This window comes from Momordica charantia (assembly GCF_013281855.1).
Source record: "Momordica charantia cultivar OHB3-1 chromosome 2 unlocalized genomic scaffold, Mcharantia_2.0 BLBB01000002.1, whole genome shotgun sequence".
NCBI lineage: Eukaryota > Viridiplantae > Streptophyta > Magnoliopsida > Cucurbitales > Cucurbitaceae > Momordica > Momordica charantia.
This window is the reverse complement of record NW_028275160.1, coordinates 12,322,121-12,393,591: the sequence shown is the minus strand read 5'-3', so window position 1 is coordinate 12,393,591 and position 71,471 is coordinate 12,322,121. Positions and strand designations below refer to the sequence as shown.

General features: G+C 36.0%; 5 protein-coding genes and 1 pseudogene across 13 annotated transcripts in view; 4 read left to right on the top strand and 2 right to left on the bottom strand.

Annotated features, from left to right (window-relative positions):
- Positions 1-964, bottom strand: part of LOC148212829 (uncharacterized) — a 965-nt gene extending 1 nt beyond the window's left edge. Inside the window, exons 1-2 of the mRNA XM_088120384.1 lie at positions 764-964; positions 1-722 (exon numbers count right to left, since the gene is read on the bottom strand). The exon at positions 1-722 is cut by the window's left edge and continues 1 nt beyond it. Of these exons, the coding sequence (XP_087976510.1) occupies positions 1-722; positions 764-964 (923 nt within the window). The remainder of the gene's footprint in view (positions 723-763) is intronic.
- A 25,262-nt stretch (positions 965-26,226) lies between these two features.
- ABCI10 (ABC transporter family protein) lies at positions 26,227-35,124 on the top strand. 5 transcript variants are annotated; one of them, XM_022300991.2, is made up of 8 exons: positions 26,227-26,441; positions 29,594-29,873; positions 31,195-31,278; positions 31,440-31,611; positions 32,197-32,283; positions 33,503-33,628; positions 33,727-33,849; positions 34,801-35,124. In XM_022300991.2, exons 2-8 carry the CDS (start codon positions 29,830-29,832, stop codon positions 35,011-35,013), a joined length of 849 nt encoding a protein of 282 aa, XP_022156683.1. In that variant the 5' UTR covers positions 26,227-26,441; positions 29,594-29,829; the 3' UTR covers positions 35,014-35,124. The 5 variants fall into 5 exon arrangements, with proteins under 5 accessions (XP_022156683.1, XP_022156682.1, XP_022156687.1 ...); XM_022300990.2 differs by having other exon boundaries at positions 31,192-31,278; XM_022300995.2 differs by lacking the exon at positions 29,594-29,873.
- Positions 35,125-40,740: 5,616 nt separating this feature from the next.
- Positions 40,741-50,572, top strand: GONST1 (golgi nucleotide sugar transporter 1). Of its 5 annotated transcripts, XM_022300986.2 has the most exons (11): positions 40,741-41,131; positions 41,215-41,323; positions 42,908-43,053; positions 43,247-43,478; positions 43,619-43,758; positions 44,775-44,904; positions 47,779-47,877; positions 48,616-48,770; positions 49,158-49,274; positions 49,970-50,067; positions 50,183-50,572. In XM_022300986.2, the coding sequence occupies exons 4-11, from the start codon at positions 43,260-43,262 to the stop codon at positions 50,233-50,235; spliced, it is 1,011 nt and encodes a 336-aa protein (XP_022156678.1). In that variant the 5' UTR covers positions 40,741-41,131; positions 41,215-41,323; positions 42,908-43,053; positions 43,247-43,259; the 3' UTR covers positions 50,236-50,572. The 5 variants fall into 5 exon arrangements, with proteins under 5 accessions (XP_022156678.1, XP_022156677.1, XP_022156676.1 ...); XM_022300985.2 differs by lacking the exon at positions 41,215-41,323; XM_022300984.2 differs by lacking the exon at positions 40,741-41,131 and having other exon boundaries at positions 41,138-41,323.
- Positions 50,573-52,677: 2,105 nt separating this feature from the next.
- Positions 52,678-60,013, top strand: LOC111023529 (gamma-secretase subunit). The gene is made up of 2 exons (XM_022300988.2): positions 52,678-53,005; positions 59,728-60,013. Exons 1-2 carry the CDS (start codon positions 52,774-52,776, stop codon positions 59,886-59,888), a joined length of 393 nt encoding a protein of 130 aa, XP_022156680.1. The 5' UTR covers positions 52,678-52,773; the 3' UTR covers positions 59,889-60,013.
- On the bottom strand, positions 54,816-57,430 carry LOC148212828 (uncharacterized; annotated as a pseudogene).
- A 5,467-nt stretch (positions 60,014-65,480) lies between the features above and the next one.
- On the top strand, positions 65,481-67,082 carry MYB69 (myb domain protein 69). The gene is made up of 2 exons (XM_022300979.2): positions 65,481-65,723; positions 66,359-67,082. Exons 1-2 carry the CDS (start codon positions 65,567-65,569, stop codon positions 66,796-66,798), a joined length of 597 nt encoding a protein of 198 aa, XP_022156671.1. The 5' UTR covers positions 65,481-65,566; the 3' UTR covers positions 66,799-67,082.
- The last annotated feature ends 4,389 nt before the right edge of the window (positions 67,083-71,471 follow it).

Genomic DNA, 71,471 nt, shown 5'->3' with positions numbered 1-71,471 from the left:
CAAGTGCTTCCTCTCCCACCCAGGGCCGTGTAGGTCGAGAACGATAAGATGTTGGCCGACGCTCCTCCGTCGATAAGAACTCTTCTCACCTTCACATGATCTATGAGTGGGGCGATTACCAGGGCATCATTATGGGGCATGTGCACTCTTTCGCCATCTCGGTCGTCAAATAAGATCGGCATTGCAGGCTCCCTAGGGTACGAGGTACAAACCTCGTGTGCCGCTTCCCGAGCCAGAGCTTTTCTCTTCTGCCCCGACCGTCCCCCACTCGGGCCCCCATGGATGGTATTTATAATGGCGGGACGATCTTCCTTCCGTCTCGGCGGGTGCGACTTATCTCGCTTGTGCTCCCAAGCCGACCCTTCTGGCTCCGCCCTTTCACGCCTGCCGACGTATTTTTTCAGATAACCCCTCTGGATCAGATCCTCAACCTGTTCCTTCAAGTGGAAACAACGTGAAGTGTCGTGGCCATGATCCTTGTGGAATCGGCAATAGAGTCGCTTGTCTCGTTTCCCTGGAGGTCGGCGGAGCTTTTCTGGGGCTGCGAAAAGCGCCTCCAGGTCGGTATCTTCGGCCGCTGCGTAGATCTCCGCGATTGAGGCGTTCAGCGGAGTGAACTTGTCGAACTTTGGCCCTCGACGGCCCGAAGGGTCCTTCTCGTCTCGGCGGCCTATACTCTTATTGTCGTCGGCCCGCCGGGACGAGCCACAACCATCGATGTGCTGCTTCTTGGGAAGAGGGGACTTTCGGTCCCGGTCCTTACCATGGTTGCTTCCCCGAGCTCCATTGGCTTTCCACAACTCAAGCCGTCGATGTACTGGCGAGCTCTAGTAAGCATCTCGTTCAGGGAGGCCGGTGGTCGGCTTCCGAACTCTATCGTCAGGTTCCTGGCGTTCAAGCCCGTGGTGAAGTACATCATGGCAATGTCATCGGTGCAACTTACCACTTTGACATGCTCGTCCATGAACCGAGCGATGTACTCCGTCAGGGACTCGCTGTCTCGTTGCTTTACTGTTCCGAGGTGAGAGGGCGGCAATTTCAACAACTACCGAGCTGAGAACTGGTTGACGAACAACCTCTCAGCTGTTGGTAACTGTCGATGGACCAGGGCTTCAACTGTCGGTACCAAAATCTTGCCGAGCCTTCCAAGGCTATTTGAAATGCTCGGCACTTCATAGCGTCGCTTACGGCCAGGAAATCCATCTTCCCCTCGAACACCTTTACGTAGGAGATCGGATCTCCAGACCCGTCGTAAGAACTCATGACTAGAGGCTTGAACCTCGGTGGGATAGGCGCATCCAAGATCGCTTGGGAGAAAGACGGTTCCTCTTGCTCGGCCACGCGATGCGGATCCACAGGCCTGCACTGTCGCTTGAGATCTTCTATCTCCCTTTGAAACTGATCTCGGAGAAGGTCCACTTCAGACCGGAACGAATGGTCAGCGTAGGAGGACCTCTCTTGAACGTCGACCACTGGGCTTTCCTCCTCATCGTCAACCAAATATTCCCGATCTCCGGGTGCAACTACTTGTCGCCTCGGCGTCTCGGCACCTCGACCCTGATGGGCGTTGGAGCTATCGAAAGAGGCCAAGGGAGTCCGAATTGGTCGGATCCTCGGGCGCCGGCCCTCGACCCGATTGTCCTGCTGAGGGTGGTCGCGAACCTGTGCTTCCAGGGCACTGCCTGTCCTCACTCGTTGTGGCTTTCGCTAGGGTGCTCCAGCTCGGGCCTCTCTGTGAGGTCGGAACTGATACTCCGTTCTTTGGGTAGGATGCATCGGTCCCTTTCCTCGGATGGGATCCCTGGAGACGGAAGAGCCAGACACCTCGCTGCCTCTCTCGACCGCCTTGAGTCTTGCCATGACTTCCCTGAGCTCGGTGATCACGTTGGCTACTATGATGGGGTCCACGCCCGCATCAGCACTTGCCCCGGAACGCGCACCTGTGTTTCCCCAACCACGGAGGCGAGGTGCGCGGGGCGGCAACCCGTTTTTCTGAGGTTGCAGTGGCGGGAACTGATCTGAGGCGAGGTGGAAGTCCCGGACTGCTACTGGATCGGATATGGCCGGCCGACCTCCATTTTCCTTGACCACCCCCGCGTGGGGTCGTTGTTTGACGACGGGAGTTCAGGCCACCTGAGAGTAGGTGAGTCGAGGATGGGCTCGAGAAATGACAGCATCCCTCATCGGAGAGCAGATAGGCGAAAGTTGAGATCGTGACTGCTGGGAGCGGGTTTGGGCCATTGGCTCAGATTGCAAAAGGTGAGGCTGACTTGCAGATGTGTCTTCCCCACAGATGGCGCCAGATGTTTGAGCCCGAAATTGATGAGCTCGGATACAATTTAGATCGGTACGCTCAGGACAAACTATGGCCAATGGTCCCACACCTTCTCTAAGCACTTCTTGAGACCTGCAAAACAAAGTTAGCACTCCGACGAGCAAGTTAGTCCTAGTCCGAGCTAACCTGCCGAGTCTACTTAGGATTGCGTACCTTGCATTTAAGGTAAAGGTTTCTATTTATAGAAACTGGGCCCGACAGGGGTTCCAACACCCCCTAAAATCGCGGCTTGTTGTCGGGTATGGAAGGGACACTGTTACGGACTTTGTATCAGCTCGGCTCGGCACTATAGGTCCTACCCTGACTGTCGACCTGAGCATTTTGGAGCTGCTTTCTCCATTTCGCCCGCGTGTTTAACCAACTCACCTTTTCGATCATGACACGTGGCAGGTCAGGATTCGCCTCCAACAGAGAGAATGGTAGATGAGAGAAAAAAAAGTTTTGGAGGAGAGATTAAAGAAAGTTTAAATTTTAAATTTAAACTTAAATCATAATAAAAATTACGGTAGAACAATAAATAAGAGACGAGAAAATCAATTAAAGAAATAAATTTGGATTAAATTTTAATACAATTTATGATTGAAGTTAATGAGATTGAAAGAGACAAAATCTTTATTATATCGTGAATATATAAATGATGGTTTATCAAGAATGCCAAAAAAAAAAGCACTTCTTTCGTTTATTTAATTTAAATTGTGATGATACATGTATCTTTAATAATATATTAATAAAATGATAGTCACCTAAATATTATAAATGATGGTCGGCATAGAAGCAACATAGATGGTTTCTTTGGAAGCTTTAGTCCCATCCCTGGATACCGTCCAAGCTTCGATGTACTCCTTTTTCGATTCGATCACGTCAAGCTCTGAAGCAACTTTCTTAAGCCCAACTCAAAGCATACCTCAACCAAGAATCTGAGAATGCATTGGCAAACTCATCAAACTTAGAGAGTTTCTTGAAGGAGATCTCTATGAATTCAACGTACTTGAGGTTGGCTTTCAGCTTCCTTAGCTCATCCTTGGTCGAGCCTATGACAGCCTCTCTGGTCTTACCCTTTTCGACTAGGAAACTACTTTCATTGCGCAGATTGGTCACCATGGTGTACGCCTTCTCTAGAAGAATATCCTTCTTCGAGACATCCTTCTTACTTTTAGATAGCTCGGCCTTGAATTGCTCGATTTAAGCCTTGGAACATTTAAGCTCTACCATGCGGCCTTTGCCTTCTCTTGGACCGACAGTGAGGCCATATGGTCTTTCTCCACCAGCTGGTTTCGAGTTTCCAGCTCGGCCTTCATGAACAAAACTGCCAGACACACTTGTGCATGCGTATGAAAGTGATATTTGTTAGTAAAGATAAAGACAGCTAGACTTACGAGTAAGGTGAAAAGATATACTTGGACAATATGACCTAACAGGTTGAAGATAGATTCCTATGGAGTAAGCATTTGACGATAAGCATTTAGCAACCCCTTTTGAAGGCACCGCTTAGCACCGCGGACGACCTCGCCTTGGTCTAGATCACTAGGTGCAACCTTAAAATTGAAGATCAGTTGATCCTTCTTTGTGCAATCCCGACCCTTGATCAAGTCAATCGTCTCGCAACCTTCGCCCTCGACTCTACCGTCTGGTCATGTCACCTTCCTCTTCTTTATCTTCAACCGTTTTAGAGAAGGCTCTTCCTGCACCACGACTTGAAGAGGGGCAATGCCAAGAGTCTAATGGTCTACCCATAAGCCCTAGTCTCCGAACCCTTCAAAGGCTTAGCTCTGTTCCCCTCGGTCTCAGGGGCAGAAGTCGAGCTTACCCAGCTCCAGACTTGGTCGACTTGGTTGAAGGACGTTTTCTCCTCACTTTCTCTGCATAAAGAGACATCATGGCTACACAAAGAGTTGGAAGTTAGATAATGAAAGTAAAAAAAGAAAACAAAAAAACAAAGGTCAGACCAAGGCAACCATACCGAGGTTTGAAGTCTCAGGCTCTTCAGAGCAAGTTTCAGAGCTACAATACTGCAAACTAAAGGATGGAAACTCAAAGAACCCAGCTGCGGTCAAGAGCCTGTCGGTTCCCAAGGTACTGACGTGTCAACCTTCTTGTTTTACTTTTGAAAGTTAAGAAGGATCTTGACACTCTGCTCAGTCAGCTCCAGTATTGGCTTTGAAGACACTGCAAGAAGAAGAAAGTTAGGACTCAAAAACAAGAAGAAAAGTCTAGGCTAGAGCAAACTGACTTTACCTATATTCTAAAATCTATGCGGGACCTTGCTCGTCTAGCTCGTCCAGAGCGAGCCAATCCTCTAAAGTTGTTAGGGGTGACTTTTTACTGCAGAAATATGTATCAGTAGACCTGTTTGATCACAAATTTGAACCATTTCCCATCATTATTAGCCAAAAAGGATTATATATTCTTAAAGTAGAACATGCATAGAACATTTATGGACAAATTGCAATATATAGTACTTTAAGGAAAAAATGAGAAAAGCATGGTCAAAGTTCGAAGAAAATCACAGTTTTTCAGATTTTGCAGAAAAATTGCGCTTGGATCAATTTTGCCACTTTGCCAAAACGTGCGTTTTGATTAATGAAGGTTAAGGGGATATTTTCAACATGTTTGAATCAAGCCACAATCGCGAGTCCAAGTCAAAAAGGGGTTGTTAGGTGAATTTCAACTCATTTCCACTTAAAAAGATGGAGAGATCAACCAACTCAAGGGCCTATAAAAGGGAGCCTCTTCCTCAACTTCAAATAATCCATTCCAAGCTCGTTTGCAGCTTCATTTCATTCCTTCTTAGTTGTAGGACTCGTTCATATACTTTAGATTTATGTTTTAGTTGTTATTTTCTTGTATTTTCATATTTTGCTTACCGTATTGCTTTTAATTCAAGTTCTATCTTTTGTTCTTCATTTATTCTGTTCTTTTAAAGTTATTTAGTGAGTTTACACTCCCCTCACGCTCAAAAGAGAAGAGGGTCGAGCTAGAACTCCTTGTACGGCTTATTTATTCGTTTTAATTCAATGAAAATTATTTCCTTTATGTTTCCGTGCGTTTTCTTTACTTTAATTATGTACTAAATTAGTTATCAACGTCTTTGTGGAATGTCTTAGTTAAAATGATTTGATTTTCAACACGCTCAGGGATCTTGCCCAGATTGCGATGACACTTTTTTGGGTTGGTTTCTAAAAATTTCTCTTTACATCTTTTTTCCATTTGGCCAGTGGGATTTTGATTTATACACTAAAGCCCGGCTCTGAGAATGGTGGGTTAGGTAAAATAATAGGAAACCAATATGGGATGTGACTTAGACATGAGCGCATAAAACATGATCCTAGACATAGGCCCTCTAGGATTGTAATCGCACCTAGAAATATGATTGTAGGTTACCGTAGCCTCTGCAGCAACCAAAAGCGGTAGTGAAAGAGTAGAACTCAAATTCCCAAGAAAAGCTAGAATTATGCCTAGTGCATTTTTCCAACAGTGTGTATTTCTCATGTTTTGCATCAAAACTAATGTAGGAAGCAAAGAGGTTGAGTTGTATAAAATTGCTTGACATTTAAAACCTCAAACAACAACATTTCATCGCTATTTTCTTCATAAACCACAATTGCATATTTGAACCATTTACTTCTTAAAAACAGTTTTAAAAGCAACAAGTCCATGAGAATTCGACCTTGGATTACTCCCAAGTATTACTTGTAACCGTGTGCGCTTGCACGAGTCTCTAATCATTTTAAAGGTAGAGAAAGTCCCAACAAAAGCGTAGAACGACTTTTCCTTCCATTTCTTCACGGAGGAAGGACCGTCGATGACGGTACCTAAGATCTTCCGAGCACACAAGTAGAAGCGATCACCTGTCTTGGGCGCCCTCTTCTCCTCGAAACAGGCAAGATCAGTGTTTAGAGGCATAGGATCTTCTATTCCCTCGCACTCCAACCACTAGATAATCCCTAGGCCGAACAGGATACCCCAACCGTTCGGCATTACCTAAGCTGGGGCAAGATTCACCTTACTCAGGAATTCTTGACCGAGTCAGTGTAGAGGCAACCTAAATCCAAATTCGAACATCTTCATATAAAAGGTTACGAACCCCTGCGGTGGGTTATTCTCCGTCTCGCCCTCCTCAGGCTGACAGAGACCTATGGAAGCAGGGGTATTATATTGAATCTTAAGAGATTCAAAATGGGATTCGAGCATTTTTTAAGGACCTCTCACTCTTTTTCCTGGTGCCCTCTCCCTCAATTCCTCATATGAAAATGTATTGTTACCTTTCGAGGCAGACGAGATAGCCTCAATATTCCTACCATTTTGGGGACGAGACCGAGTGGGGAGCTGGGAACATAAATACACAAGATGGAATTCACTCATTTCCAACGTTAGGGTAAGTTGATGAATGTTCTCTTAAGTGCTGACTCCGAGACTTGAACAAGGGGCCCCACCGTCTCACTGGCCCTAGAGAGACTTCTTTTTAATGGTCGGACCATAAACATGTTGTTCATTAGAGGATCAGTGGTACTTAAGGTGAAAGATGTAACTTAGAGGTAAAACGGTAATTTTACTCAACTGTAGTTACGAACACTCGTGAAGGATTGACTTACTGTTAATGGTCAATATCCGTGGATGCAAAATATTCTACATTGAAAAGAGTGCAGCTGCGAGTCTTTAGTGGAGTTACCCACAGTTAACGAATGTTTATTACTTTGATTAATGTGTTTAATCATTTAATCTCGTATGGTTGGAAGTTCTAATCAGTAGGTCCATTATGTCCCTTAGTAGCTCACAACGGGTAAAACAATGATCAAAACTTGTAAAAGAATTTGAGGGATTCTACTCATTTAAAGGAATGTAGGTTAATTGTATAAGATACATGTACTATAGATAAATTAAAATATAAAGTTTATTATGAATGACATTCATAATTAAACTATATATTATGAGAGTTAGAGTTGAATACGATTCAAATAATTAATATGAATTTGATTTATATTAAAACTATAGATTAAAATTAATATGAATGAGATTTACATTAAAACTATAAGTTATGAGAAAGATATGCATTTGAATATGATTCAAATAAATCTTTAATTAGATATATGATATTTAATTAGAGTTATTTTAATTAATTAGTTTAATTATTAATTATTTAATTAAATTTAATGAAAAGCTAAACCATGCACAAAAGTGAGTGGTTGGTAGGGGAAACGACAATGCAGGGGTTCGAACATAGGACCTCCCGCTCTGATACCATCTTAAGAATGAACAAACCACCACTCAACCCAAAAGCTTAAGCTAATGGGTTGGGTAAATTTAATTCATTTATATGGATTCTAACAAGGAGAATAGTGGGGAAGAATTTTGGTGGTGTTGGTGTCTACATTAAAGAATGATCTTCAAAGGTGGTGTTGGTGTCTATATTGAAGAACGGTATTTAAGCCTTTTACAATGCTTATGTCTTTTTCTTTGTTGTATTTCTAAAACAAAATCGAAGCACAAGCGTACACGTGCTTCCGCTGCGGGATTCGATCCATTCAATATTGAGTCTTAAGAGATTTGAAATGAGATTCAAAAATTTTTTAAGGACCTCTCACTTTTCTTCCTAGTGCTTTCTCCCTCCATTACTCATATGCAAATGCATAGATACCTTCCAACGCAGATGAGCTAGCCTCACTTGACCGAGTGCCCTCACGAGAAGGGGATACCCCATCCTCTCTGTCCAGACATTCACTAAGGCTATTCCCTAAAGAGCTACTGCCCTCGCTATGCTCTAACTTGCCCAAGGGTTCCATGCTATACCAACTCGCAAAATCGCTATCTATAAAACTATACGAGGAGCTGCTCTTTATTGTACTAGCAGCACTATACGTTCTATTACTAGAACTAGACATGAAAGAAAACAACAACAGCGAGCAAAAATAAACTGACCTAAGAGATTCCGAGCGGGCAGTTCGAACTCAAGTGCAAAGAAAGCATGGAGAATGAGAAGAGAGCCCAAGTCATTTATAGTACCATCCCAACCCATCTGAGTCGTCCACGTGTGTAATAGTCAACAATCAAGATCAGTAGCTGGGCGAGAAGCCAGAGGCGAGCTAGCTGGAATATGGACTCTTCATTTTCCTAACAGCTATATTCTTACCAGCTTCCAGAGGTAATAAAGTCACCACGTGGTCAGGTATGACACTAATAAAAGGAACTTCTCTACCAGGCTGAGTGCATGAACCACTAGAGGGGGTCAATGTTGTTGGTGTAAAATAGCGCTCCCACATGGAGTTCACTGAATGGACAACAGCCTGACGGTTTCAAGACAGCTAAACCAGGAGACTAGGATAACTGTAACGCCCCAAGTCCCTCAGGTTAGTTAGTCTCGAATCAGGAGATTTTCATTTAATTTTAAATTAAACTTTAATTAAATTTATATATATCGGATTCCGCGTGATTGGTTTTATCTTAGGTTGGGATGGGTTTTTTTTCTCTTCTTTTGGGCTTGGCTATGTTGGGCTTTTAGTTGGGTTGGTTTGGTTTTAAAACAAAGGAAAAGAAAATTAATAAAAAGAAAAAAAAACCCTAAGTTTACTTTCTTCCTCTCCATCTTTCTCGTGTTGCTCCAGCTGCCCAGCCCCGCCCCCCATTTTTCGTTCACCTCCACGCCGGCGACCAGCACAGCGGCGGCATTTCCTTAGATTGGCGGCGACGGCTGCAACACGCCAATGAATCCAGTGGCAGCGCGGCATTTTCCGGTGGATTTAACGGCGGGCCGATGTACCCCTTCTTTTTTTCTGCAGCGAACCCGCACAAACCCGATCCAGTGACCCGTGCCCAGACCCGCGGCGTCCCTCCCTCGATCTGTGGCATTTTGTACCGCGTTTCTCCGTTGGCAGAGCGGCTTGGCAGCGGCGTGACGAGTTTTGCAGCTACTACAGGAAGTTCATCCAGAATTTCTCTCGTTTAGCGGCACCGTTGACGCAGTTGACTTGTAAGAATGTTACCTTCACTTGGAGCAGCGAGTGTGAGGAGGCTTTTCAGGAACTAAAGAAGCGTTTGGTGTCTGTACTGGTGTTAACTGTCCCCGATGGAACGGGAGGTTTGGTGGTGTACAGTGACGCCTCGCGAAAGGGCTTGGGATGTGTTCTGATGCAACATGGGAAGGTTATAGCTTATGCTTCTCGACAGCTGAAGGTGCATGAGCTTAACTACCCCACTCATGACTTAGAGCTAGCAGCAGTGGTTTTCGTCTTAAAGATATGGAGGCACTACCTTTACGGAGAGAGAATTCAGGTCTTCACTGATCATCAGAGTTTGAAGTACCTTTTCACTCAGAAGGAGCCTAACTTAAGACAGAGACGGTGGCTAGAGTTGGTGAAGGACTATGATTGTGAGATTAGTTACCATCCGGGTAAAGCGAACGTTGTGGCCGATGCTCTTAGTAGAAAGGCAGCAAGTGTGGCATCTTTAGTAGCGGCCTGCAGTCCAATGCACAGCGAGTTGGAACGCTCGGAGGTGGAGCTGACAGTGGATGATGTCTCAGTGTTGTTAGCTCGACTCTCAGTGGAACCTAGCCTGAGACAGAGGATTATTGTTGCCCAAAAGGAAGATCCTAGTTTGGCCAAAGGCTTTAGCATGGTGGGCCATGGAGATTTCACTTTTTCGGGTGAGGTAGCCTTACTTTTTCGCGGAAGGTTGTGTGTGCCAAAAGATTATCCTTTGAGGAAGGACTTACTGGGAGAGGCACACAACGCTCCATTCTTGGTTCATCCAGGAAGCACCAAGATGTATCAAGACCTCAAGAGACATTATTGGTGGCATAACATGGAGAAGGAAACAGCTCAGTTTGTTAGCAAGTGTTTGACATGCCAGCAAGTAAAGGCTTCAAGACAGAGACCTGCTGGATTGTTGCAACCTTTGAGCGTACCAGTTTGGAAGTGGGACGATGTGGCTATGGACTTCATTATAGGACTACCAAGGACGGTTAAGGGATTTACTGTGATATGGGTAGTTGTAGATTGATTGACCAAGTCTGCTCACGTTATTCCCGGCAAGGCCACGTATATAGTAGAAAAGTGGGCGAAACTATATTTACAGGAAATTGTCAGGCTCCATGGTATACCTGTATCCATAGTGTCCGATCGCGACCCGCGTTTCACCTCGACTTTTTGGCGAAGTTTACACAAGTCCCTTGGCACTAAGTTGGATTTTAGGACAGCGTTTCATCCCCAAACTAATGGTCAAACGGAGCGTTTGAACCAGGTCTTAGAGGACATGCTCAGAGCTTGCATGTTAGACTTTGGTGGTAGTTGGGACAAGTATCTCTACCTAATAGAGTTCGCTTATAATAACAGTTTTCAGGCCACGATTGGAATGGCTCCATACGAGACACTTTATGGGAAGAAGTGTCGGTCTCCGGTTAATTGGGACGAAGTAAGAGAAAGAGTCCTCTTGGGACCGGATTTGGTGCAGGTGACTAACAGTGCCATTCAAAAGATCAGAGGAAGGATGCAAATTGCTCAGAGCCGTCAGAAGAGTTATGCAGACATCAGGCGTAAGGAACTCGAGTTCGTGGTTGGTGAGCGGGTGTTTCTTCGTGTGGCACCTGTGAAGGGAATTTTACGTTTTGGAAAGAAGGGAAAGCTCAGTGCAAGGTTCATTGGGCCTTTTGAGATTTTGGAACGTATTGGCCTAGTCGCGTATAGGCTGGCTTTGCCACCATCGTTGGTTGCGGTTCACAATGTGTTTCACGTGTCCATCCTGAGGAGGTACATTCATGACCCTTCACACGTGTTGGATCCTGAACCATTACAACTAGATGAGTCTTTGTGCTATGAAGAGGTACCTGTCAAAATTTTGGCAAAAGAAACCAAGTTGTTAAGGAATCAGACGATTCACTTGGTTAAGGTTTTGTGGAGAAACTACCAAGTGGAAGAAGCTACTTGGGAACGGGAGGACGATATCAAGGCAAGATACCCTGAACTGTTTGAACAGTCAACTTTCGGGGACGAAAGTTTTTTAAGGAGGGGAGTCTGTAACGCCCAGAGTCCCTCAGGTTAGTTAGTCTCGAATCAAGAGATTTTCATTTAATTTTAAATTAAACTTTAATTAAATTTATATATATCGGATTCCGCGTGATTGGTTTTATCTTAGGTTGGGATGGGTTTTTTTTCTCTTCTTTTGGGCTTGGTTATGTTGGGCTTTTAGTTGGGTTGGTTTGGTTTTAAAACAAAGGAAAAGAAAATTAATAAAAAGAAAAAAAACCCTAAGTTTACTTTCTTCCTCTCCCTCCTTCTCGTGTTGCTCCAGCCGCCCAGCCCCCTCCCCCCCCATTTTTCGTTAACCTCCACGCTGGCGACCAGCACAACGACGACATTTCCTCGGATCGGCGGCAACGACTGAAACACGCCAACAAATCCAGTGGCAGCGCGGCGTTTTCCGGTGGATTTAACGGCAGGCCGACGTACCCCTTCTTTTTTCTGCAGCGAACCCGCACAAACCCGATCCAGTGACCCGTGCCCAGACCCGCGGCGTCCCTCCCTCGATCTGTGGCGTTTTGTAGCGCGTTTCTCCGTTGGCAGCAGCAGCTTGGCAGCGGCGTGACGAGTTTTGCAGCAGCACGATCTTCCTCGGTGTTTTCCTTTGGCGTTCTTCGGCATAGGTGTTTTTGGCAGCGTCTTGGCATTTCCGTTGATAACCCCGACCCGTGGAAGTGTAGTTTGGGTGACCCAGACGTTGTTTCAGCGTTCAACAGCGTCGAAAGAGGATTTGGAGCATTTTCCCCTGCTGTAACACGCAAACTGCAGTGTTTGTGGTGTTTGGCGATTACCCACATCCGTTCGAAGCCCGATTTAGGCTACCCACACCTTGGCGAGCTAGATCTAAGTTACCCACACCTATACGAAGTCGATTTTGCGGTAATGAGTCATTTGAACCCTCTTATAATTGATTTCGAAGGCTGAATCGTATATATAACTTGCTGTCTTTTTTCTGTTTTAGTGCCTAGGTGTGAGACCGACGCAAAACTTAGGGGCACGGTTGTGTGTAAGTAGACAAGGGGCGTGTGCGTGCTTTAATGTGTGTTAGTTGGTTTCCATTGTGCTGTTTTGTGATGTTTAATATTGATTTTGATACGTTATTGTGCTAGGTAACTTTCGTTTGTGCTAATCTGTATACTTGGTGTAGTGTTGAATGTTCGTCGGAGATAATGGTGGAATTTTGCCTTGTTAGACTGCTGAGAATTGTTGTGAAATGATGTGTGATTACCAAGGGATGCTCGTTAAAATGGAATTATTGCGATTATGCTTTCTTATGATGTGGGCGTGCTAGTATAGTTTATATAAATGTTTCTTTATGATGTGAGCGTGCTGGTTGAGCATATACAAACGTTTCTTTATGATGCGAGTGTGCTGGTCTGAGTCATATTATTTTCTTATGAGATGTGGGTGTAATAGAAGCATATTTTCGGACCCTGTTCGCAGGCTAGGGGTTGTTGTGGAGTTGGTCATGATAAGGAACGTTGGATTCTTGGGGAAAGTGAATGGGTGAGTGTCAGGGCCTCGGGTATAAATGGTCGGGGGCTGATACGTCACTAATTGAGTATCGAGGCCTTGGGTAAAAACGGTCGAGGGTTGACACACCAATGTTGGATAAAGATGAGTGTCGAGGTCTCGGGTATAAATGGTCGAGGGTCGATGCGAGGAGTCTTTTGGAAGGGAAACTATTGGGGCTTGGGGTAAAAATGGTCAAGGGCCGATAGATGGTGAAGTCATCGGGGCCTTGGGTAAAAATGGTCGAGGGTCGATGCAACAGTTTTGGGGCTCTGGGTAAAAAATGGTTAGGGGCCGACTCTACTCGAAAGCGTTAGCTTTGGAGAGCTAGGATAACTGTGATAAGCGTAGAGGTGCTTGAGATGTTAGGGAGCCTCGAGGTTGGTTGTTAAATTGTTCATGGTTGTGGTTATCGCCGAATCTTATAGAGCGTGTCTATGTTTGATTGCATAATGTGATGAAGAGCATGACTATGAATGTTTCATGATTTTTGTTTGAGCATGATGTTTGTGTGTTGTTGGTGAGGGCTACTTACGGAGTATATTTTATATACTCACCCCCCCCCTCTGTAATTATTGTTTCAGGCGAAGGATTCGTTGGCGACCATGGTGATGAAGCGGAGGAGACATGACGAGCCAGGACCATAGGCTGCGTGGTTACTTTTGCTTAGCTTAGGTTTAGATGGTTAAAACTTTATGGTTCGGTCAACAAACTACTTGTTCTTATTTGAATAAATTGGAGGTTCCCACTCGTTGTCTACTTTATTTTGGAATAGGAGTTTATTTTAATTTTCTTCCATTCATTGAGTTTGTCTAGTTGGAATAATGAAATTGTCTCATGGGGTTGTCCACGGATGATGTTTGATTGATATTCTATAGGATTGATTCGTTGGTAAATTGATGGGAGTTGAAGCTTTATTTTTTTATAATTATTTCACAGGGAGTTGTTATCTCGTATTTGGAGTTAAGGTTAGACAGGTGGGTAGTTAACGTGACCTAGAAGCGTGTGGAACGTTCTGGGGCGTTACAATAACCAACCAGAAGAACAGTTTCATATGGTTGTTCTGTCCAGGGAACGACCAACTTTACTAGACCAAATAAGCGTGTGCTGAAGCTCAAACTCCGCACGACCAACACGACCATCTCCAACAAGAATAGTAGATATCCGAAATACTCAACTGCCAGTCGGACATGCTGTCGGACACCCAAACTTGTAAATAGGAGGTCCCACTCTACAGTTAGATATTAGATTCTATCTCAGTCTTAATATCAAGGTCGATCTCTTTACTGACTTAAACGTCGAAATGTTTGTCTCATTGTATAGGTTGTTCTCTGTCGGTCGAGCTCGCTCCAGTCGTTCCAGCTCACTCAAGCAGTTAATATCAACCTGGTCGATCGAGACCACATTTTGTTGCACAAACCGATACTAACTAGCTAGAATTTTTATTTTATATAGTTCAGCCAAAATCGTGTTACCAATCATTATTATAATATTATTTTGATACTAGCACCTACTTGTTTATTTTATAAGTGTTTGTGAATCATTTAGATTTAATTCAAATTTACTATTAATCCTCAAGTAATTGGCACCGAGAGCCCGCCCCAGTTTTTGTACTAAAAAGAAGTCTACCTGAATTGAATAACGTGGTAGAAATTTAATTATTTATTAAAACTAATTTGTGAGAATGAATTGGTCAAACTCAAAAATAGGGAATTCAATACAAATATTTAGGTTTGAATATATACATCCAACGTAACTAACAAACTTTCCACAAAATCTGAACCTCGACCAATCCTTGAGATTCTGACATTTCAGTTTTCTTCCATCATTTATCATAAATAATCCAAAGAAGAGAAGAGCAGTAGAAGTTGTGAGAGAGAGGAAAAATGGAAGCTGCAGCAGAATCAGAAGCAGAAGCAGAAGGTGCCGCTAACAATCCAATAAAGATAGGAAATTTACGTATCGACTCTTATCATACTATTTTCTGGTTTGCAATGTCCCACATTTCTGGTGTGGCTAATATGCTACTTTTCTTCCAACCTTTGAGCACCAGAGACAAGAATTGTTCAAGTTGGCCAATTATATTTGTACCTCTTCTCATATTGCTTCCTTTAAACATTGCTCTTGACTATCCTGCCTCGCTACTTCGAGCAGTAGGCTTAATTTATGACGTTTGGGACAATAAAAGAAACCCAAATGTCAGAACCATGGGTGAGATTTGGATTTCAAATCATAGCCGACTTCTCAAATTTTCTACACAAATTCTTATAATTCCTCCCTATTATTGCACCTCAAATAACTTGAAAAATAACGTCTACTTACTTCGATGGCTCATCAGTCTTTGTCTCACCCCGCTTTGTTTATCTCAACTGCATCGGTGTCGGTTTGATTGTGGAATTTTTAACTCTTTCATGACGGTTGCTATTGCTACGAGTGTTAATGTCAACTTTCCTACCGTTGAGGAGTTGTTTTGTCATTGGGGATTCTCATTTCACTAATATATATTAATAATTTGGTGTGATCTATTTGAAATTTAAATCTCTCTCCTTTCTTCATTCCTACAACTATAGTAATTTCTTCATTCATTATTGTTCTAACTTTTGTTAAATTTATGAAATTGTTTAATTAATTAATTAATTAAGATGATTGTTTACTAATCCTTTGATCAAATTATCCAGTGCAATTGCCTATTTTTAATATTACTTATTTCCTTTTAAGGTCAAAAAAAAATTTATTCAATTTTTTTTTTCTAAAAGTGTCAATTAAACAAAAAAAGGTCAAAAAAGGTCAAAGGGCAAATTAGTAGTAGTATCTATAAATGTATCTTTCATAAGCAATTATAAATGTTTTTAAAAATTCCATTATGTGTTTATTAAGATTTCAAAATGTCAATCGGTAGAAATTTAAGAATCAATCCCCATCAAAAGAGAATATAATGAGAAATTTGATGGCATGATGTGAAATGAACATTTTCGTATGTATACATTAATATAATATAATTTAAATTTATATAATAGATTAATTGCGTAAATGTATTAATCTTTTTTACGTGATTAGGTATAATTTATATTAATTTATGACTTTTTTTTAAGAAGTTAATATTGAATATAAATTTCATTTTCAGTTTTAAAATTTTTCAAGAAATGTAATCATATAAGAAAAAAAATATCAAATTATATGAGGTGAAATTCATTTATTATATTATCAATTTATATTCTTTTAAGAAGAAAAAGACCCGAGAAAGACTCGAGCAGGACGCCTGTCTGCCTTGGAAGCGCAGGATCACATACGGTTGCCGAACAGACTTCAGTATGGCTGGCAAGTCGTCGAAGTATTTTAGGTGGGACACTCCACCGGCGTCGAGTTCTTTGGTTTCAAGTTTCCTTATTTTCCGGTCGGGCTGTTCATCCGAGGGACACGTGGCCTTCAACCATAATTCACCGTCAACAGTTGGCGACGTCTATGGGAACAACATTTTCAAGCCAAAACGAAAACTAGTTTTTCCCACTAAGACATCACTGGAATGACTTTCGACAAGGAGTCGTCGTATGAGAATACCATCGATGAGGAGCATCGACACGACAAACCGTTGATAAGCCTGCCCCGACTCCCCATGCGCCGCTGAAAGCAAAGGGGAACCCGAGACACCGTTAATGCCCTTCGCCCAATTGGACATCTTGGCAAACGGAAGGTGAGGCATCCCCCACCACAAAAGTTGGAGTTCCGTAGCGAGATGCGGGCAGCTAACGCCCAAATGGCTTCCCATATGGGGAGGCATTGATCGAGGTGGTCCAGAGTAATTGAACCAGCGGAACCTTCCCCCTTTCTAATGGAAGTGTGATCGAAGGGGGAGCAACTGAAGGGGAGCCCCGGGCCCTGACCCATGAAGAGCTGGGAAACGAGGACTCCTAGCATCTCTCGGGCTACCTGAAGGGTCGAAAGACCTTCGGGATAAGCTCAACAGACATCGCCTCAGGCGCGAGGCAACCAATTCCAACATGGACTCTCAAACTAGTACCGAAACATCAAGCATGCCGAGTGAATCCCAAGTCGAGATCGGACAAGAAGAGCTAGATTGAAGGGAATCTTCAACCGAGTGAAAGCTGAGCTCGGAGCAAGGGGTGGCCCCACCACTCAGTACGAACCAAGAACCATTCACGGCTAGCATCCTGGTCGTGGAACTGCCAAAGGGGGGTTTCAAAGGGCCTCGCATCGACAAATACGATGGATCGACGGACCCCGCGTGGACCATGCCACCTCACTCATATTGCCACCCATCTCTCAGGCCGAATCATCCTCATTATAAATTCTCTTTACTAACCGCCACGCGGTCAACCTTTTAGCAGTAATAGGGATCAGTAAAGGAATTCCTGCTGATACCAGCATCAATATGATTTGGAGAAAACGTTGGACTGGACACACTCACTTCTGAACTCTAGAGAAGGCAAAACCCACCATTCAGACTCCTGCTAGGCACTGTAAAACACCTCACTGCATTTAGTTTCAATTAAAAACCCCATTGGAGATTTTGATGACTTAAAAAGTCACCAATAGGCCCAATGATCAAACTAGTTCTTATATTTGTTTTTTTTACACCAACCGCTGGTAATTAATGACTGGTTATCTATTGGAAAAGAACCCATAAAATCTTCCATAATTGACTGTTGAGCCTCAAACACCCGATCGGTACTGCTCTTCTCTGAAAGCCATTCACCGGCATTATCATCCGTCACTGTTCTAGAACCAACAATGACTTATAAAAAAAACTCTGCTCCCTTCTAGAAAATAAAGAGAAAAAGATTCCTACCAACACCTTTGATAATCGATGGTCAGTCCCGTCTCCATCCTAGAGAGAAAAAAAAAACTTTTGCCAATCTTAATTTATTTTAGAAAATCATTACAATTTCCACAATTTCCTAAAATACACTTCTAAAATAGAAAAAAAAATAATAAAATAAATATTTGTGTTTCGATTGTTAAAAAAATGGTTAGAAATTTTGCATTAATTGAATGAGGACAAAATTTTAAAATTACAAATAAATGTTAAGGCGGGACAATTTCCTAAATCCAAAAAAATTTTGAGTTATTTTTTTTTTACAATTTATCCAAAAAACTGAGCCAATCAATTCGGTTTCAAATGGGTTTGATTCTCATTCCTTCAAAATGGAGATCCCGATGTTTTGTTCACCCCTACAATCTAGGGTTTTTTGTATTTCACCCGGTTCTCGAGAATCCTCATGGTTTTCTTCATCTATTCATCGGGCTCTCCTTACTTTTTAGTCATTTCATAGTTCGTCGTCCATGAGTTTTCTGTAATTGACTAGTTGATTGCCTCTGAGTTTCCTGCCATCTGTGGATTCCCTGAGTTTTCAGGTCTAATGATCAAAAGTGATGTATTATATGTTTGCGTCCCTCCCAGCTCAGTGATTTTGATTGTTTCTTCTCCAGTTCGATTTTTGTTTCAACTTTGGTTAGGAATCATGAGCTTCTCCGTGTCCTTTTGGGTATTCAGATAGTGATGATGTTTCAACTTTGATTATGAAGAATATTTTGAAAGTTTTTAAGGTTTTACTTTGCATGTTACTTTTGTGAGATTTTGGAAGTAAAACCTTTATGGGAAAAGGGACAAACTGTGGCATAAGGAATTTTTTAATAGTTAATGGTGTAATCGAATTTGAGAGAAAACTGAATTGTATTAGATGCTGCCAAAAGATACAAATGACTCCTTATTTGTAGAGGAAGCCACGGAACGGAAGGGGAAGAACCTAACTTACAAATACAACTAACTAACAACTAACTTAACACAAAGTTAACTATTTGTTGACTACATCAACTACCCTCTTCTTTAAAAAAAACTCCACCACAAGTTAAGGACGCTAAAGAAAAATAATTTGGCGCTTCATACGGGTAGATGTCCGATACATTGAAGATAGGGCTAATGTTGAAATCGGTAGGTAGTTGTATTTTGTAGGCATTCGGTCCATACTTATTTAATACTACATAAGGACCAAACTTCTTCTTCTGAAGTTTGTGAGCAGACCCAGCTGGTAGTCATCCTTTCGTTAGGTGTATCATGACTAGATCTCCTTCTTTGAACTCTTGCACTCTTCGTTTAGTATCTGCTTGCTCTTTGTATTTGGAATTGGCAGTGTCAATATGGTCTCGAACCTCCTTATGTATCTGACTTATCCTCTCGGCCATCTACTCTGTTGTTCTATTTGGTTGAAAGCAAATTCAGCTTGTGCAAGAGCTAAATCCCATTGCTTTGGCCTGTCACTGCAAAGACACCGAATAAGATTGCCAAGAGTCCTATTTGTTACTTTCGTCTGACCATCAGTTTGTGGATGGTTTGTAGTGCTGTATTTTAACGATGTGTCAAATTTTCTCCACAATGTCTTCCAAAAGTGGCTGAGAAATTTGACATCTCGATCGAAAACAATAGTCTTAGGTATGCCATGTAAGCGAACGATTTCCCTAAAGAACAAGTTGGCCACATACACAACATCTGATGTCTTTTTACATGCCAAAAAATGAGTCATCTTACTGAATTTGTCTACCACGACTAACACCGAATCGAATCCTTACTGAGTACGGGGTAGACCTAGGATAAAGTCCATAGATAGGTCTTCCCAAATAGTTTTTGGTGTAGGCAAAGGTATGTATAAGCCCGTATTCTGCTTAGTCCCTTTATTTGTTTGACAAATGAAACACTTGGACACATAGTTGAATACATCTTTCCTTATTTGTGGCCAGAAAAAATGGGCTGCTACTAAAGTAAGGGTTTTATCACAGCCAAAATGGCCAGCCAATCTAAAGTAAGGGTTTTATCACAACCAAAATGGCCAGCCAATCCCCCCGCGTGGAGATCTTTGATTAAGGCTTCTCTTAAAGAAGTGTGAGGGATGCAAAGTTGGCTACCCTTAAAAAGGAATCCATCGAGGATATGAAACTCCCCTGTATTTTTATGTTGCTGACATTGGGTCCAAATGAGACTAAAGTCAGGATCATCTTGATAAGTTGTAAGCATGAATGAAAGGGTTGTTATTTCACCTTGTAGGACAGTCAGTAAAGAACCCTTTCTACTAAGGGCGTTCGTGGCCTTGTTTAGAGTACCATTCTTGTGCTTGATGACAAAGTCAAATCGTTGTAAAAAAGAAAGCCACCGAGCATGCATTCTGCTCATGAACTTTTGTGTGTGTAGGAACTTAAGGGAGAAGTGGTCGATAGATAAGATGAATTCTTGACTTAATAAGTAGTGTTCCCACTGTTTTAGAGCCCGAACAAGGGCATAAAGCTCTTGTTCGTAGGTGCTCCAATTTTGGTGGGAATTACTCAATTTCTCACTAAACTATTCAATGGGGTGTTGGTTTTGAGATAAGACTACCCCGATGCCAACCCAAAAGGCGTCAACAGCTACTTCAAAGGGTTGGGTAAAATCTAGAAGTTTGAGTACTGGGCTCTCGGTGAGTTTGGTTTTGAGTGTTAGAAAACTGGTGGTTTGATCTTCCCCCATTGAAAACGTCCTTTTTTTTAGACAGTTGGTGAGGGGGCCAGCTATAGTGCTAAAATTCCGAATAAATTTCCTATAAAAGGATGTGATTCCAAGGAAACATTGAATTCCCTTGATAGATTGAGGTTCTGGCCAATCTGAAATAGCTTTTATTTTTTGCGGATTTATTTGCAGACCTTGGTTACTGATTATAAATCCCAAAAATGATATTTCCGAAACCAAAAAGAGGCATTTTTTGAGATTGATAACTAGGTTATTGGTGTGTAAAGCTGTAAATAAAGTTTCTAAGTGTGCTAGGTGATCACTTCGAGTTATACTATAGACTAATATGTCATCAAAGTATACCACAATAAATTTATTCAAGTAAGGAAGAAGAACCTGATTCATAAGTCTCATGAAGGTGCTTGGGGCATTTGATAAGCCAAACGGCATGACCAGCCACTCAAACAAACCTTCGTTGGTTTTGAAGGCTGTCTTCCACTCGTCCCCTGGGCAGATACGTATTTAATGGTAGCCGCTACGGAGATCGATCTTGGAAAAGAAGTGAGCGCCTCTTAATTGGTCTAACAGGTTGTTTATTCGAGGGATAGGGAACCTATATTTAATAGTAATCTTGTTGATAGCTCTGCTATCAACACACATTCTCCATGATCCATCTTTCTTAGGTGTAAGGAGGGCGGGTACCGCACAAGGACTAAGGCTAGGTTGTATATGTCCTTTTGTTAGAAGTTCCTCGATTTGGTCATATAGGATTTTGTATTCTGCAGGGCTCATACGATAGTGAGGAAGATTGGGTAGTGTAGCCCCGGGAATAAGGTCAATATGGTGTTCGATGTTTCAGAGGGGAGGTAAGGCAGTTTGAGGTTGCAGAAGTGCTGGAAATTTTGTAAAAAGGTTATGGACTTCCGGAGGTGTTTGGATTGAGGTTGAGTGATCTGTTGCATTAAACTCTTTGATTACCAAACCTAGTATAGGAAATGAATGGTGCAACAGCAGCTGCTTCGCATTGCACACATGAAAAAGGTTTCCCTTTTCTGGATTTCTAAGAGATCTAGTGTTTGATAAAGGTAACAAAACCACGATTTTCCTCATCCAAGTAAATTCGTATGTATTTTCTCATCCCTTATATATAGCTTGAGTATCAAATTGCCATGGACGGCCTAACAAGATGTGACAAACATCCATGTCAAGGACGTCACATGTGATTTGATCTTTGTAGCTACTACCAATGGATAGAGGAATCGTACACAAAGTATTCACGAGAGCTTCCCCCCTTTACGAATCCAAATAACCTTGTATGGGGTAGGGTGAGGAGACTTTGAGATTTAATGTTGTAACCAGCTTACTGGAAACAACATTTTCAGTGCTCCCACTGTCGATAATGACATTACAGACCTTCCCACTTATTGTGCATCGTGTTCGAAACAACAAATGCCGCTGCTGGCCAGATTGTGTCTTAGGAGCTAGGAGAATGCGTTCTAAAACGCAAGAGACCTGTTCGCCTTCATTAGGTGCAAGATAGACGACTTCTTCATCGGATTCTTGGTCACAAGAATCATCAAGATCTTGAAAATCCTCTACAAGATTGACTGTTTTACGCTGGGGGCATTCATTGGATAAATGACCAATTTGCCCACAACGAAATCACTTTCCCAATGTAGGTCGAGTGTAGGCATTGAGAGTTCGTTTTGTGGGTTGGTCGGTAGGTTTTTGATCCTCAAGATTCTTGCCCTTTGAGTTAGAAATAGTACCCGAAGTAGCCTTATCCAAGAAAGTTCCTTTTCTTGCAGAACTGGCTTGGTTATCACCTAATTGCCGTCGCTGATATTGGTTTTTGAGCCGATTTGCTTGTTGTTCTTCCACTGTGATGGCCGTGGCGATTGCTTCATCTAGATACCCAATAGGCTGTAATTGTAGTTTTTCTTTAATATCAGCTTGAAGACCACTAACAGACCGAGCCACTTGGTATTGATCCGATTCACCAAGATTTGTGCGTGCCCCCAATCTATGGAACTCCTCGGTATAATCAGCTATCGAACGAGTACCTTATTTACAATTTTGGTACTGATTGTAGAGGACTTGCTCAAAATTGATGGGTAAAAATCTAGCTCGCATTAGTTTTTTTCATCTTCTCCCAAGTATGAATAGGGGTCTTACCAAAGCGATGCCGACTTGTTTCCATCTGCTCCCACCAAGCTGACGCTCCGCTCTTCATCTTAAGAGCCACCAACTCTACTTTCTTGTGATCCCGAGTTGACATATATTCGAAGAAGCTTTCAACATTCTTGATCCATTCAAGAAAGCCTTAATGTCTAACTTTCCATCAAAATGAGGGAGATCGACCTTCATCTTGTAATCATTTGGCTCTCAATGATGATGTTGATTACAAAGTTGCTGTCTTCGGCCATCACCCCAATGCTGCAAGTCCTCCTCGTCACTGGACGAATCCTTGGGAAGTTGGTGCCGCCGAGGGAAGCGATCATGTCGACGATGAGCACGATGATCCCGCTGCCCAAAATGGTGTCGTGGGGGAGCAAAAAGATGTTCTTGATAATCTCTAGGTGCCCTGGGATAGACTTCTTGGTGAAGGGTTAGAGGAACGTCAGAATGTCTTCGAGGAAGAGGGAGGGATTCTTGACGAGGGAGGAGATCTTGAATCAATCTTGAAGTTGGTTGCTGTGTCTCTTTCCCAATGAATCCCTTGCTCTTGAATGTCCTTACCATTATTCTTTCTTGGATGTTCTTGCTGTACTTGTAGGTTGTCAATCTTGTCACCAAAACGTTCAGAATCTGTTTAATCTCTACCACATTCCGCTGTCAATTCTCTACAGCTCCTTCAACCATCAATAAACGAATGGTTGATGCTCGTGGAGAGAGGGCAGCAGTAGTTTCCGCCTCTTTGTCGGCAAGTGAAGAATCTCCTCCTAACGGAGCATTCTTTCTTCCTGCCATTGAGAAAAGCCCAAGGATGCTGGACGCTCTGATACCAAAATTGGTGTAACCGAATTTGAGAGAAAACTAAATTGTATTAGATGCTGCCAAAAGGTACAAATGACTCCTTATTTATAGAGGAAGCCACGGAACAGAAGGGAACAACCTAACTTACAAATACAACTAACTAACAACTAACTTAACACAAAGTTAACTATTTGTTAACTACATCAATTAATCCCAAAAATATAATCATTACAAAAAGAATTATGTATTTCTTTCTTTCTTTTCCCTTTCATTCTTGTTCATACTTGTAGTTAATCACAGCGAATTATGAACTGTATTATGGTCTTTCATTTTTCCTTTGTGATCGCTTCTCAAGGTATTCTAGCAAAATGTTGTACTTCTGTTTCTTACATGGCAGTGTGTGAAAATGAGAATTAATTTGGCTAGCTATGACATATGCCTTTCTTTTGTTTCTGGCCCTGCCCCCTCTAATGTTCCTTATAGCCATTTGATACCCAAATGATTTAGCAGTGGAAAATTGGCACTGGCAGGGTGGTTCTCCATTGTGGATTTACATGGATGCATTTGTGGTAAATAGTCATCCGTTAACATTTTTCATGGAATTGATTCCTTTATCTACTTGTTGTTCTGTGCTTAATAGCTCTACCTTTAGTGTTGCCTCTGGAGACTTCAGATTTTCTATTAGAATGAAACCACCATCTACCTGAAATACAATTACAACTTTAGTGGTGGGGAGGAAGTGTCATATGAAATAACAGATCAGAGATTGAGTGCAGCAAAAGGAGAAGTATTTAACCGTTCTTCCCCAATAATTATTACTTTATTTCTGTTAAATATTGCACTTATTCTGTTCTTCATATTCAGCATTTACCCAGATTCTTTCATCCTTTTTGTCTCCAGTGGTGTTGTCATTTTTCCCCGGTAAGTATATGTGATATTGATTATATGGAATTAAAGTTGAAATCAATTTTTATCCTTAATTTTGGTTGTTGGCTCTCTTGTAGGTAATAATTAGACATGAAGCATTTTAGAAAGAAACCACGTTCTATCTGAAATACAACTAAAACTTCAGTGGAGGGAAAAAGAGTGTTAGATTGCAAGATCAAAGATTGAGTGCAGCAAAAATAAAAGCAGTTAACAGGTTTTCTTTTCACAGTAATTACTTTGTTCTATCAGTTTAATATTGCACTTCTTCTGTTCTTCATGTTCATCATTTATCTGGGATTCTAGATTCATCCTTTTTGTATCGAGTATATTATTTCTCCTCTGTAGATATACGATAATGTGTATGACTAAGGGTATGTTTGGGAGTGATTTTAGCATGACCAAAATCATTTTTGCCTTTTTCAAAATCACTCCCCTTTCCATTGATCATTTTTGGCAAATTAGAAAATTGATTTTAGGAAAGCTTAACATCACTTTTAATTGATTCTTAAGGTGTCACTTTGATCATGATTTTGAAAAATCAATTATATTCACATCTCTTTTTTTTTTCAAAATCCACTACAAGAATTTATTGCTTTCCCAATGAAATTTTTCTCATCATTAAAAAGTCGTCAGAGGTCGTTTTCTCCCAACGAAAATAAAATAAAATTGTAGGGACAATTATAAGTTTTGTCGACGTTTCTATAAAAATGTTACGAAAAAGTCTATATTTGCCTACGTTTTGTACAGAATGTCGCCAAAAATTTGATTTCTTCCGACGTTAAAACGTTGGGAATATGGGCATATAAATTCAAACACATAAATGTTACACACTAAATATTTCGACGTTTTAATAAAAACGTGGAAGAAGGGATCTTTGCCCCCACATATTTACAAAAACTTTGGGAGAAGATCACTCATCCGTTTTATTATCCTGATATATATATGTTATTTCTTATGACGTTTTGCAACAAATGTTGGGATATGAGTTTATAAGTTCAAACATACCAAAATTATGCACTAAATATTCCGACGTTTTAATAAAAGCGTAGGGCAAAGATCCCTTATTGGGTGAAGGTCACTTATCCCCACATTTTACTAAAAACGTTGATAGAATTAATCTTGTCCCGATCTTTTTGTAAAAACGCTGGGATAACATAAAACATCCAAACGTTTTATTAAAAATGTTGTGATAAGTAATTTTATCCGAACGTTTTTTATAAAAACATTGGGGGTATTACTTTTAAAATAAATTTGAAATTTAAAGTATTTTAAAAATTAATTTTAAAAATAGTAATATTTTAAAAAACAAAACTTTGAAAATAGCTGTCACACTCGTCAAATTTGTGAATACTTATTATAACAAGACTTACCCATGGTTTGATTGGTAATCTATTAGCATTTTTTAATTACATTTTTAATTGTTTTAAGATTTATTTTTTTAATGTACCAATTTATTAATTAATTTTTTTTTATAAATAGAAAATATTAGGTTGTGTGAACTATAAAAATATATAAAAATATTGTTTTATTATTAATAATTTGTTTGATAATTATTTTATTTTTTATTTACACTTTCTTAAAATTAATCTTATAACTATTATGGTTAACAAATTTTCAAAAACATTTTTTTAAACCAAAGCTAAATTAAAAAAAATGAAAAAAGTAATTTTTAAAAACTTATTTTTATTTCTAAAATTTGACTAAAAATTCAAATGTATTAAAAAGAAAAGTGAAAAACATAATAAAAAATTTTTTAGAAAACCAGCCAAATTTTAAAAAAATATATAATAGAAAAATAAAATAGTTTTCAAACTGGTTAAATAATTTGTTTTAGAATTCCAAAAATATAAAACTAATCAGGTGATCTCTCTTTTTCAATTTTTATATCTTCCACACTTTATTATTTATTTAATAATAATAATAATAATTATTATTATTACAATTGAAACACGGTGGTTTTCAGCACAATCTTATTATGTTTAAACAAATTTCAATCCGCGCCTCCACCCGTCGATTTTTCCCTCGCTTCCTTCATCCCACTGTGGTCGCTCCCTACCGCCGTCGCCGCCGCCGCCGCATCCCGCTGAAACCACTGCCGCCGCCGCCGCATCGTTTCTGGAGGTCTCAGAGTCTCTGCAACGTTGCTCACCGTCCTCAGCCTCTTCGAACTTCTTTTCCTTCTTCCAAGGTATGCCGAACACTCTGCTCTTTCCAATCTCTTATAATTTTCTTATAATTCTTCAAAATGTTTGCTTCACTGGTGGCTCAATTTTCATGTTGAAGTTAGAAATTATTTGTAAATGTCGATTTTGGTGGTGAAAGATGTGAGTTTTGGGATTCGGCATTGAAACTTTTCTTCTGTATTTCTTCTGCTTGGCTATTCTATTGTGCATTTATGAATTGGAAGTGGTGTTAACCCTAGGACACCAGTTTACTTTTTTTTTTATGCATCGAAATGGTAAATTGTATTCGGATTTAAATCATAGATAGATGGTGCTTATTGAAATTTCTACTGGAAATTGGTGTTTGAATTCCCCAATTGAAATTCTCAAAATTGAAATTAGTGAATTGGAATTCATTATTGTACGAATTCCTGAATTTGGATTCCGTTAGTTAGTGATCATTATTTGAAATTGGGAGTTGGGAATTCATGTTAGTCAGTGGTTGGTTTTGTTAAGAGATCACATTAGGAGGTTACTGTCATTCTGATATTTTGTCTTTACTGATGTAAGTGAAATGTATTTGCCTGCAATGCAAGACAAACACTATGAAATAAAGCCATGATGGAAGCAGACAAGACTTCTGTTGAACATATCCCAATAAGGATTATATGAAATTAATTGATTCTAAAGTTAATGCTATATGAATGACGCTCAAGATCAAAAACTAATTTAATATTTAGACATTAATTAAGAATTATATTTTCACTAAACAATTTCCCAAAAAAGCATAACTAAAAGCAAAAGGGCCCTTCATGTCCTGAGATTTTAAAAATTTTAGAATGACTTTCCTTTATAGGAAACTGATATATATTAGAAAAAAAAGAAATAGTTTTCAAGGGTACTATCACCATAGACTCTATTGCCAGACATAAATTCTGAATTAAAGAAATAGAAAAATGACTTCCAAATTAATCCAAAGAGATAATTTGTATTCGTTTATTTTGTCCAATAGGGTTATAATAGATAATAATGAACTCTTTGCTTGATTCACTTGTTACAATGCACATACTTGGAGGCTTGGTACACGCACCTATAAACTGTACAACATTCTCGTGCCTGACTTTTCTACAAGTCAACAATAAATGTTCATCAAAAGATTATTAACATGGAACTCAACATAAAGCAGAGTAGCTCAACCTCTCTACACATCACTAGAAAATCTTGGTAAAGGAACAAATTCACTTGATGTCACTCGTAGCTTATGGATAAAAATGTTTAACAGTATTAATTATAACAAGCATCAAATATTCTGCCAATTATTACTGTCCTCCAATTCATCGTCCGTATATAAAGTTATAAAATATCCTTTATATTTCATTGCTTCAGTTCCTCTCCGATCAACAACAACCCCAATCCCCCTTATGGTCATAGACACTACCGCCAGATAAAGCTTCTGGGGAAGACCGATATGATAAAAGAGATAAATAGAGACAGAAGTGCTGGAGAGAAAGAGAGAGATAACATAGATTGAAGGATGTTTTAGGAAAATTATAAGAGTTGTAGTTTGAGAGAGATGGTTGTTGAGTAATGGGGTGTTAGAAGAAAAAATTATTTGAAAGTTCTCTATCAGTTCATTTGTCACTATCATTGTGTGTAGAAAAAATTGAAGGCAACAACAAAGAGGTGGCATTCATGATATTATCGAAAAATAGAATGAAAATGAATGATTCTTATTCTCTTAGTACCATCAATTATAGAATCTTACATGAGTTTGAGAATGACATTTTCCTATGCAATTTTATGGTTTGTGTACTTATGATTTCTATTTTTGGTTTTGTGTTATGTTTTGGTTTCTTTTATATGGTCTTATATATCTTTTCTAAAGCTTGTGATTGTTTGGTGTGAACACTCTACAAAGCTATTGTAGCTTCCGCAAGCTACAAGCATTGAGGCGAGGGGGTTTGTGTACTTATTGTAGCTTCTATTAAGCATTGTAATTATTGTGTCTTTTAAGGGGAGGATCTTTATGGGGTTAATTATTTTTAATTTAATTTAATTTTGTTGGTGGTTGTGGTGAGAAATGTAATTTTTGTTAGCTATGTTTTATGTTTTATGTTGGTGGGTGCGGAATTTCTCTCTCTTAGCTATGTTTTATGTTTTCATCAAGCTTTTATTTTCACAGATATATAAAGTGGTGATCATTTTGGCTAAGTACTCTGTACTTACATAAACTATATTTTTCAGGTTCTTCGGATTTGGCTACTATGAAGTTTTGTCATGTAGAGCTTTTGAAATGCATGAAACTTCTACTTAGGTTTATGTAGCTTTTGAAACGTATTGAACGTGTAAATCCAAGAACTTTTGAAATATGTAAACTTGAATGATATTTTGGTATTTAATATATTTTGGTATTTGATATTTTGGTATTTGATATATTTTGGTATTCGATATTTTGATATTTAATATTTTGGTATTTGACCTTCAAATCAGGTATCCCAAGAATGTCGGGATTGAAATTAGCGCATTTTATTTTAGAAAAAAATTAAATATATATTGCCAACATTTTTTATAAAAACGTCGTCAAAACTATAAATATACCGACGTTTGCAAAACGTTGGCAGAATAGTAGATCTGCAGATGTTTTTCAAAACGTTGGCAAAATAGTAGATGTGTCAACATTTTGGATAACATTGACAGATGGAAACTTCTGCCTACGTTTTCATAACTTCGGCAACTTTGCTAACGTTTCGCAAAACTGGCAGAAGTTTCCATCTGCCAACGTTTCTTTAAAATGTTGGTAGATATGCCAACGTTAGAAAAAGTTGGCAGAAAGTCAGCCCTACCAACGTTTTTTTTAAGGTCGACAAAAGTATGGTTGTAAACATTTTTTAAAAAACGTTGGCAATGTGCTTTCCCAACGCACTTTTGCAGACTTTTTTGCTGACGAATATTTAACGTCGGGAGAAACTACTCCCAACGTTTTTTTGCTCTTTTGTGTTGGGAAAAATTCTAATTCTTGTAGCGATCACAACACACGCTAAGTATAGTTGCATGATGATTTTAGAAAATCAGTTATACTTAAATCTCTTTTTTCAAAATCACTCATTCTACCATCCTTCCAAAACACTCCCTTAATAAACATGGCCTAAATGAGGAACTACTTTCTATCTCTTTTCAGGATCCCAGTGAATGTGAGTGAAGGATCCGAAAAGATAATGAGGGGCTTTCTTTGGGAAGGTGTGGAGGAGGGGGGTGGGTCAGATCTTGTAAACTGGAAAGAGGTGTCTAAGCCTTTGGAAGCGAGTGGTTTGGGCAATGGGAATTTGTGACTAAGGAACGAGGCTTTCTTGGCTAAATGGTTATGGCGATTCCACGAACCTAACGCCTTGTGGCGAAAGATTATTGTGAGCAAGTATGGGCTGCATCCGTTTGATTGGGTTCCGGCATGTGGGTCTAAGGTGAGTAACTATAATCCTTGGAAGGCTATTGCGTTGTGTCTTCCCGTCTTCTCTCAATCTTTACGCGTCGTTGTGGGGGAGGGTCTAAATACTTACTTATGGGAGGATACTTGGTTAGGAGATAAAAATACTTACTTATGGGAGGATACTTGGTTAGGAGATAAACCTTTGTGCCTTGCTTTCCCTCGGATTTATTTTCTTTCTGAAAAGAAGCTTTGTTCAGTGGCTGAGATTTTGAGTCCCAGGGGAGAGGGTTCGTCCATTTCTTTGGGGCTTACCCGTTCTTTGACCGATCGGGAATCGTTAGAGGTTTCCGCGTTACTTGATCTGCTGTCTGGAGCTTCCTTCTCCTATGGGAGGGAGGATGTTAGGGTGTGGACCCCCAACCCTTCGAAAGGTTTTTCTTGTAGCTCTTTCTTCCATGTTCTGAACTCCCAGTCTCCTTATTCTTATTCTTCTTCTTCCTCCTCTTCCCTGGTGGTCCCTTGGTTTACCTCATTTTGGAAGATTAAAATTCCAAAGAAGATTAAGTTCTTTGGGTGGCAAGTCTTACTTGGAAAAGTCAATACCATGGATCATATTCAGAGGATGTTTTTTTTTTTTCCTGGGCCCGCAATGGTGTGTTCTTTGTAGGAGCTCGTCGGAACATCTCGATCACTTGTTGTGGACTTGTTAGTTCACGCAGGATTTATGACTTCGGTTCTTTAGATGTTTTGGGATTGGCTAGGTCCGTTGCAGAGATTGTAGGGCGATCATGGAGGAAATGCCGTTATCCCCCCCTTTCCGTGATAGGGGTCGTTTTCTTTGGCAGGCGTGTTTTCTGGCTACTTTATGGGGTCTCTGGCTGGAAAGGAACAATAGGCTGTTTAGGGAGTGGAGAAAACTCTGGACTATGTTTGGGATCTTGTTAGGTTTAATACTTCGTTATGGGGTTCGGTCGCTAAGGCCTTTTGTAATTATCAATTAGGTCTCATTATTTCGGATTGGAGTCCTTTTATTTAGGGGTTCCCTATTGCAGGGCTGTTTTTTTTATGCCCTCCTTGTTTTTGTATCTTTTTTCATTTCTCTCAATGAAAGTGCAGTTTTTTATATAAAAAAAATAAATAAATAAACATGGCCTAAATAAATAAAAATTTAAACCTAAGCAGAAATTTCCAGTACCATTTGTTTATGATTTTACTCTAGAAAATTTTGATAAAAACAGAGCAGTTCTTCTTCTACTATTGAAATCCAACAAATTTCCCGGGTGATTTCAGTTTTCAAGGTGCATTAATTAGGAAGAAATTGATAATTTCTTCTTCTCCACCATTTTCTGCAGCAGCATGCTTTTGAAGAGTTCCTCTTTTAATCTAGTTCCGGCATCGCCACCTCTTCTTTCTCCTCTCTTCTCCAACCCACCCTCCAGGTTCCATCTCTAACTTAATTTACTCTCTCAATCTATTTCAATGCTATTTGATTTCTAGTTCTTGTAGTCCGTCAATTTTTGGGTTTGCTGTTTGTTTTTCAATGGTCGCAATTCAAATTTCTCGAATGGTTTATGACCGTAGAGTTCTTGTGTGTTTGCAGGGCAAATCTTACTGAAAATATAGCCATCGAGGGATCCAATCTCAGTTTCTCAATCACAACGAGGCAGGGGAAAATTGTGCCTATTCTGAGGGATTGCTCACTCCGGATCCCTTCAGGGCAGTTTTGGATGCTTCTTGGACCTAATGGTTGCGGAAAATCAACCCTCTTGAAGGTACACTGAGATTCACCCACATTTCCTATTTTGTTTTAAATTATTCGAATACATTTATTAAAAGCTGTTTTGAAAGCAAAACTAGAAAATTGTTCTGGAAGCAGTTTGCTCAGAATCTTCCAGTGAAGTCACTTGAGGAAGAACTATATGTTTACATTAGCTTGATTGCATGATACTTCTGTAGGGTGGTCACTCTAAACGTTACATTATTTGTTCTTCAATGGGAAGCAGAAATAGATATTGTTTAATTTTGATGCTAGCCGAATGGGCCACCCCCAATAATCTCCGGGATGCTTTACCTACTTTTAATTCCAATTTCGAGAGACAACAAGAATTTTAGGTTGTTATGTTTTGTAACTCAAGAGCTTGAACCTAGGAATTTAGAGGGTATTTCAATTTCCTAACCTTTGAAGTCTTCATAGGGCAGCTCTCAAGCCATTATGATTTATGACTAATATTTCTTAATATATAAAAAACGAGGACAAAATTTAACACGACTATCAAATGGGCCCTAATATGTCACTGTACTTTTCTTGCTCGATGTAACAAGAAGATGAAGTTATAGGTTCACGTTCTCTTATGCAGGTCTTGGCTGGTCTGTTGAATACAACAACTGGTGCAGTATACGTCAAGAAGCCAAAGTGTTTTGTCTTCCAAAATCCGGACCATCAGGTTATGTCCCTTCATCATTTTGACCTTCAGTTGACAAATGATAACATTTCAATTACCCCTTGAAACGAGATTCTACTGTCATGACGAAGTTCCTTTTTCTGAGTAAATATGCATTGTTTTCAGTTGAATTTTACACCTAGGAAAAATAATTCTACTGTTTTGGCGAAGCTTCTCATTCTGTGCCTTTGCAGTTGAAGTTTTGCATCATTGGTTTATTTTGATATAGTTCATTTTGCATTGGTCTTTATAGAAGCTATTGTTAGTTACTAGCTATACTAAGCTGCTCATCCATCCTTTAGAGGATTTTTGTATTGCATTTCAGGAATCATCTTTGAAACTGGTTTGAAGAATGGACTTAGTCGAAAAACACTATGAATGCAAGAAATACTTGACTCTAATGACTCTTTTCTTTCATTTTGCTCAATGAGAGCTCGGTTTCTCATCACGAAAAATCAAGTAAAATGATGACTTTAATATCATTAAGTTTGCCTTTGATCTAAAAGCAAAGGAATGTTGATTTGTAGGATTACAATTAAACTAGTTAATCTGCTGATAAATTTACGTTAAAATTTAAATTTAGTCCCAAAATTTGATGGTGGTGCCGATTTGGTATCCAAACTTTAAAAAGTTTTAATTACATCTTTGAAATTTCAATTTTGATTCTAACTAATTTTCCTACTGCTAACATTGTCAGATGTGGCATGTTGATTCAACGAACAAGCATGACATGTAAACAAGTCGCACAAGGGAGTATGCTTGATCCTAATGGATAAAATAAGGATGAGCGTGGCAAAAAATCACTTGTCCAATCAAGTTTCTAGGCCTGTCTATTCTTATTTTATCCAATAGACCTACTTTCTTGTGCCAAATTGTACAAAGTCATCACTTATTACTCCAATCACATGTCACGTCAATATCTAAATAACGGTATTAATGGTATGGACTTATTCAAATCAAAATCAAAAGTTCATAGATGTAATTAAAACTTTTGAAAGTTGAGTGACTAAGCACTACCTAAATTTTTAATTTGACCTAAAGTTTATTTTTACTTGGAAGATAATAAAGATGCAGAAAGAGTAAAGTTGCCTGTTTGAGAAAATCTATTGAATTTCAAGCATGCTTGCCATTCTAGAAACTAAAAAGGTCTTTTTGACTCTTCAATTCTCTTTTTGTTCATATTGTTGTTGTAATTGATGGAAATAATTATTTTTTTTACCAGGTTGTGATGCCTACTGTGGAAGCCGATGTTGCGTTTGGCCTTGGTAAGTTAAATCTGACCAATGATGAAGTCAGATCAAGGGTTTTGGAAGCTCTGAGTGCAGTTGGCATGTCTAGCTACCTTCAGGCAAGCCACATAGATTTATAGTTTTTGAAAATTCTAACACGTAACAACTGCAGAATCACAGATTATAATTTTGAAATTTTCTCGTTGTTGTTCTTCAGAGATCCGTCCAAACGCTGAGCGGCGGTCAGAAGCAAAGAGTTGCCATTGCTGGTGCCTTGGCTGAAGCATGTAAAGTTCTTCTATTAGATGAACTGACCACATTTCTGGATGAGAAAGATCAGGTATGTTATTTCATCATATATACAAGCAGATATTGTGAAGCTTCCATCACATAATTCCAGTGGTATAATTTGACATACTGATTTGATTATCACAAACAAATCCGATCTTCTCGTGCATAATTAGACGATCGAGGGGTGACCCTAGTGAAAAGGGGAATGGAATATTGAGAAAGTTCGAGCTTCAATTTTGTTGTCTCTCGAAGCTGAATTTGGTTTGGGCGGAGCCTTTCTTGGATTAATTAAGCAGGTCATGAGTATAATGTAAGAAGTGGAGCCCGTCGATACTCCAGTTACAGAAAAGAATGGAGAATAGAACTTGGGAAAAATGTTATTTTGTCCTAGAAATGAATAGGCTTCTTTATAATTCAAAAGTTAGAATTTATTTTGTCCTTCAATTGGTTGGCTTCTACAAAATTATTGGATCCAATAGGCTCAGGAACTGCTAATGTATGAATTCTGTCCTCAACCCATGTTATATTTAAAGAGAAGGTTCCTGCTACTGGAGAGCAAGCTTCAAATGTTTTAACTCTTTATTTGGGTTTATAATACATGTACAAATCATTCCTTCAACTTTCATGTTTATTGTTCCTATATTTTGGAAACTTGATAATAGGCAAATCTTTTCTTCATTTACCTCGTCGATATTCTTCATTTACCTCATCAAATAGATAGATGCATGCATGGCAAGTATTTAGAATCACGTGTAATATCATGTTTTAAACTAACCTCTAAAATAGTCTTTTTGCGCGAAATTTTGAAGCTAAAATGGAACATGTGAAAGTTACCGAACTAAAATAGAGCATTTTAAATTTTAAGAACCAAAACAAAGACGTTCGAGTAGCAAGATGAGATTTAAACCAATCATTTATCTATACTCACTGGAGCTGTTGTGAAATTGCATATATGTGCTCATTTCTGACTCCTTGTTCAACATTTTCTTTTCTGAACCAGATGGGGGTGATCAAGGCAGTTAGAAATTCTTTGCATAATTCTGAAGATGTTACAGCATTATGGGTGACCCATCGCTTAGAAGAACTCGAGTATGCGGATGGCGCTATCTACATGGAAGACGGGAAAGTCGTAATGCACGGTGATGTGACAAGTGTTCAAAATTTCATCAAAACGAAACAGTCGGATTATATGAAGCGTATTTCCTATCCATGACTCTCATTGATGTTTCTTTTGTTACATTATAATTTATAATGACATTGTATTATATAATTTTGTATCATTTTGTTACCTAATAAAATCATTGTGTTAATGATTTTGCTATTATCTTGTTACATAAATCAAAATCCCTTGGTTGATGAACAGCATAAAAAGGTGATCGTTTGTGCAGCAAAACTTCAAATGGCCTCCATTGAGAATGACATTATATTTGTTTCAGCAGAAGCAGTGAAAATGGATCACTTTGATTTTGATAATTGGGGTATATTTAGGTTTAAATATTATTTTAGTTTTATATTTTCGATTTTGCTTATATTAATATCCCACTAAATTAGCCATTTTCAAATATCTCCCTCACATCCATTTTCAAAGCTAATACTTTGATTTTGATTTTAATTACATCCCATTTTTTTCCTTCTTTTTTATTTTATTATTATTATTATATATATAGCACAACAAATGCGAGGATGGGAGATCGAATCTCCAATTTTAAAGGAATGAGTAAGGTGTCTTCTACTCGTTTTATCTTTTCCTCAACGTAAATTTTTAATATTCAATCAAGTCTAAATGTATCAATGTTGTTGAAAATTGGCGGCTAAATATACATTTTAGTCATTTGTTTGTATAATTTTTTCAACTTAATTCATATTGTTTAAAAGGTTTCAATTTAGTCTCTTATATTTTAATATTTTTCAGTTGATGTATATTTTAATATTTTTCAGTTGAGTGCATCATCGTTGGAATGTTAAAATTTACTTATGACAAACTTATAATATAACAGTTAGTGAATTGGTTGAAAATTATAAGAGAAAAAATGTTATTAGAGAAGAAAACTCGAAATTTATACCAAGTTCTTATAAATTTGGAGGACTTTCCTCTGTCTTACACGACTTTTTTCCTTGATATTTCTACCAATTACTAGATATTATGTCATGTAAGTTTAACATTAACAAATTTTAATGTTGACCAACAATGAGAGACTAAATTAAGAAATGTTAAGTCAACATTAGCTTAGCTAGCGATAATTGACACATATTTAACCAAGAGATTATGAGTTCGAATCCCTCCACTTCCACTTATTATTAGAAAAAAAAAACATTAGAGACTAAAACATAAGATACCAGGAATGTAAAATGTCTTTATTCTTAGGTACATGCTTCTAATTTTAATTTCAATTTAGTTGTTATATTTTTTAAAGTTTCGTTATCCAATTTTTCCCCCCTACACAAAATAAAAGAAAAAAAAAAGCGTAGCCTAAGTTTGGTTGTACTCAATAGAAATTAACCTTGGCATTTTAAAACAAAATTTGTCACTAGTCCTAGTCATTTTTTGCCTTGAATTTGCTCAAATTCTAACCCAAAATCATAATTTTGGACTGATCTATCATCTTTTTAGTACAACATGTTAGGGAGGGGATCCGAACTCACAACCTCTTAATTGGAGGTATATGTCAATTACCGCTGAATTATACTCGATTTGGCTTGGACTGATATATCATTGACTTGGTTATTCAAATAAAATATCATGAAGCTCATTTTAAATATCTCTTGTCATATTATTTTTTTGTTTCTCTTCACCCATCACATTTAATTTTAATCAAATGCTATGAACTAGAATAAAAGAATTTAAATTGTAGAGACGAAATTGAAATTAAAGTTAAAAGTAACAAAGACTAAAAGTGTAACTCAACTCATCTTTAATTAACTGTTTGTATTTGGATGAATTATTAGATACAAAAACATACTCTCTTGAATTAAATAAAACTCTTTTCAAATATCTAAATTTTTTTAGTTCAATATCTAACCAATTACTTAGCAATTTTTTGGAATAATATTACATTTGGAGGGAGGAGAAGCCTCAAACTTATAACGTTGAATCGCATATGTTAAAATACTATTTTGTTCTATATATTTTTAACTTTGATTCATGCTCGTTTCTATTATCTATTTTGATCATGTATTTTTAATTTTGATTCATTTTTAGTTTATGTATTTTAAAAATGTTCGTTTCGGTCCTTGTACTTTTAAAAAGTGACCATGTTGGTTCTTGTTTGCAAGATATAACAAATTCTACACAACGAAAACCCTTTAATATGAAACTATGACTACATTTCAAGAAATATATTAAATACAGTGTTAAGTTGAAATCAACAGAATAAAGAGAACAAAACAACCACTTTTTAAAAGAAAATTAACTTAAAAATATATTATTAAAATAGACAAAAATGAACCTTTTTATTTTAAAGAGTATCCATACTACTACCAACCATTATTGCTATCACCAAATTATTTTATTATATATATATATATATATATATATATATTAATATCCACTAATAGCTATTGAATTGAAAATTTGATATTATATATTTGAATGTGGATTTCATTTTCTAAATAATTGAGTTGAGAGTCAAAGGTTTTAGTTTATGGGTTGGGTGAGGCACCATTTAGTGGAGAAACCAAACCCACTACAATGTTAGTGGATTTTACTCAGCTTCTCCATTTTATTTTTATTTTTATCAAATTTTTTTGGGTTCTAAAAGAGAGATTACAAATATTCTTATCCATTTCTTTTTCTTTAGTATTATTAAGACATGATTGATGATTGATTTCATAATTGAAATAGAAAATCTAATTTATTAATGAGAAAAAATGTGACAAATTAAGAATACTCTCTTAACACTCTCTATGTTGAGGTGGGTGACACAATTGCAATCAACTCATTATTCTTTCTCTTTATATTGGTGATATGCTTGTAATTAGAAACGATCATCAAATTCTACAAGATTTTAAAGTTGAGATGGAAAAGATCGTCTGAAATATCATATCTAGGTTACATACATTATTTTCATGGTATGGAAATTCATTAGGAAGAAAAATGTATTTTTATTGTCCAAAAAAGCACGCTCAAGGAATTTTGAAGAAATCTAAGATTGATACATATAAAATTGTTTTACTCTTTTAGCAATAGATTTAAAAGTGTCTATTAGATATCAAATAAATGAATTAAATTTATCCAATCCATCAGCGGTAGTTTATTCATCCTGGTATCAGAGCGGGAGGTCCTGTGTTCGAACCCTATATCCAATTGAGTGGTGGTTTATTCATCCTTAAGAGTCTCGAAGAATGGTAGTGGGAACCTTTTTAATGCTACAAAGCATTTAAGTCATTAGATACTTAAAAAGGTAATTTTTATTTTGGAATATGGTATGAGTTTACAAGTGACTTGTAATTGTTTGGTTGTTCTGATGACTCCAAAAGTACTTCTAGTTTAGATCCTCTTGGCGTTAAGCTTTTATATTGGAATTCAAGAAAACAAGAAGTTGTGACTTTGTGTACTGTCAATAGTGAATTATTTCAATTGCATCAGCTACAAATCAAGCAATATGACTCCGCAAATTGCTTGATGATTTGAGATTTAAAATAGAGGAACCTCTGCAAAATTATTTTGAATAACAAGTTTGATATTGCTATTGCTCAAATCCTGTACAACATGTTAGAACAAAATACATTAAAGTAAAATTTAACTTATTGAGGGATGCAGAGAAAGAGGGTGAAAATTAAGCACATTTTTTTGTAGTTATAAATAACCAACTTTGCGACCTTCTCACGAAAGTTTTACCACAAGACCATTTGTGTTTCTGCACTAAAAGTTTGGGGTAACAGAAAAAACCACAAAATTGCTGAGTTATAAATTTAATTTTTAGTTTGTCTTGAAATTAGGTTAGATTTAATTTGATCTTTTTTGTCTTTTAGGTTTTAGTTTTATGATTTATACCTTTTAACGAAAGGTTTTAAATTTCGATGTCGATAAAAATATCGAGGTCTCAATTTCATGGAAATATCGATAAAATGTCGATGTCGATGGATGTTTCAGTAAAAGTTATAGAAATTAAAAAATTATAAAAAATATTTCAATTACAAATAAACATTTTCATATTTCTCAATAAGTTAAAAAAATAATTAATATTAATATTGTGTATATATTAGTGACATTTTGTTGATATTTTTCATATTTTGTCGATTTTTTTACACTATGATGAAAATGTTGATTTATCCCTCATGTCGATGTCGAACTCATGAAAATATAGACATATCGATGGAAATGTCGACGTGTCGATGGATATTTAGAACCATGTTTTTAACATTGTTTTAAATTGTATGTTGGTTGTTAAATTGAGTCAAGTATGGTAACTTAGAGAATTTCCATAAGAAGTTTTTATCATTGTACCAGCTTCGGTGAATCACTTGAGCACTAATACATTTTCGGCTTGTAATAAATTTTGTATCACTCCAGAAACTCTCTCATATTTCATGTTTTCAAACATTAAGAATGTGTTTTTGCTTTCCCAATATTTTTATACATCACTTTATTTTCTCAACATTAATAAACTTCTCTATTTACAACCTACTAAAACTTAAAACTAATAGAACTCAATTGAGAAACAAGTATAATAGTAAAAATTAACCTAAAAAGTTACTTAATTAAGAAATTGACTCAATCCTTAGAATTTTTTTTTTACCCTTTGTTAGTGTTTTTCTATCATTTTTTTCTTTTTTTTCCTTTTGTTGGAGCTGCGATTAAGAAAATATTCTTTCATTTAAAATATTGATGGTTCTACTCGAGAAATTATAAATAAACAAAAAAAAAAAGTAAAAAAAGCTGATTTCGAGCCATTTTATGTTCTTTGTCTTTTTGGAAAAAAAAAGTGGAATTCTAGATAAAGATTCATGCAATTTCAACCAATGAATCTCACTCGGGATTCATGCGGTCTCAACCAAGATCGACAGAATATTGTAATTTTTTTTTTAATTTTTTCTTTTGAAAGTAAACATCTTTAGGTAAAAAAATTATTAAATAGTTCCCATTATAAATATAAACTTTCTTAAATTATTTGGAAAACTTGTTACAACTTTCATAATCTCTTAAAATACACTTCTAAAGTCGAAAAGAAAATAGTACATGAAAAAAATTAGAAGAAATATTTGTGTTTCAATCATTAAAAAAATGGCACATTTGCAAATATGTAAAAAAAATATTTAATACAATTAGCAAAATAGTAACCACATTTAAAATTTTCAAATATAGCACTTTTTTTATAAAAAAAAATATGGAGGTCCAATTTTAAAATTACAACTTTACCCAAATGTTATACATGTATAATATATTTGAAACTACTGATATATATATGTGATATACATTTGATATACTACTGATATGAGTATTTAATACACTTACAATATGTATGTAATATACATCTGATATACTACTGATATGAGTATCTGTGCAATATGTATGTGATATATATCTAATATACTATTGATATGAGTGCCTGATATACTACTGATATAAGTGACAATTTTTACTATATTTGAAACTTTAAAAAATTGGTGTCATATTTTGAAATAAAAAAGATTTTTGCTACCCACTACAATTTCCTAAAAAATGGTTAGAAATTTTGTATTAGTTTTTTTTTTAAACAAAGAAATTTTGTATTAGTTGAATGAGGGCAAAATTATAAAATTATAAGCTGAGCCAACTTGCAGCTTCTTGGTTGGAAATATATGTCAATTACTGCTGAACTATCATTGTAAAAAAAAAAAAATCCTAAAATCAAAATTTTGTTGAGTTATTTTTTTTTTACAATTTATCCAAAAACCGAGTCAATCAATTCGGTTTAAAATGGCATCCCGATGTTCACCCCTACAATCTAGAGGGATAAAGAGTGGAAGTGATCCGAACAGATATTCGTTTTAGTGGATTCAAGTTTTGATTTTGAATAATCAATAACTTGGCACAGAAAGGGAAGTGTCCAATTCAATCCATTAACCCGCCGCTCAATCAAATGCGTTACTTTTTCCCTTCCATCAATTTTCTGAGCCAAATTCCACGTTTCACAATATGAAATTTCTGAGTGCCAACGTTTTCCCTTTGGGTATTATAATAGCAACAAAAATCCGTTCCATTTTCCCGTATAAGTTTGATTTGATTGATTCCGGGCGCTGTACAAAAAGTTTTGATTTCTCCCTGCATCAGCTTTCTTCAACTTGGCCCACCATTTTTCTCAGTTGAAGTTTCCTGTTTCATTTATGGGGAAGACGAGTCATCGATTTCTGTAAGTTGGTTTCGATTTTTAAGCTCTGGGTTCTTTGTATTTCGCCCGGTTTTACTATTCATCGGGTTTTCTTTACTTTTTAGCCATTTCATAGTTCGTCGTCCATGAGTTTTCTGTAATTGACTACTTGATTGCCTCTGAGTTTCATGTCATCTGTGGATTCGCTGAGTTTTCGGGTCTGATGATTCAAAGGTGATGTATTATATTTTTTCGTCCCTCCCAGCTCAGTGATTTTGATTGTTTCTTCTCCAGTTCGATTTCTGTTTCAACTTTGATTAGGAATCACGAGCATCTCTGTTTCAACTTTGCAGGAAAGAAGGATATTTAGGAAGTTTCTAAGGCTTTACTTTGCATGTTACTTTTGTGAAATTCTGGGAGTAAAACCATTATGAGAAAAGGGACAAACTGTGGCATAAGGAACTTTTTCATAGTTAATACCAAAAATATAATGATTACAAAAAGAATTGGGGAGAGAACACCATGAAAATGTCTAAAATCTCACAAGGTTTGCCACCTCTTCCCAGTATTTTTTCTTGCCGTTGGATAATGGGGAGCTCTTTAATCCAAATACTCCATTGGAGTGTTTTTTATTGCATTTATCCACAAACTCTTCCTTCCCGTTCCTTCTCAAGTTATAGTCGCACAAAAGCTGGGACATATTTTCTTTTGCCTTTTGCGCATAAATTCAAGACATATGAAATTGCTCCAGAAGGAACTCCCAACATTTCCTACTAAAATCACCATGAAAGAACAAATGATTCATATTTTTCCTTGCTTCTCAACAAAAAACATGCGAACTTGATTGGAGAGGAAAACTGGAGTACCCCTTTTTTTCTGCTGTATTCAAACCTTCATGGTAGAGAGGCCACGATTCTATTTGTTTATTTATTTACTTTTGACATTCCTACAATTCGTGCCCTTCAGATTGCGTAGTTTGCTCACGGTAATAATATGTCAGTCTCACAGATGATGTGTATATTTCTGCTATGAATTTATGTATTTGTTTCTTCTTTTTTCCTTTTCATTCTTGTTCATACTTGTAGTTAATCACATCACAATGAATTATGAACTGTATTATGGTCTTTTCATTTTTCCTTTGTGATCACTTCTCAAGGTCTTCTAGCAAAATTTTGTACTTCTGTTTCTTACATGGCAGTGTGTGAAAATGAGAATTCATTTGGCTAGCTATGGCAATTGGCATATGACTTCCTTTTGTTTCTGGCCCTGCCCCCTCTAGTGTTCCTTATAGCCATTTGATACCCAAGTGATTTAGCAGTGGAAAATTGGCACTGGCAGGGTGGTTCTCCATTGGGAATTTACATGGACGAATTTGTGATAAATAATCATCAGTTAAGATTTTTCAATGGAATTGATTTGTGTCTACTTGGTGTTCTGTGCTTAATACCTCTGTCTTTAGTGTTGCCTCTGGAGTCTTCAGATTTCTATTAGAATGAAACCAACGTCTATCTGAAATACAACTAAAACTTTAGTGGTGGGGGAGGAAGTGTCAAATTGCAAGAGTCATATGGAATAACAGATCAGAGATTGAATGCAGCGAAAGGAGAAGTAGTTAACTGTTTTTTTCCCAGTAATTACTTTATTTCTGTTCAATATTGCACGTATTCTGTTCTTCATATTCTGCATTTACCCGGGATTATTTCATCCTTTATTTCTCAAGTAGTTTTGTTATTTTTCCCCTGTAAGTATATGTGATTATATAGAATTAAAGTTGAAATCAATTTTTATCCATAATTTCGGTTGTTGGCTCTTTTGTAGGTAACAATTAGAGATGAAGCATTTTCCCACGTTCTATCTGAAATACAACTAAAACTTCAGTGGAGGGAAAAGAGTGTTAGATTGCAAGATCCATATGGAACAGCAAATCAGAGATTGAGTGCAGCAAAAATAAAAGCAATTAACAGGTTTTCTTTTCACAGTAATTACTTTCTCTCAGTTTAGTATTGCACTTCTTCTGTTCTTCATGTTCAGCATTTATCTGGGATTCTAGATTCATCCTTTCTGTCTCAAGTATATTATTTTTCCTCTGTAAATATACAGTAATATATGTGACTAAATTATTATTATCTTTAATTTTGCTTGTTGGCTCTCATATAGATAATAATTAGAGATGAAGCAGTTTGAAGATGGTGAATCCGACTTGGAAGATGGTAAAATGGGAAAGGACAGAGACAAAGCGTTACGAAATTTCAGGGTATTTAGAATACATAACCAGGCCTTATTGTCTGGCCTTGCATACTGCATTTCCTCGTGCAGCATGATACTGGTTAACAAGTTTGTACTTTCCAGTTATGATTTCAATGCTGGGATATCATTGATGGTCTATCAGGTGATTTCTCTTTATAGAAAATATGTTAAGAAGCTAACATTTATTTTTCGTCTGTTGTTGCTTACTATTCTCTAATTTTTACCATGACTTTTGAAAATTAATTGGAATACTAACAAGTTGTTGCTCTGTTTGTTGTGCAGAATTTTATATCAGTGATTATTGTAACTGCAATGAGTTTTATGGGCATAATATCTACAGAACCACTGACATGGAGACTGGTTAAAGTATGGTTGCCTGTAAATGTTATCTTTGTTGGGATGCTCATTACAAGCATCTTCAGGTACGATCTCTCTTTCCATTTGTTTAAGTATTAAAATATCGATATCAACAGAAATATCAAGTTCTCAATTTTTTTATGGATATTTTGATAATGACAGATATTTCTAGAAAAACTATGGAAATGAATAAATTTATGAAAACTATTTTAATTAATAAATAGGAATTTTACACTTCTTAAACAAGATATAAATCTTATTATTAATATTTGTATTGGTGACTTTTTTGTTGATGTTTTTTATGTTTCAATTTCTACAATATTACAATATAATGGGAAAGATTGACTCTGATATCAATGTTGAACCCTCATATGGATATATTGACGAGTCAACGTATACTTTGATCTGAAAGGAAGTTTGGAAGACTTCATATTCAACATATTTATTTGGTCTTGCTTGAAAACATGTGCATAATTGTTGGTCATTCAGCACATGCATAATTCTGATTCTTTTATGTTGAATATTGAACACTGCAAATGATTTGATTTCTATCTAAGCATCTTGAAGAACATAGGTACCCAAGACCATCTCATGTGCCCCAAAGCTCTAAAAAATGGATTCAGTAATGCATGTCAACAGCTAACATACACAGGGTTTCCCAGTCGACTTCATTTCGGCCTCAAGTCTTGTATCTCAATGCTGAAAATATTTTTTTTTGCCTTTGGTTAGATCTTGACAGATGGTATATTTTTTAACACAAAATTGGCTGCTAAAGTTTGTTCTGAATCTTTTCTATTATTTAAACTGATTTTTCTTGAACAAAACAATTATGCAAAGAGCCCATACACCCATTTTCCCATCTATCAATGTGGTTCCACTCTTGTCTATCATACAGTGTCATTTTTGTGTCTGGTGCTTTATGGATGCCATTAATAATCATTGTTCACAATATCTGGAACTTGTATTATTTTTTTCCACTATGAACCCTTATTTTGTTGGTGAGCCGTATTTCTTTGTCTATAACTTAATTGTTGGTTTGTGGTTCATGTACTTTCTTAAATATTTGTTACTTCTCCTGCAGTTTGAAATACATTAATGTTGCTATGGTCACAGTTTTGAAGAATGTTACCAATGTAATAACTGCAGTTGGTGAAATGTATCTTTTTGGCAAGCATCATGACAACAGGGTTTGGGCTGCACTATTCCTCATGGTATATACTATACAGCATTTCTAAAGTACTAATATCAGGACTAGCTGCAAAGGGCATAGTTTACTGTTAGTTCGTTGCATGGAATAGCTATTTACCTTTCTTACTTTAATTTTTTCTATCCACAAAGATTTGATCGAAAAGTTCTATATCGGGTCTGACTACTAGTGTCCACCCCAGGGGAGGGGGAGGTGTTAAACTTAGATATCTACATATTATACTTCCTTTACATGTTCAAGCTAATCAAGAAACCTACACAAAGATATATTCGACATGGTTTACAAAGATATATTCGACATGGAAATAATCATTTTTTGGAAAAGTAGGACAAGGACATTCAAAAATAGGTTTGATCAAATATATATTTAAAAATGTTTTTATATACTCTCACTGATATAATGCTTCCAGACATAATAAATTATATGATAATGAAATTTATAGGTACGAATATTCTCCTATATTCAATAAAAAGCTGTACTAAAATAAATAAATATATATATATTCACTAAAAAGCAAATTTAAATATTTTGAAATAATCACATATCCAGAAGGATTTTTAATAACAAAATGATATTAATCTCACGAAAAAAAATTGCATCTCAACCATTCTTCTCACATCTTTTTACACTATCTCATTGAGTTTCATCAAGTGAAACTTACCTTTTCATTTTTATATTTGTTTAGTCTTTGTAGGCTCTTTAATATTTTGATTCATTTTGTAGACTTGTAGTCGATGTCAAATTCATAGAGTTGATGAAAGAACTAACATTTTAATAGGAAAAGCTTAATTTTTCTACGACACTTCCTCAACAAGTCCTTAATGCGTACTCTCATATGTGCCTTGGTGTCATGACCGTAGTTGTTTGAGATCTTAAAACTAACTAAAATTAAGACTCTTCATGTCTTTGGAGCGTGTCTAATGCAATCTTGCACAAGGTTTTTAAGATGAATGTAATCTGATCTTATTAATTAGGAGCAGAAACCTCAATATGTTTCTGAAATAACAAACTAATAGTAACTTGAAGTTACTGTGCAGTGAAAGGTATAATACAAATGATCATAACCTACCACCCACGTTTACCTTATAACTAAAATAAAGACATCTATGACTACATCAGGGTCCATATTTGACATTGACACTTCTCAAAATAGTGTGCATCTTTTGAACAATTTCTGTTCATTTTCATACATCAGTGTAAATTTTTTGTCTTGTCCAAAATAGTGTGCATTCTTCCTAGCTAATCAAAGAATGTTAGAAGTCAGTTGCCCCCAAGGGCACCTCGTTGGCTAGGGTTTGAGGTCTCTTAGTCATAATGGCTTTGAGGTCTCAAGTTGAACCTTCAGATGAGTTTAATACAAAAAAATTTTGATCTCTCCTGGGTCTGGGCCTGATGCCCCAAAGATAGGGGTGCAAAGCTAGGACATGGAGCCAGTTGTTGAACTCTTTGTGTGTATATATATATTGGTTTATTGAATGATCTCTTTCTGTTGGGTTTGATGAGAGCGTAAAGAGAGTCCATTTTATTAAGTGCTGCACTTAGTCCAACCAGTTGGTTTCATATATACTAATTAAAGCTAGTTTGATTGAATGCCTATTACACTATAACATTTTATTAATCACCAATGAAGTGAATTCCCCAATTCTCAAGGCGTGTGAAAAGGGACCCAAGTGTGGATATGTCATAAGAATGCATGACCTTCTTATGTAAGATTGAGTGCAACTTTTGTTTTGCTGTTTTGTTTTGCATTAGGAGGTCGTGACACAAGGTTAGAATTCTAGTTCTACGGTGGTATTTGACTGATGGCTCGAGGATTTTTTATTTTTTTTTATAAGAAACTACGTTTTCATTGAGAAAAATGAAACAAGGAACAAGAAATACAAAGAGGGCCTACAAAAAGACAGCCAGAAGATGGGAGCCCCCTAAAGAAAAGGGCTCCAATCCAAAAGAATGAATCCTAACGGGCAATTACAAAAGGCCTTGGAAACAGAGCCCCATAACGAAGTAACGAAGTATTAAATCTAATGAGCTCCCAAACATAATCCATAGAATTCTCCACCCCCCTAAAAAATCCGTGGTTCCTCTCCAGCCAAATGCCCCAAAGAGTAGCCAAAAAACAAGCTTGCCACAAGAAACGCCCCCTATCAATCACGAAAAGGAGGGTGTAACAGCACCTTCTCCATCATCGACCTACAATCCCTCGCGCGGACCCATGTCATCCCAAAACACCTAAAGAAACAAAGCCAAAGATCTTGCGCAAACTGGCAAGTCCACAACAAATGCTCAAAGTCTTCCGAGGCACTCCTACAGAGGACACACCATTGTAGACCCAGACAAGAGGAAGACATCCTTTGGATACGATCCAAGGTATTGACTTTCCCAATCAAGACTTGCCACCCAAAAAACTTAATCTTCTTTAGAATTTTAATCTTCCAAAGGGAGGTAAACCAAGGGGATACGGGGAAAAAGAGGACGGGGAATTCAAGACATGAAAAAAGGAACTACAAGAAAAACCTTTTGAAGGGATGGGGTCCACACCCTCACATCCTCCCTCCCAGAATAGGAGGGGACCTCAGACAACAAAGCGAGTAAATTAGAAACCTCTCAAGCTTCTCGATTCGTCAAAGAACGAGAAAGACCCAAGCAAATGGAAGGATGGACCCACCCCCTTATGGTTTAAAACTTCAGCCACTGAAAAAAGTCTTTTATCAGAAAGATGAAAGAGCCGAGGAAACGCTATTTTATTTAGATTTTAGGGGTTCAATCATTTAATCGTTCTCCCATTTCAATCGTTTTCTCCATGTTTCGTTAAGAATGAATTTTTCCCTGGTTATCATGAATTCTAGACTGAGCAATTGGAATTCAATGCTTCATGCAGATAATCTCAGCAATTACTGGGGGCCTTACTGATCTATCTTTTCATGCTGTTGGCTATGCATGGCAAATTGTCAACTGCTTCTTGACCGCATCATATTCTGTGAGTACATAACTTGAAGTCTTTTATATTCAGTTTATTCATGTACTTTCATTTGCAATGGCCATGGCTTGATTTGTTTCATATCTTTTCCACCATCTTAGATGATACCTTATATTTTCTATCGTTTTCTTGTAGTTCTATTTTTGTCATCTTTTCCAATTGCTTCACTACTTTATGATTAAATCCATTTTTTATGAAGTTAAAATTTTACATTGATTGAATAGAGTTGCATTGCTCTAAGAACTTCTAGAGCAGTCATGTGAGGCCTTCTCGTTTCCATTTATTGGGAGCTACTCTGACATCATTTCTCGGAAATTCTTTAAGTTCTCACTCTTCAATAATTAATAATGACATTTTGACAAAGAAACACAACTTTTCGTTCCAAAAGAAGAATAATTACCAAATTATTTTGACATAGCCCACTAAGTAAGCCGTAATAATCTTTACAATATCAAATCTATCCAGGATGTTAATATTCCAACTTCAATATCCCACCTAGGTTGTTGGTATTTTTTAGTTCGTTGCCCACCTACAAATTTCATTGTTTTCTCGAAAACGAATTGGTTCTGCTTGCACCCAATTAATTATAAGTTTGACGCTCAAAATGAGCAAAGGATAGCTGAAAGGTAGAAAGAGGTTGCTATGGGAGGGTCTATCTTTGTTTCTTCTTTGTTTCATGTTAGGCAATTGATCTTTTATTAGCTTTCACGGCGTAGCTGATGTAAAATTTTTATGCAGCTGACTCTACGGAGGGTAATGGATACAGCAAAGCAGATAACCAAATCTGGAAACTTGAATGAATTCTCAATGGTCCTGCTAAATAACACTCTTTCCATACCTCTTGGGATATTTCTTCTTGTTGTGTTTAACGAGGTTGATTATCTGTGGGGAACGTGAGTTTCATTTATCTGACTTTTCTCTATCTTCCTGTTCATGGATGATGTTCTTTGTTCCTACATTTTTAGAACCCGGTTTATTTCGTTCTTTGAGGTTCATTTCTGTTCAGCCTCTACTCCCTCCCTCAAAATAATTTGGAGAATATTTCATTTTTCTCAATGAAATATCAGTTTCTAATAAAAAAGAAATAATAATTAGGAGAATAGTGGAAAAACAGCTTGAAAAAAGCCTCTGGGGAGAAATTATTAAGTTTTTGATTTAAGAAATTATGACTATGTTAGAGAAATGATGTATTATTGAAAAAACTTTTATTTTTTTCGCCATTTGTGTGCATTTTGACTAACATGAATGTGAATTTAACGAGTGTTGAATATACTTGGCAGATCGCTTTTGAGATTACCGATGTTCTGGCTGGTGATTACATGCAGTGGTGTTTTGGGTCTAGGAATTAGCTTCACTTCCATGTGGTTTCTCCATCAGACTGGGGCCACAACATACAGGTATAATGAGGAGAAGAAAAAAGGTCTAATTTAATCCTTTTAATTTATTAACACTCTCTCACGTGTGAGTTCGAATATTGGCTTATTGGCTATTATAAGACTTAACATGTAAATTACTAATACCAAATAGAGAGGAACATCCTTAATTTGCTAGTATACTGTCTTCTTGATTCTAACTTATCTTGTGCGAATGCAATGAAGACTTGAATTCTGTTTCTACCTGCCCTCGTTTGCAGATAATCTGCCATTAATTTTTTTGTTCATTGATAAATTTCTTTCTTCCAGACACTTGTTCAATTTTTTATAGCTTTTTCAAGGCTTTTGGACTTTTTTTCAAGGCTTATATTTGGATGGAGAGAAATAATATAATCTTTAGACTTTAGGAGTGTGTAGGGTTTTGGGAGAGGTTTCGTCCCTTGCTAGGTTTTATATCTTGCTTTGGGCTTCGGTTCCTAAAGACTTTTATAATTATTCGTTAGGCCTTGTTGGATTGGTGCCCTTTCATGTAGACTACCCCCTTTCAGGTTGGCTCCATTTTTGGGCTCCCATTTTTAGGTCTTTTTTTTTTGTCTGTCTTTGTTAGTCATTTTAAATTTCCTTCTTCGGAGTCTGATTTTACCTCTTATATTTGCACAAATACCTTGTAGATATGAGTACTAAATATGGACTTCTGATCTCTGGCTTATAATTTGCAGCCTAGTGGGGTCACTGAACAAGATTCCCCTCTCCATGGCTGGCATCTTCCTATTCAAGGTCCCTACAAGCTTGGAGAACGCTGCAAGTATATTTTTTGGTAAGTTTTTCTCATAAATGGCCTAATTTCGATATCGTATTTTCATTGGTAGGTCTCGAACCCACGTGCTTGACTTTGCATATGCATAACTGCTAAAAGAATGGCATTTTTGCAGGGCTTTTGGCTGGTGTATTTTTTGCAAGAGCCAAAATACGAGAGCGAAGTTAGTTCTCAAAAGCCATATTTGTAATTTTACCGGAAAGAACTTTTCTCGACACCGACCCGCCATATAGAACTACTGCTTGCTGAAGCTGGTTTGCAGTTTTCTGTAATTTTTGATGGAAAATGGATCAAGAGATGAATCCTCCATTGCAGTTGGGTGAGGTGTTTTCAGCTTTGTAATTGGGATGAAGCTGAAGAGAATTCTGTTGAAATGCAGTTTTGACTTAGTTTTGTTTATGGAAAGAAACACAATGAAATAACTTTAGATTGTAACCATTTACTTCCGAATTGATAACAATTTAGTCCAATTTAGTCTCTATATGAAAATCTCATCAAAGTTAAATATCGATTCTTATCATATAACAATTTAGTATTTATAATTTATAAGTAGAGCATAACTCGATGGTAATTGGGGTATATTAAAAAAAGAAAAAAATACATTTGGTTGTATTGATCTACACTCGGTAAGAAATTTTATGAAATATTAACAATATTTTTTTATATCGTTACAAGCTTTAAACTAAATGGATTAAATTGTTAAGAGGGAATGAGTTCAAATTCTATGACGGTCACCTACTTTAATTACATTGATTACATTGTTACGATATTAAAATTTAGGGATCCCAGATTTGAAAATATGAGGATAAGTAGTTACAAACTAAAGTTCATATTAAGTCTTTAACTCAATAAAAGTATAGAGATAAAAAGTGTTTTTTAATCCATTTATGTTAAAATTCTATTCAAATCTTAAAACTTGTAAAGATTATGGTGTAGTCATTGAATTTTTTTTTTAAATGATAAAATGATTTCTCGAGGTATTAAATTTTTATTGACTCAGAAGTTTGAAAAAAATTTATAGTTTAAATAGTTAACTTCCAAAATGTTTATTAATGTTTGTTTTTAGTGTAACAAATGGGGTGGGTGGATTCAAACTCACGCAGTTGCAAATAGATGTCAATACCGCAGAGCTAAGCTTGTGATGGCTATTAACGTTTGTTTTAGTTTCTAGAGTTTCATATTTATTCATTTTGCACCTCAACTTTTAAAATATCTATTTTGTCATTTATTCTTTTTCTTTATGAAAAAATAACTTTGGTTTATGTTATTATTTTGTTGTATAAAAAAACAGATAATATAATATTTATAAAAAAAAATAACTTTGGTTTATGTTATTATCTTGACGTATGAAAGAACTGATAATGTAACTTCAAATATAATATTAACGTGTTTTTTTTTTCTTTTGAAGTCATAATATTAATGTGTTGAGTTGATGTTGTCTATGAATCTTGTTAATTTATTTTTAGTACGTGTTCTGTATTCATAGAAATGTTGACATGGTTAACTTATTAGTTGTTGAGGGGATGTGATTTAGGAGCTACTTGAACATGTTACAATTAGGGATGTTCACACGATGGGGATGAGGAAACCTTCCCCATCCATAGTTGTTCTTGGGCGCTCCATTGTTGCGCAGTATAGTTGGATTTGACATTTGGTACTACTTGTTTGTTCAATTATTGATATCTCTCAACTTGTCACTAAAATCACTCATGCGCTCGAACGACCTTTAATGGAATGGGTACTCGCGTCCCCACCTCCTATTTAATTCTCTATCCCTATGAAATTTCACAAAGATCGGGTTTCCTATGGGAAATTTTTTCTTTTTTCTTTTTTCTTTTTAAGTTTTAAAACTATTTCTCAATTAAATATTTCTTTAAAAGATTTTTTTTATTAATTGCTTAATTTTCCATGATAAAACTTCATGGTTTAATCCTTTCATATACACATTCTCATCCTCATCCCCATTTAGGTAACAAAAAAAGAATTGTATATTTATATTTAGTATATATAGAAATATATATTTTAAAAAAATTGTGATAGAGCGGGGACAGAGATGGGGAATGTATTTTCCATCTCAGTCCCTATTTAGGTAACAAGGAAAAAATGTACCCCATCCTTGTCCTTTGGGAAATCTAAATGGAGATTCCCCATCCCATTTAGGGTGGGTCCTTGCGAGGTCCGTTCCCACGGAAAAATGAACACTTCTAATCACTATTGAGCGAGCAAATAGAATTAAGATCAATTTAGATTTGGGACGAGAGGTTTATGAACCAATCATGTCATAATATTTTTTTGGAAAAGATTAATTTTTTACTAAGAACTTTAAGTGAAGGAGTAGATCTTAATCAATTAAACAATAATTTTGAACAATTTTTACATTTTAAACCTTATTCAACAATACGTATGGATAAAGATTTAAATATTCTCTATTTTAACCGATGATATATGCTTTAATTAGTTGAATTTACCAAAAAAAAAACTAGTTGAATTATGTTTTGCTCCGTTTTGAAACCTTTTTTTATATGGTTGTAATAGCTTAATTTAAAATTTAAAGACTTCATTGAAATTTTTGACAATATAGAGAACAAAATTTGTAATTTAAGAAAAGAAAGAAAGAAAGAATAGGAATACGATGAACATTTTGCCTAAAAATTAGTTTCACCACTTCATTTTCTTGGTCACAAAGAGAAAATTCGTTGGTTCCCAATGGAGAGATCGCAGAATCCAAACACGAACCCTAATCCTGTATCGTCGCCGATTGCTGCGTTATGGCCGACAATTGATGCGTCACTGGGGTTGTCCGAGGAAGAGTCCGTGAGCTATGCCCGCGGATTCTACAAATTTGGATTTGCGTTGCTACCATTTCTTTGGGCGGTTAATTGCTTCTACTTCTGGCCTGTTCTCCGCGATTCCCACTCGTTTCCTCGCATCCGACCCTGTGAGTTTGCCTCTCTCTGTATCTTTTCGATGAACACGTTTGTACTTTCAATAGTTTCCTTAGTCTACCCTGAGGTGATGTATAAAGAATGATGAATCCGGAATTTACTTTGTTACTGCTGTTCATAGGTGGACATGAATCTGATCATATTGCTGGATTTACCTTAGCTCAATATTTCAAGGATTAGTAGTTGTTTTTCTCGTTCTGTTATAACTCCATTTCTGTATCACATTGATACTCCTCACAACTTGATGGGAAACAATGGATAATAAATTACCGATCCTGTTCATATTCACTAAATTGAGCCTTAAGAATTCAGAAGTGCTTTCTGGATTTCCAATGACAACCTTTCGTTGTAGTGACATAGATATGCATTTTCTGGTGCCTAGGAAGGTGCAAATTCTTGGTTCTTGCTCTCCAAGTGTACAATATTTTTAAATTACCGTAGTTGCTATTCTTTTGAACTTCATCATGCATATCCTTCTTTTTTTGGACAAATTGTACAAACCTATGGTGGTTGTTACAATTGTACTCATAAACAATATTGTTAAACTCATAGAATACACGAGTTGTATTTTATCGACTCACATGCCATGCCCATGATTCAAGTCATGCACTTGAGTCCTAATTTACTAGAATCATCCATTTCAAAATATGAATCATGAGGAACGAAGCAAAGAAATCTTATTAAAAAATTTTATGGAGAGAAGAAGATCCAATCAAATATTTTACATTGTAACATTTCTCTTATACTCTTCTAGACTCATAAGGAAAAAAATAGGAAAAATTTAAAAGAAATCAGAGAAATGAGTGTCATACAAGTTTAGGTGTTGGGAGTCTGGAAGAAGTGAAGCAAGGAGATGTAATATAAGCGTGTGGCATGACAAAGCTGATTGGAAAAAGAATTGAAAGAAAACAGAGAAGGAAGGAGGAAGGAAGAAGAAGTATTGCAAAGACTAGAGGAAGTTAGAGAAACCTGGAGTCTTAACAGATTTATTTTAGTGAAGGGTGACAGTTTTCTAAAGGGAAGGATCTAGACTTACGGTCTTACAATTCACGTGGGTGGATGGGTGGCTTGGATTTGGGGAGTGGGATTGTGCTGTGGAAAGATTACATTTTCCTTGAACAAAATTTAATAATTTAGATAGAGATAATGGACTCCGATTCCTTTCCAAATTTCTATTACCTTCAACAATTTAATATACATATGTGATTTTCTATTTAAATACTAGTCATAAAATAAAACTTATCATACACGCTACGTTAAGATACATGCTAGGCTAAATTTTAATTTGATACATGTTTCGATTCACGAGTTAACATCCTTGCTCAAATTGAACTTTTTGTTTTAGTAAAGAGAAGTGAAGATTCTTGGTTCTTGCTTCCCAACTATACAACATTTTTTAATTTTGGAGTTGGATTGCTTTTCAAGTCATGGTTGCAGTTATTTGAACTTCATTTCCTTTTTTCAGGAAAAAAAGTGTGCATCTACCTGGTTGACCAAGGAGTGTGTGTGCGTGCATGTATTCATGTATGAATTTAATTATATACCAACTAGTGTTTTAAAAAGCTCGAGGCGCACTAAAGCCCAATAGACCTCTGGAGCTTAAGCGCGAGGCGCAAAAAAAAGCGCGGGCTTTTTTTCGCGAGGCGCATTATATATAAAAATAAATAAATATATATACACACACATATAAAACATATAAAAGCCAAATAAGATTAGAAAACATCATAGGTCTTCTCTTAGCATAAAGAATCATGGTCCACAAACTAGTATAAGACTAGAAGTATGATAGTTCGAAATAAAAATCTAAAGATCAAACTCATCATCACTAAATAGTCCTTCAATTTCATCATTTTCATCCTCTCCATCATTAGACTTGTAGCCATCTGCATCTTCCTCCTCGGTGTAATCTTCATCATCAATCAATTGTATGGGTGTGGGCCGTGTGGATTGAGAAGAACTTGAAGCTCCAGCCGTAGTCCTACTTCTTGACCTTGACGTGCTTGCTCTAGAATGATAGGCAGGTTCTTCTGCTCCAGCAGCTCTCGAAACATCACCCCATGTTAAGGAATCATCAACAAATACAAGATCATTATCCTCTTCAGAATCACTATCCATTCTCTCTATCAGCCACTCATTACTATCATCGATATCCTTCAAAGAGATAGGGTCGATTGTGTTCCGCATGTTATGTCGTCGTTTCAATGTTCTATTATACTTTATGAAGACCAAATCATTCAGACGACGTTGTGCAAGTCTATTTCTTTTTTTGCTATGAAGCTGCAAAGTATAAAAGAAAAAAGTCCTATAACAATAATTCTAACCAAGAAGTTAAAAACATATTTATCAAGTGTCAAAGAACTAACCTGTTAAAAAACACTCCAATTCCGTTCACATCCCGATGCACTACAAGTAAAACCGAGAACTCTCATAGCAAACTTCCTCAAGTTTGGAATTGATACTCCAAAATCATCCCACCATTCCACTGTTAAATTGAACTAAACTATGTTAATAATTTTAAACCAAGTAATCAATCAAACATAATAAATCAATACTATTAAAGATTACCTGGAGATCTTTTATTTCTTTGTCTAATCGCCATGGGTTGTTCGAATATTCCTTCGGCGTTCTTGTACTTGGTCATCTCTTGAATTATCTTGTCTTGTATTTCTGAGGAAGGGACCATTCTTGTGACACATGCATACATCCCATTAACAATTTCATCATCTTCAGTAATGTTAGGATTTGAATAGAAGAATTCTGGATTTAGATAATATCCTGCTGCATGCAAAGGACGGTGCAACTGAAGATCCCATCTTTGATTGATGATTTGAAAAACGTCCTTGTATTTGTCTTCCTTACCATTAAAAGATTTAGCAATGGCCTCCTTAGCTCTATCCATGGCCTCATAAATGTATCCCATAGGAGGCTTCTTCTCACCATCCACCAATCTAAGCACTCGAACTAAAGGGCCCGATACTTTAAGAGCAAATACAATTGTATTCCAAAATGATGCCATCAATATTGTCTGAACAACTCGCTTGCCTTGTTGTTCCTTGCTCCATTTGCTATTTTTCCATTCATCAGAAGTAAGCATCTTCCTCAAGTTATTATTCTGATGATGTGTGCTTGATAATGTTATGCAAGTTGTGGCAAGCGAGTCTTAGCTGGCCTAACTAACTCCTTATGATTCGTAAATTGCCTCATCATATTTAACAATCCTGGGCGAACATAAATAAGATTACTGATCTCCATGGCTCGTTTTAGTGTGTTGCGGATATTTCCGATCTTAAATATGTCCTCCAACATCAAGTCCAAGCAATGAGCTGCACATGGTGACCAAAATAAATTTGGTCGTTTTGCTTCTAATAATCTCCCTAGTAACAAAATAAAATAAAAAAGATAACATATTAGCCTACTTGAAATGTTTAACTAACATAAGACTAATTTGTAGAGAAGCAAGGAATTTGATTTCTTACCCGCCAACACATTTGCTGAAGCACTATCAGTAACGACGTGTGCGACATTGGCTTCTCCAATGCGCTCGACAAAATCATCAAGTAACTCAAACATTTTCTTCCCGTTCTTTACATAAGATGAAGCATCAATGGACTCAATAAACATTGTGCCTTTAGGACTATTAACTAAAAAGTTAATTAATGTCCTCTCTCTCCTATCGGTCCTCCATCCATCGGCCATGATAGTACATCCAACCTTGGCCCACTCTTCCTTGTGACTCTTCATCAATCCATGTGTTGCTTCTAAATCCTTTTTCAACAACGGCACTCTAAGCTCATAATAATATGGTATTTTTAGTCCAGGACCGAATTGTCCTATTGCTTCAACCATAGGAGCAAAGCTTTCAGAATTGATAGCATTCAAAGGAATTCCAGAATCATAAAACCATCGTGCAATTCTTTGAACTGTGCACTCCCTTATTTCCTTTTTGTAAGCTTCATTGAGTGTTGTTTGTTTGCCTTTCTCATTCTTTCGATTCAGAACTACCGACTCTGGATTAGGAGTAAAAAATGCATCAATTGAACCTTTCTGCCTTGGCTTCTTAGGGTCTAAACTTGGCCTTTGACTACAAGGTCTCTTACTCGAACTAGTTATAATCAAATCATCCTCATCTTCATCATCCATACCAAAATCTTGATCATCAATATCAGGTATAAGATTTCTTTGTTCTTTGATCTCTTTCTTCTTGGACATGTGCTCCCTAATTTCTTCCTTCACATGATCCGAACATTTCTTGCATGCGGTTGTATTTCTATAACCACCAACAAGGTGTCGTTTCACCCTATAAACTCCTCCTTTTGTGACTTTTGAACAAAAACTACATTAAAAGTAGTCAAATCTTGAGGATTTGCCAAAGTAGCATACTTCCATGCCGGATCTTTTCTTGGGCCTTCATTAGACATCTATGTAAAATTGTAATCAATAGAAAAAAAAACAGAATATTAGAAGGACGGAGCTTACTGTTTTGGATTGGAGAAATTGAAGAAAATAGTGTTGGATTGGAGAAATAGAAAGTGAAGAAGGGATAGAGAAATAGCTTACTGTCTGTAACTTTGTTGGAGTGGAGAAATAGAAATTGAATACTATAACTTTGTTGTTGGAGGTTGTTGGAGCTTGCTGTTTTGGATTAGAATAGAAACAGAGGGAAAGATATGCACTTTCCATTGGATTGGAGAATTAAAAAATTAGAAATAAAGATAGAGAAAAGAATAGAAATAGAGAGAGAGCTTACAAATGGAGGGGGAGAGTTGCTCACAGTCACAGAGTCAGCGGCACCGCTCATGCAACCACGGGCGGCCGGCCACAGGAGATACAGAGAGAGACAGAGAGTGTCAAAATCGAAATAGAGAGAGAGAGATGCAGTGAAAGTCGAAAATCGAAATAGAGGGAGAAGAAGAACTAAGTGTCTGTTGAGTTTTTTACGTGCATGGGAAGGAAAGGAAGAAGACGATACAGTTGAGATTCTTTCCATTTAAAAAAAAAAATCAAATTAAGATTGGAAATCGGAAAAGGCGTGCGGCGGTTATCATTCTACTCATTCCATTTAATTAAATAGTTCTGCATTTAGGGTCTGTACGTTTTATTTTTTATTTTTAAAAACAGAGCCCATGAAGCCCGCGCTTCATAGGCTTAGAATTTTCTAACGAGGCGCGCGCAAAGCGCGCGCCTCATTCAGATCGCCTCGCCTTGAAAAGGCGAGGCGCAATAGGTGGGCATAATGCCTAGGCGCGCCTTTTAAAACACTGATACCAACTAGGACAATAAGGGTGGTTTTGTGTGTGTTGTGTGTAATAAGGGTGGTTTTTTGTGTGTTAATGAGAAACTCTCAGAAAGGGCCAATCTTAAACGTGGTTTATTATTTGTTGAATGCATCAACAACCCTTTGTTTTTATGTATCTCCTTGGTGGTGGTAATGGCATTGGTTTTGGAGATACCTTTCAAGGCCATAGGTTCAAGCGCTCCACTTGAGAACTTAATAACATAAAACGCTTAATGTTTTTCAGACTTGGCCTTGAGGTGGACTAAGTCTTCTTGAGAGTTATTCGGGTGGGCATTGAGGATAAGGCAAGGAGTGGGCTCTTGACACCTTGGTTACCATTTTCTCCCTTCTATTTCATAGTTACACTGACTTATCCAAGGTTCATGAGTTAGAGTGATTAAAAGTTATTCTCCACCTGTTGTTTCTTGTGGTTTAAATTATTCAATCTCATTCTTATTTGATAAAAGATCTCAATAAATTGATTCCAAGATAATGCAGAGAAGTTGTTTATATGAAGGAAAATTGTTTTATAGTAGAATTTATAGTTGTACTGCAATTACGAATTAATTAGTGCAATAACGAATCTATAGTTCATAGTTGTACCGAAATAATGAAATCAATTTGAGATTAACACTGTCAACACTCAAAGGCTTCTCTTTTGGTCACTATAACTCGGAAATCCACGACACTTCTCTTGCATGACTATGTTTATTTCATTCGTAATTTGGATTCTAGTCCATATTCTTTCGGAACAAATTATGGTAGTCCAACATGTCTAAGAAAGGTGAGTTCTTTCTTTGGTTTATTTAGTATGAAAGCTTTGACACTTGGACAAAGTTTAGAATTTTGATTTTTCTCTTTTCATGAACGGGTGTCCCTGTAATGGAAATGGTGGGGATCAAAGCCATATGATGATCTACTGAACTTTAGCATGGGTATATGGTGCAGCATTCTGGATCTTTTCAACCTAAAGTGGTACCCTGGGGAGTCCTGTCTTTTGATTCTCTTACTGTAGTTCTTCTCTCTTTTCACTCCTTTAGGAGTTTATATCTTTGAACAATTTTGTTCCTTTTCATTTCATTTCTCAATAAAAAGATCGTATTTTGTTAAAAAGAAAAAAAATATATGTGACTGAAGGTTTACTTTCACCTTATTGATTAGTCCTGACATAATACAATGCTTTGGTATGCTCTAATCAGTTTACTTTTGAATTTTGATGTTTTCCCCCGTTTTTCTTGCTTTATGTAACCATGGTAGTGTTAGTGTTAACTTTTTTCTTTTACAAAGTTCGATAAGGCATTTGTTTCCGTTGACTTTGAGTTATTCCCTGTTAGGTTAAGAGATCTGTGAGAAATTCACTGATATTATTTTCCCCCATAAAAACCTGGGTTTGGTGCTTGAAAATTTTATCTAACGATTTGAAATTGTTCTTCCTTTTAGATATTGTTGGGTCAGCTATTGGGTTTGCTGTTTTCATGGCCATTCTTTCCTCTTGGGCCTTGACATTTGCCATTGGAGGGGAACGTCTCTTTGGACCTGTTTGGGATAAACTTGTGATGTATAACGTTGCTGACAAATTAGGATTGACAGGTTGGAACTAGTTTGGTTCCTTCCTTTCAGCAACTAATCTCGTTCTCGTTTTTGTATATTTCAAAATGTATAACTTTCTACTGTCAATTCTTTGCCCTTAAGATCAAAGTTGAAGCATCTGGTTTTACTTCTCCAAGTGATATAAGGTTCAAACATAAACTTAGTTATAACAGGGATTTCAGATTTAAACATAATTGAGACGAAAAGTCTGGGGTTAAACTGACATAAATTGTTTAAACAACACTTGAATTTGCATTGTCACACCGATGCTTGATGGTGATGCTGATTATCAGTAAATTCATGAATTTGAATGGGCTCTCCCTTCTGAGCTTTGTGGATTCCTTTGCTTCCATTATAGAAACTGTGCTTTCTTTTCTGGTTTCCCTACTTGCGTACATTCGTTTTTCAGGTCAAAATAGAAGGGACTATTCAGAATGCATCACCAAGCGCGAAAAAACGTACGATGGTATAAAAGAAAACTTACAACAGGGAGATTTTAGTAGGATATTGTTGTATTGTATTCCCAATTTCAGACACATATCTGTTAGTGTTGATTCTCTCTATAAGATAGCATTGAAAGAAGTTTGTTTTGAAATGCTACTTTTGGATGATTTTCCCTGGCAGAGTAAGCTGTGATTATCTTAATAACTTTGGTTAGTAAAAATACTAATCTCTTGATGTTTTGTGGTGCTGTCAATGCTCCAAATGTGGAAGCCTCTCACCAAAACAGAGAGAAGAGGGAGGGAGGAGATTTGCTACAAATGGTGAAGGATTGATATTGATAGGGTTGATGGGGAATCTGTTTCTTTAATGTCCTTTTTTTGCTTAAGTTTTCTTTTACAATTATTATTTTAATCTCAATTTTCGTTTTTAGCCGTACACACGGAGTTGGGTCGGGTTGGGTTGGGTCAAGTCAGATATGGAGTCCAGTTTCAAAAGTGAAAACAAGATTGCCGCATCTTCGTAGTCTTTTCTAAGTTCGTTGACCAGTAATTTTATTTTATTCTACCTTTAATAAAAAAAACCACTTTTATTTTTAAAATTTGGTTAAAATTTCAAAGACTTCTATTGTACTAGGTTAGTTCTTATCTTATAGACATTTTATTTTTGTAATTTATTTAAGGAAATAGTGTTGGAGGTTTACCACATAATGAGAATTTCTAATTTTAATAAAAATTGCTTTGAATAGATATTAACAGTTGGCATTGAGGGTTTTGCCTGGTTCAAAATTAATAGCCATTGCTGAATATAGAAAAAATATGCTGAATATTGAGAATAAATGAAGTTATTTGGTTATATTTGGTTACTCTCTGAATCTTTTCTCTTGTGGAAAAAGTTTTTAATAATTTCAATGTCCAAAATGGGCATTCTGAATCAGTCCGTACAATGCCAAATTTCTTTTAAGAACTGAATTTGAGGGACCATTAGTGGTCTTTTTCTTTAATCTTTTATTTATTTATTTATTATTATTTTTTTAAAAAATATGGGTTGGAGAACTTTAATTTCATTTTTGCAAACACTATTACATTGAAGAGTTCTATAAATTTGATCAACAGATATATTAAAATAAAATTGTTTTCATTATTGAGCTCCCAACCAGAAAAAGAAAATAATAATAATAATGAATGGGTTAGTTTTATTTAACTATATTTAAGCTATAGTTTCAAAATCTCTCTAATTTTGATGCGCGTCACTTCCTACCCTCTAGGTGTCGGTGTCACATGTCTGGTCGTTTCTGTTTAGTTTGTCTTCGGACTACGATTTGTTATGATACTATTTGTAACCTCTCATGCTTTCAAACTCAAAGGTTCTACAAACCAACATGGATAGTCTTTTCTACATGTTTTGTCCTCGTAAAAATACTTCTAGATTTAATTTTTCAAGTTTAATTTTTAAGAATAAAAAATTAATAAATAAAGTCGTTATTAAACAAGTACATATATCATGCATTTAATCGGATGTATTTTACGTGTATTTTGAATAATTACTTATTTTCTCCTGTGTCTAACCAAAACCTCCTCAAGGGAACCAAACAGTTGTTAAATTATTTTTGAAAGAAATTATTGAAAAAATTAAAACAAAAAAGAATTTCTTTTGATGGCATATGACAACCTGTGTAACTGCATAGCCAGAAATGATTTTTACTATTTAGAGGAAATTTGGATTCCTTTTCAAAATTTCTGATGACCAAAAAAAATGAATTGGCTAAATAATAAAAAAAAAAAAAACAAGTAAAAATGTAACTATCCACAATTAAGACAACCATTATTTATATATCTGATATTACAAGATGTTCTGTTTTTGGCAATAATTTCACTAAATTAAGGTTTCAAACTTCATTATGCTGATTCAGCTAGTTGGGTTTTGGGATTCTTTTTTTTTTTTTTTGTATTAATAGTTAGTTTGAAAAGGGAAAGCAAAAGTAAAAAATAGTGATAGTTTTATTAACAGTGAAAAAAAGAGAGAATTTTAGTAGATGATTTTAGTCTTACATTTTTATTAGACGATTATTTTTATCCTTTAGTAAAATTGGAGGATTTTGATATTTCTCTCTATATGGGAAATTGAAACAACTTAGGTAAATGTTTTTGGAATTGACGGAAAAAAAACCATAAACTTAGATAAGTTTGGCATCAATTTTTATCCTAAACTTTCAATTTCATCAAATTTAACTCTAAACTTAGATAAGTATTAACAATTTTTACCATCTATATTAAAATTTCGCTTCCCATTGTTAGGAATGTATTCCTATCCGCTTAATAATATATGCGTAGAAGATTAAGTTATGTTTGTTATTATTGACATATAAATTATGAGTACTTTTAAATATATATATTTGAGAGTCAATATATATGAATATAAATTTAATGGTTAAGATATTTTATTCTTATCTTAGAGGTTGGAGGTTCAATCCTTAATCTCCATATTTATTGTAATATATATCTATATATATTTGAGAATATGCAAGGTATGATGCTCAATTAACCTTTTCAACAAATATTAATTAAATTTTATATGGTTAATTAATACTATTTTAACCTGGTATGTGTATGACAAAATCTAATAATTTGAAAAATGGATAAATTAAGTAGGATCTTACACCCATTGTGGCAAAATTGATAAATTTAGTTCAACAACATGTAAGGGCGGAGATTGGAACGTTCAACTTTTTTTAGTCGAAGATATATGCAATAACCAAAATTGGTCCTTTTTTTCTTTTTGTTTTTTAATTGAAGTGTAAAATTTGCTATATATTATAATTTTTCCTTGTTAGGATATACTATTTTCTTTTGACATTTTCTCATTGGAACACTAATATAATTAAGAAAATGTTAGTTTTCTCAAATAACATATCTTGGACTTTAAATCCAATTGCATATTATATACACATTTCAAAAGTTGATCTTTAAAATTTTGAAAATTTCTATTTAGGTTACTCAAGTTTTCTACCTTGTTATAGTTAAACATTAAAAAAAAAAAATGTTTTTTACACCCCTAATTTGCATATAAAATTAAATATGATATCAACCATATTTCGATAATAAAAAAAGTTCCTAAATACATCCTCTCCATAGTTTGTTAGAAGATGCATATAACGTTATAATAATATATATTCAAATTTCCAGTTTATAACTAATTATTACTTAAAAAATCAAGCTAAAGCGAGCATAATAACTTAGTAATAACTGACATATATCTCCAACCAAGAAGTTGTAAGTTCAATCCCTCACTTTTACATGTTGTACTAAAAAAAGTTACTTCAAAAATCAAAAGCGCTAGATATTTTCAATGAATTCGTCGATTATAATTTTTTAAAATTATTATTTTTTACTCAATAAGTATTAAATTACATAACTTTTAAGTGTAGTAAGTAGTATACATGAAACTAATCATTATTTAATAGGGTTTTAATTGAAGTCCCGGGTTTGACCCTTTAAAGTGTTGATATTTTCACATATCAATATCCACTTTTGGCAAATACAGATGTCATCATAATCTCTTTACAGAGATTTAGTTAGCTGCAATAGAAAAATACCCAAAAAAAAAAGGGAAAATTGAAGATTGATTATTTTTGGTATGTTTAAGCATTATACCATCTCCATTTTGCACAAACAAAACCACATGGAGGTTTGACTAATATTGTGTTTTGTTCTTGTATCCCAATTCCCTATGTTAAAAATGTGAACCTATTTTTACCCTTTGAGTTTGCTAATCTCATTACTTATTTAGTTTATTAAAATCCGTGTTTTGTTCGTTGATTCGAATCTTAGTAAATAAGACATATATTACCTTATTCAAAATTGAAGGTTTTATCTATCCCACATTTGTTGAGCTAAAAAAACCTAGCGGATGGCTCTATCGAGAGGGCTTGTCTTGTGTGGCGAAATGATTCACACAAACCTGGTGGCATCGATTATCTCCGTTTGCTCCTGTGGCCAAACTAAAAGAAATTGGTTGCAACTAACATATCTTGGCCACTGCATTAGCTCGATGTCAAAAAGACCTTTCTTCATGTAGACCTCCACGAATAAGTTTCTATTCATCCTCCACCAAGTTTTCGAGCTCAGGGGAGGTTGTGTAGTTATTTGTTAACTTTTAGAATCATAGACTTGCAAACTAAATCTAGATTTTTTTTAGTACGATAAATATGGGGATGATAGATTGAATTTCCGAACTCTAGTGGATGAGGAAGATGTCTTAAATGTTGAGCTATGTTCATATTAATAACTAAATATAGGTTAAACGAGTAAATATTACAGGAATTTGTGCTTATAAAACATCTCAAGACATTGTTAAATTAAGTTGAGCTTATTCTTCCATAGTCATTTTGTCTGTTTTCTTAATGTATTTTAATTTTTAAATAAATTAATAATCAATTGATAATTCAAAACCAATTTTGAAATCTTAATTAAATTGAATTTCTTTTAGAAAAAAAGTTTTAAAAGATCAATTTTCTTTCTTTTAAAAGTCTTTTCTTTTTTAACTACTTTTAAAATAACAGGAAAAAGGAAGGAAAGAAAAAACATTAAGACTGATCTTTTTTTTAATAATATTTAAAATAAGGTCGTTATACGTTTCTTTACTCTTATCATATGACTTCAAGTTTTCTTTTTCCTTTTTTACTTTTATTTCCATGATATTTATCTTACACAGTGACATCAGCCCTACACATAATTTTAGTTCTACTCGAACTGTAATCGAGATGTTCCAGTGTGTGTATAATGAACTCACGAGAATTTAGTTTATATAATTGTGAGAATATATAAGAGATCAGTAAAGGAGTTTTACCAACTTCATACAACTTATAAATAATGAGAGCATTGCTTATTATATATGAAAAGAAAAAATGAAATAAAAAAGAAACTTGAAAAATGATGAAGAATAAGGAAGAATTAATTGCAGTGAAGAGATTATCCCAAATAAGGAACATTTTAGAAGACAGCCCATTTACCTAATTAGATCACAAATTGCCTTATAATGGCATCTGTTCTATGTTGTTACAAACAAAAATGTCTTCACAAACTTTAAAGAAAAAAATTAAAATTAAAATAAATAAATAAAACTTTGAGTTGTTCTGTTATATCAAATCTCAATGAAATTTTTTCACATCTAAAACTTTTTCTCTCTCCTCTTCTTCTTCTTCTTCTTGAGGGTTTCTCTCAAGTTTTTCAGTGTTGGGTTTTGGAGAATGGTTAGATCCAGCAGTAGCAGCGGCGGCAGTGGCGGCGGAAGCTGCTACAGAGGCCACTGGAGGCCGGCGGAGGACGACAAACTCCGGCGACTTGTGGAGCAGTATGGCCACCAGAACTGGAATTTTATTGCAGAACATTTTGAGAGCAGATCAGGTAAATTAAATAATTTTTTGTAATTATATCCAAATCTCAAACTCCGTCTGACGAGGAAATTTTTGTTCATTCCGATGCGTGTTTGGTTAGAAAGCTGCTTTCTTGAACGTTTTCGTTTCGATGGCAGCGATTTAATCTCTGAATTTTAACGTACAACGTTTAAAATTAATAAGATTTTAGTCCTTAGTTAAAAATTCTCAAAACAAAGTTGTTTTTTTAAAACTAAATTCTTCATTTTGACCTGATTTTTACGATGGGAACTAAATCGTTTTTAAATTTTAATAGACATGTTACGTACTAATTTTATGTTTTATTTTGACAAGATTAAGATCAATAACTTCACTTTAATTAACCCGTAAAGAGACTAAATAATTTTTAGATCCTAATTTCTTAAATACTAAGATTATTGATACTTCGCCTTCACCACCACATTTCGCAACAAAAACTGAACCATAATAAAATTTACACTACAGAGAAATTCACTAAAAGTCGTCAAAGCTAAAACATATGATGAAGTTTAAGCACTATATACAGATTAAATTGTTTTACACTATTAAAATTTAGAGACTAAACGGTAACGAAAAGTACAGAGACTAAATATGTTTTTTAAATGTCGGTTTTTTTTGGTTGGGAAGGAAAAAGCTGCAGATTGAGATGGTACAACCAGCTAGATCCAAGCATAAACAAGGACCCATTTACAGAAGAGGAAGAAGAAAGGCTTCTAATGTACCAGCAGCTCCATGGGAACAAATGGGCACTGATAGCTCGACATTTCAAAGGAAGAACCGACAACGCGGTCAAGAATCACTTCCATGTCATCATGGCCCGACGTCGAAGAGAACGCTTCACAATCTTCTCCAACAACAACAACCTTAATAACAAACAGCAACGCCTACTTAGGACCTTAATCCCCTCGAAGAATAACTTTCCAAACCATCTTCATCATCACAACGTCGTTAAATGGACTCCTCTCGCGGCGGCACCACCGGCGGCGACCGCACCGGAGGGGGAGGAGGAGGAGAAGAAGAAGAGGGTTCCATTTATAGACTTTCTTGGTATGGGAAGCTCTCGTTAGTTCACCCAAAGGTAGAGTTTTTTCTCTCTTAATTAAGGTTTGTGAGTTTGTTCTTGGTTGTCAAATATTTTGAAATATCAAAGATAAATTATGGATTGCCAACTATATATTAGATAGAGAGAGATTGTCAATTGATGTTTTTATTTTTAAATCTACTTTTTTATTTATTTATTATGTTTGTTTTGTTTGGAAACAAATTGTTTTTAGGGCGGGGTTTTTAAGATAATTGAGTGACTTGTAAATGTTAATAATGTTATTGTATATTTGAAATTGCTAAATAGGACTTCCGTGACCTAGTCCAAATGTACTTATGACGATTATTGTCTTTTTTCTATGGTTTTTAATAATGATTGTTTGCATTATTTTTATAGTAAGGTCTATGAGATTGGCATATAAAAGGTTAGAGTTGTTCTATATGATCTTTAAGTTCATATTTATGTATCAAATTTCATTTTTTAAAAGTTTGGTTGTGTTGCATGAAGCTTGAGAGCATATGCATAAATCGAGATCACGGTAGAATGGGGATGATTCTAAATTTATATACGAGCATGGTTTAAGAAAACGTTTTGAAAAGTGATACACTAACTACCCGATGCACATTTCTTTTTCAGTGGCACTGTCTCATTCTATGTAGCGATAATTTCATTCTAAAAAATAGTTCTAATTAGTATAGGTGATGTGTCCAAGTCACCAGAAATGTAAGAAGAATACATATGCCATGAAGTATTGAATTTTGATTTCAAAATTTAAACTAGGATACAACTAACAAAGCTTAGAAGAGGTCAACAACTTCAAAATGGAAAAAGGATTTAATGAACGAACCTAAGCAAAATTCAAACTCCTTAACCAGAAAAACTAAAATTTGAATTCACCATCGTAGGAAGAATTTGAATTTGAAGACATAAATTAAAACCTGAACTAGTCTAACTTGAAAATGTGAGGTGGAAAAACTCAGAAAAATATATGAGATTCAAACTAAATAAACAAAGAGAAAATTTCGAACATGGAAAAAACTTTGCAATCGTGTGGAAGCTCCACGTGCAGTGTTGACAAATACCAGATAAAGATAGAACTACTCTTTCGTGGGGCCTCCTACATTTCATGACATTTTTTAAGTGTCATTGAATCCCTTTTTTTTTGTTACCTTAAAAAATGTCATAAATAATGAAAAATCTAAAATCTTTGTTCTTTTTTATTGTCAAAAATCGCACCACCAACATTTTATGACATTTTTTAACTGTTATTGGATCCCAATATTTATGGACTTTTTATGACTTAAAAAATTTCATAAAAAATGGAAAAAGTTTGTAAATCTTTTTTTTTTCATGCCAAAATCACGCCCCCGATATTTAATAAAATTTTTTAACTGTCATTGAATCAAGAGTTTATTTTTCAACTTTTGTTACAATTTTTAAATGTCATAAATTTGTAAAAAAAACTGAAAAATAGCGTATGTTCACGCCAAAATTTTGACTGAGCAATTTATGACGAGTTGTTTTCAACATTTTTTACTCATTGAAGCCCATTGTAGTAGTGTGTGCAAAACCTAAATATTTAAAAATATTTCATATACTTGATCTGATATATGTGAAAATTTGGAAGGGTAAAATCAGAATAATTAATGGCCCATTTGATAATCATTTCTTTTTTTGGTTTTTCTTGTTTTTTAGTTTTTAGCTTTCTGTTTTTAGAAAACAAAAATTATATATGTTTGATAACTATTTTTTTATTTTTAAAAAACAGAAAACAAACCTGTTTGATAACAATTTGTAGTTTTATATTTTCAAAAGACAAAAAACCAAAAACCAAAGAATTATTCGATAACTATTTTTTGTTATATATATATATATATTTAATAAAATTAATAGAAAATTAGTTTTCTAAGATTATTTTAACTAATATATTTACCGACAAAATCTATTTCAAGTTGTTTCAAAATGATAATTTTGGGATAATTTTCCCTTCATTTTCATTGAAGCATAAATGACACAAATATATATGTTTTGCCTAAACTAAATAAGGAAACAAAACTAAAGAATGATAGCCTAAATTAAACAAGGAAAAACAATTAAACTCAATAATATACAATATAGGATTCGTATAACCTCCCCTCAAGTTGGAGCATGCAAGTCGTAAATGTCCAATTTGCCAAGAAGAAGATCAAATTGTATCTTTCCCAATGCCTTAGTAAAAATATCAGCCAATTGTGCCGATGTGGGAACATAAATTGGTGCAATTAGACCTTCCTTGATTGCATCCCGGACAAAGTGACAGTCAACTTTTTCAATGTGTTTGGTGCATTCATGGAAAACTGGATTCTGCTATGTGTAATGCATGCTGACTATCGCCGAAAAGAGATATTGCCTTTGGATGATGAACACCCAAGTTCAAAAGTACTCAAAAGTAGGCCTTTCAACTATTTTAGCTCACATGTAATAGAAGCCATAGAACGATATTCTGCCTCGGCAGAAGAATGAGCGATTGTATGTTACTTCTTAGTCTTCCATGAAATTAGTGAGTTTAAAAAAAAATGAACCATCTAGTGAAGGATCGTCGAGTAAGAGGACAAGTTGCCTAATTGGAATCACACCACCCTGTCAAAGATAGATCACTGTTGGAACGTAACAAAATTCCTTGGCCATGAGATTTCTTTAAGTAGCGTACAACACGTAACGCTGCATCCCAATGTTCCTTTCGCGGTTCCTGCATAAACTGAGATAAAATATGAACCGAGTAAGCTAAATCAGGACGAGTGACAACCAAATAGATAAGCCGCCCAACTAAACGTCGATAGGACTCCAGATCTAAAAGAGAAAGACCCGTAACACGTGCTAACTGATCATTCTGTTCTAGAGGAAAAAAAATGGTTTGGAGCCCAATAAACCAACCTCTCAGATGATATCAAGAGCATACTTTCATTGGCACAAATATAGACCTGAATTATTTCTAGCCCCCTCAATACCAAGGAAATATTTAAGTTACCAAGATCTTCATATGAAAACATTGGCTCAAATATGCCTTAAACCGCATTATCGCAACGGAACCATTGCTAGAGATTATCAAATCATCGACGTACACTAAAACGTTGAGCTGAACTAACCATTTAGTGTAATTGAATAAAGAATAATCAGAATAAGACTGAAGAAAACCATACCCCTTTAAAGTTGTTGCAAGCTTGGCAAACCAACATCGTGGAGCCTCTCGTAAACCATATAATGACTTTCGTAGTTGACAAACCATAGAGGAGTCACTGGCTGTAAAGCCTGGAGCAAGTTTCGTATAAACCTTCTCATCCAAATCACTATGAAGAAAGACATTATGTACATCCATCTGATGAAAGTCCCAATTTTTTTTATGCTGCAACTGCAAGAAAAGTTTGAACTGCCACCATTTTTGCTACTGGAGCAAAAGTCTCATTGTAGTCAATTCCTTCAACTTGATGATTGCCAAAGACAACGAGTCGGGCTTCAAGTGCTTAATACTGCCATCAGAATTGTATTTAATTTTGTACACCTATTTACTACCAAGAGTTTTCTTCCCGGTAGACAATTTTTCTATAGTTCAAGTGTCATTGTCTTTAAAAGCGTTAATTTCTTTTTGCATAGCAGTACGTCATCTAGCGTCTGTTACAACTTCTTTAAAGGATTGTGGTTCAACGCCTATAGTTATAGCTGTAAGAAAATTTCGATGTGGTGTAGTAAATTTATCACAACTAACATAATGTACTATAAGAAAAGAAGTACTTGAGGAAGCATGATGGCGTTGATCAAATGAGGGAAATCTGCAGCAGCATCTTATAATGCAAGTCGTTTCAGTTCCTAGTTTGAAGTTATTGGAATTATGGCATCATCGATTGGGTCACCTTTTCGAGAATGTAGTAAGGTTGCTCTCTTTTCTTTCCAACTCTAAAGATCATTTAGAAAAGGATGTGAGGTATGTCATCGGGCTAAACAGTCTCGCAATAGTTTTCTTCAAGTCAATATAAATCCACTAGAATATTTGAGCTAATTCATTGCGATTTGTGAGGTCTGTACAATGAACTTTCTTCTTGTGGTGCACGCTACTTCTTAATTTTGGTGGACGATTACTATAGGGTTGTATGGGTTTATCTCTTGATTGATAAAAAAGAGATTTTTTCAAATATTTATGTCCTTTGTTGCCATGATTGATCGCCAATTTTCTCAAAAGGTAAAAATAGTTCGTAGTGATAATGGAACAGAGTTTAACTGTCAGAAGAATTACTTTGCAAGCAATGATATTTCGTCACAAGTATTTCTCGAGGATGTGGGATTTGATGAGATAATGTGCACCAACCTTGTCCTTGTCTCCATCTCTTGAGCCATCGCCCTCATCATCTCTACCTTAGTTACCTGCCATGGATACTTCTTCACAAACTTGAAAATTTGGGGATAATTTTCCCTTCCTTTTCATTGAAGCATAAATGATACAAATGTACATGTTATGCCTAAACTAAACAAGGAAACAAAACTAAAGAATGATAGCCTAAATTAAACAAGGAAAAACAATAAAACACAATAACGTACGATATAAAATCCGTATCAGAAAATCTAACATCTTTGTACCTGCACCACTAACAATAAGACAAATGTTCAAATCTATACTATATTAAAAAGGGACAATCCAAGAAAAACATTTTTGGACTAATATGACCC

Bases quoted from the DNA above. Each gene is read 5' to 3' on its own strand.
- GONST1 (XM_022300985.2), top strand. From the start codon at position 43,260: ATGAAGCAGTTTGAAGATGGTGAATCCGACTTGGAAGATGGTAAAATG. The intron at 47,878-48,615 runs GTGAGTACATAA...ATTTTTATGCAG, and splicing joins TCTTGACCGCATCATATTCT to CTGACTCTACGGAGGGTAAT. The intron at 49,275-49,969 runs GTATAATGAGGA...TATAATTTGCAG, and splicing joins ACTGGGGCCACAACATACAG to CCTAGTGGGGTCACTGAACA.
- LOC111023529 (XM_022300988.2), top strand. From the start codon at position 52,774: ATGGAGAGATCGCAGAATCCAAACACGAACCCTAATCCTGTATCGTCG. The intron at 53,006-59,727 runs GTGAGTTTGCCT...TCTTCCTTTTAG, and splicing joins GTTTCCTCGCATCCGACCCT to ATATTGTTGGGTCAGCTATT.
- MYB69 (XM_022300979.2), top strand. From the start codon at position 65,567: ATGGTTAGATCCAGCAGTAGCAGCGGCGGCAGTGGCGGCGGAAGCTGC. The intron at 65,724-66,358 runs GTAAATTAAATA...TTGGTTGGGAAG, and splicing joins ACATTTTGAGAGCAGATCAG to GAAAAAGCTGCAGATTGAGA.
- ABCI10 (XM_022300990.2), top strand. From the start codon at position 29,830: ATGGGCTGCATCCGTTTGATTGGGTTCCGGCATGTGGGTCTAAG. The intron at 32,284-33,502 runs GTTATGTCCCTT...TTTTTTTACCAG, and splicing joins TCCAAAATCCGGACCATCAG to GTTGTGATGCCTACTGTGGA. The intron at 33,850-34,800 runs GTATGTTATTTC...TTTCTGAACCAG, and splicing joins TTCTGGATGAGAAAGATCAG to ATGGGGGTGATCAAGGCAGT.